The sequence below is a fragment of the Sus scrofa genome, chromosome 2 (genome assembly GCF_000003025.6).
Source record: "Sus scrofa isolate TJ Tabasco breed Duroc chromosome 2, Sscrofa11.1, whole genome shotgun sequence".
Lineage (NCBI taxonomy): Eukaryota > Metazoa > Chordata > Mammalia > Artiodactyla > Suidae > Sus > Sus scrofa.
Genome location: NC_010444.4, coordinates 50,009,732 through 50,081,820, shown reverse-complemented (window position 1 = coordinate 50,081,820; position 72,089 = coordinate 50,009,732). Strand labels below are relative to the sequence as shown.

The window sequence follows — 72,089 nt, the reverse complement described above, 5'->3', positions numbered from 1 at the left end:
CTCAGAGATGCAGAAAAAACAAAGTTTATCAGCACTTGTGCAGGCTCAGAGGGGTTACCTCAGAGTCTGAGCCCCAGGTCTTTGTTCTCAGCAACTTTTATACAATGCAGGGTCTTGTTTTTCCTGCTCCGGACCTCCCTCCTTTCCCAAGCAGACAGAAACTAAGAAACTGAGAAAGCAAGGTTACAGAAGCGGAACTTATAAGCAATGCTTGGAACACTGATAGCAAGGCTGCTGGCTTGGACATAGGGTACGTAGTTGCTACATTATTATAAGAAGGATGGTATGAGGCTTGCAGCTGCCTTTTCAGCCAAGAGGGGGTTGTTTCTTAGTTAAAACACTTATTTCAACAGGACCACAAGTGTTTTTAATTTTGACAATGCTCTCTCTATAGGAACTAGCCTCTGTATTGGTTATCTAGTGCTGTGCTAAAATAATTACAATTTATTCCCTCATGATTCTGTCCCATTGCAATTTGCTCTGCATTTCACTCAGTTGGCTGGTCCATGTTCAATATTTTCTGTAAAAATTTTTCTGCAACTGTTTTTCTTGGTAAATTGGTTTCTTCTATTCATCCCTTGTATCCAATTTCTATTGTTTTTAAAGACATTTCTGATAGGAGTATTAACTCAAATTATTGGTGATTCATTCATTTTTTTTGCTTTGGTCTTGGCCAGAATACATTCTCTACTTAGTTTGTCAGCAGGGTTGTTAATATACATTTGTGGTCTATTTTCCAGGTAGAAAGTTGCCATGCACTTCCCTACCTGCTTTGGAAATAGGGCTATCCCCATGAATGTGAGCAAATCTCTGAGATATCTCTGAGCAAATGAATTAGATAAGGTATATGCTCCACCAGGTTCTTTTTTAACCATAAGAGCTGTCAACACAAGGATCTTCAGAGATCTGTTGCTTGCATTTGTGAGGTCTTTATTAAATAAGCATTCAATATTGAAAATATTCACTGCAAACAGTGAAACAGCCCAAGCAACTATCATTATTTTCCTTAACCACAATGAATACAGATTTAAAATTTGCTTTCTGTTTTTTGATTACACAGAAAACACAGGCCCATAGTAAACAACAACAAAATTTCTGTTAAACAAAATTTACTCTGAGATATCCACAATGACATAGTCGATTACGTTTATATTCATCATTTTCTGGAGTTCCTGTTGTGGCTCAATGGTAATGAGTCTGACCGGTATCCATGAAATTTTTAAATTTTATTTATTTATTCTCTACTTCATTAAAAAAAGACCTTCTAAAAAATGTTTTTGTCCTCCAAAATTACATTAAAGAATCTATAAAGTTATTCTCGTTCCCCTACCCCTCCCACCCAAATCCTGAAATTCTGACTTTCCCAAGTACAAATATTTGGTTGATATTGATAAAGAAGTTATCTGAATGTTTTGAAAATCTTTGTTTCTCCTTAAAGTAGGACTGGGAGAGAGGTCCTAAAGATGGGGCTGTTGGGTTTGGTTTTCCTTAGGTCCTCTGGCGATTGGTGCTCCTGAGCAGCTAGGGCTGCTCTGTCCCAACCAGCCAGTCACCAGCCCAAAAAGTCACCTGGCTAGTTATCCCTGCCTGTAGCTCCAGGCAGCCTGCTCACAGTCTGCATCGTGCACAATCCTGCGCTTGCAATCGTGTTAACATGCCATCAGCCTCTCCCCTTTCTCTCACTGAACAGATGGTGGTTTGACGGTCCTTACACAAGTACCATCCCTACCTGCATGTGGTGGAAGTGAACTAAGGACATTACAGAGGACTCCAGCCAGTCTGGCCTCTTTCGGTCTCACTTTCCCTGAGACTCAGTTCATCGCTGTCACCACCTACCTGAACACTGATGTTAAGGAGGCCTGGGGGATGAGTGCATGGTGGGCTATGCTGGCTTCTGCTGCCTCAAACACTGGTACCCTGGCCATCCCAGACTCAGGCACTAACATCAGCAACAGCTGGCTCTGCTGTGCCTTTTAAACAAGGGGCATGCTGGGCACCTTACATAAATACCTAGCTGGTGGGAAAACACTTCTGTTCTTCTCTGTTTCAGGTCACCTGGGTCACATTTGAGATGATCAGGATTTCCCGGGCCTCTTCTCCTGAGAATTCTAATTTAGTTCTCAAACATCACTTGGTGGGTGAGCAAAAGAAATGCAAAAACTATGATAAATCAAATTGCTGTGCACTGTGAAATGAGTTTTCCAGCACTTTGAACTTTGAGGATTTGAAAGGTTGCACAAGCTTATTTCACAAGTGTTGATTTGACTACTAGAAGTGATTGTTTAAAAAAAAGTGAAAATATCAGAAATGAAAAGCATGCACTTATTGTAAATCAAAACTGATTTTAAGATGCAATTTGTGGATTCTTCAGGTTGTGTATCATTAGTGACCAACTTTTAAAAATATGCAGAAACAGGAGTTCCCATTGTGGTGCAGTGGAAACAAATCCGACTATGAACCATGAGGTTGCGGGTTCAATCCCTGACCTCCCTCAGTGGGTTAAGGATCCAGCATTGCAGTGAGCTGTGGTGTAAGTTGCAGAGGCAGCTTAGATCCAACATTGCTGTGGCTGTGGTGTAAGCCAGCAGCTGTAGCTCCGATTAGACCCCTAGCCTGGGACCCTCCATATGCCAGGGGTGCAGCCCACAAATGACCAAAACAAATAAAAAAATATGCTGAAACATTTTAAAATAGGCAAAAAAAATTTTTTTGGTGATGAATTCAAGTGCCTCTTAAAGATTTTTGTCTAAGTGCATTATGTAACAAGTATTTTTAAAATGTGCATTTGAACCAGTTTAGAACACATAGGAAAGCTAATTGAAAGCAGTCTTTTAAAAAGTTTTAGGCAGCATTAATTTAAACATGTTCCTCATAAATTTCATCATACTTTCTCTTTTTTCCTTTACATCCATTCCCTCAAATTTTTCAGTTATGAAAACCTTTCTGTTTAATGAAATTGTAGGCTTTATTAAGCCCCTGTAAAAAGTGGCAGATGATATAGTCTCAAACACTCAGTCTTCTTGTAGAAGGTAAAATCCTGTTAATCTTTTTTTTTTTCTTCCAGATTACACAACAGAAAAGAGATCACAACCCTTTGCAAAAGGATTTTGGGATGATTATGACACATAAGTAGTTTTGCAACTTTCTTTTTAAATTTGTGGAGTTGGTATTTAGGTCAAAGGTGGAAGGTTTTGTACAAAGCTTTTGGAAGCTAAAAATTGTGAAGATAGGGTTATTTTTGAGGTTTTCCCTTTCCTTTTTGTTGTCTCCCCTTCTCTCCGGTAATCTTCTAGTTTGGTACTTCTGTGGTTTGGTCAAAGTTCTCCTCTGCCTCTTTTTAGCTTTCTGGCGGATTGCAAAGTTGTTAGAGGGGCTCTGGGGCTGTCTGGCTGGTGGATCTGTACTGGTTCCCTGGTGAGGGAGTTGTCTGTGGTGCTGAAGATGCCCAGCTCAGATTGTCTGTGTCTGAAACTGCCCGATTCTGCCTGAAAGTGCACATGGCTTTGGCAGTTGGTACAATCTCCTTGGCATTTGGGACTTTTATTTACCCATTTCCAAGTTTTGTATAATAGCTTTTCCTGTGCAAGCTTACTATGGACTGAATAAAAATGTGTACCCACTACAGTCACGAGCATAGCCAATGCTGCAGTAATTTCAGGCTTTTGGAAAGACCCAGATGCTGTTGATCTGTATTATTTATGCTCCAAAAGAAAAATATTTCCTCTCATTTGTATCTAGGTGTGTTTTCATTAAATGTGTTGGTTCTCTTTCTCCAGGCCTCCCCTACCTATTCCCATTTCTTTACTTTTCTATCAAAATGCTGTCCTCTGGGGGCAACAGTAGGTGTAAACTGAATGCTTTCTGTGCTTGTTCCAACACTCTTGCTCAGAGTCCAGGTAGCATGCCTAGGAGTTCAGGTGGTTATATAGAAAAAGCACAGTCATGATTGTGGGGATGCCTTCACTTTTTTCTGACCATAAAAGGGAAGGATAGATAAATTTTAACTTCGGGGCTTTCATTAAGTGCTTGGGATAGAGATACAAAGGTGAAGCTGTCTTTGACTAGGAATAGATGACATTTGTGGAGAAAAAGTGGCTGCCTCCAGGTAGATACCAACCCTCCCCCCATATTTTTATAACACACTGAATAAAAGAGATTAACTGTCCTATCATGTGAATCCCTCAAAAGTGACGCAAAGGAAGCAAGCCTCATCAGTGTGATTCTCCAGGGGAAAAACAAACACACACACACAAAAAAAACAAAAAGCTTGGCAATGTTAGTCCTTCCCCACAATCTAAAAATGTGGGCTAAGCACGGTGGAAAGCATGTGGCACAGGGGACCAGAGATATTGGTGTCTGTACTGGGGGGGGGGGTCTTATAGATATTGATCTTTTAATTCTGTTGTGAACATCTATTCTAAAGCATTTTATTTTGCACAACTCAATCTGAGAATCCCACGTGGGTTGGGACCTGGATGGGCATATAGATTTTATCTTTTGCAGACTTTTTTTTCTTTTAAAAATATTGTGGTGGTCAACATAGAAGATATTTGCACCTTGCTAGTTATGTTCCCTTCCTGCCTCCTTTGACTTGTTCTTATGTGAAACTAGAATTAAATTTTGGGAGGGAAATTTTGTGCAGTAAATAAACTGTATTTGAGCAGCCACAGCACAACCCTCACCTGTCCCTTTTCTGGCTGACTTCTGTTGGAAAAGCCACTTTTGTTTGATTCTTAAATCACTGTATATTTCTCATAAAAAGCTTCTTTCCCTATGTAAATGGATACTTTAGAGACTTACAGGTTAGAGAAGAGTAGAAGGGTTTATGACAGTTTTTCCCTTTCCATTGTTGGTTATTTGGACCTGGCTCACTTTTGGAGAAATAGGAAGAGCAATAAAGAGTTCATGGGTACTGGGGTTTGCTTGGCCACACACCAGGGCATCTCCTCCCCAAAGGACTGAAATCTCACAAGACTGAGGCTCTCTTTCAAAACAGGCTGTTGATTAAAAATTAAAACATTTATGTGTGACTTAAATAAAAAAGGGACGCATGTGTGCATGTGTATGAGAAAATACTTTTACCATTCTTGAGCCAATCTCTGGTTCTTTCCTTATTCTAATGGGATTTTCTAGGCCCAAGACCTAGAGTTCATCTTTGATTATTTTATCTATAGTAATTCCTAGCAGCACAATTACTGTCTGTGATTGGGCAAGTTACTAACTTCCCTTGGCCTCAGTTTCCTCATCTGTAAAGTGGGATAATAATGGCGCCTAACTTGTAGTGGTTAAATAATGTACATAGATAAGAATGCCTGGTATATAATCAAGTTATGTTAGGATTAGCTGTTATTATCAGGAGAATGCTTGGAGGAGGTTGTTAACTGTACTGTAAGACTTTACCCCCAAGTTGTCTTTGTTTTTGTTTAGTTTATTTTTTATTATTTTTTTAAGCAGTAACAGATCAAAAGCTGGGGAGAGAAAGAGTAAAGAACACTTGTTCTTTGTAATATAATATTACTAATTGATGACTTTGCTTCCAAGTAGTTAATTCTTACTGTATTGATGGTGGGGGGAGTTAAAAGCTCACACAGAGGAAAACAAGAGACAGTACTGTGGAGGCTTCCAGCACACAACCTTCAGGTCTCAGGAGACTGGCAAAGGCCAGTCTGATGATTAGTACCCTGAGGGCCCAGCCAAGAGTGTGTATCAAATGGAAGAAAGCATTCTTAAAAGGGTGGAGAAGGTAACTTGTTTGGACATCTCACTGAGAAATTCTCACTGTAGGAGTTCCCGTCGTGGCTCAGTGGTTAACGAATCCAACTAGGAACCATGAGGTTGCCGGTTCGGTCCCTGCCCTTGCTCAGTGGGTTAACGATCCGGCGTTGCCGTGAGCTGTGGTGTAGGTTGCAGACGCGGCTCGGATCCCTTGTTGCTGTGGCTCTGGCGTAGGCCAGTGGCTACAGCTCCAATTCGACCCCTAGCCTGGGAACCTCCATATGGCACGGGAGCAGCCCAAAGAAATAGCAAAAAGACAAAAAAAAGAAAAAGAAAAAAGAAATTCTCACTGTAGAAGAAAAGCCCACTGGGCAAATATTAGACCCTCGGTAAATCTGCCTCAGTGTGTCTACATATATTGGGGAAGTCGGATGAGAATCCTCTGATGTGCTCCTTTCTTAGGCCCCCTGTACACTTGACAAGAGGGCTCGAGAGAAGAGGCAGACTTCCTCTTGATTGTATCATTTTCAAGTCCTTGAATGAAACTTTTAAAATTTGAAGTTTTAAATTAGTGTTATTGGTAGTGTTTGAGGAAAATTACAGATTTTTATTAAAATTTTACTTCATACTACAATAGGAAACCTTTAAATGATGCGCAGACTTGAATATATTAGAAAGTGAAACAATGAAAGCATTCTAAATAGAATTGTATTATTTGAACATTTGTTGGTGAAGCAAGAAAACTTTATCTTTGGCTCAAAATTAGAATGCAGGACACAAGAATTGAAAAAAAAAATTGACTACCATATGACTTGGTTACTTTGTGTACAGCAGAAAGTGGTCCAGCATTGTAAATCAACTATGTTTTAATTTAAAAATGGAAGAAAATAAAAAATTAGAGAAAAATGACTACATGAAAATAAATAATTCTACTTGATGGAAACAAATATGCACCAAAGATAAACTAGCACTGATGAAATTGCAAAACACATGTCACATCTCAGATAATTTGCTAATTTCCACTATGAATAACTTGTTTTTAACTATCAAGGAAGAGTCTAAAATAAAATTAGAAAAAAATGGAACAAACTCATGAAGGCACAGTGGATGGAAAAGGGAGGGAAATAATCTTTTAAATGTATAAGAAGTTACTCAACTCATTCATGAAAAAAAGAATAAAATTTAAACCATATAGCTTAGTTGTTTAAAAATCTGACATTTCCTTTGTAGTCTCATGGGGAAAAAAATTTGCACACTAATAGGGAGAGTACAAATGCACAAGCCCAGTGGCAAGGAAGGAGAATTGAGCAGTATCACAAGTGTATTTACTCCTTGAATCGATAAAATTCGCACCCATGAGTTTATAAAGGTTTGCATTTGGCAGCATTGTTTGTACTTGCAAAAAATTGTAAGCCAACCAAGCATAAATGATCACGTGCACAATCTCTCTAATTAATGAAACAATTTTGATTTTATCATCTATTCCTTTTTTTCCTAATACTATATGATGCCCTCCAAATAAGGGTTTTATAATTTATCAAATGTATCCAGTGTTTTCAGCAGGAAGAGTGGCTTTTTGTGATCACAACCATAAATGTAACATTTCTTTATCTGTTGTGAAAGTTGGGAATTATAGATGGCTTCTTTTCATGTATTTCCATTTATAGAAGGATTCATTTATTTATCTAGAAAAGTAGAAAAGTATCACCAATGTTGGATCATGTTTTTTATGTGGTTGATTATTTGTTTTAAGGAAAAGGACAATTGGAGTTCCTGTTGTGGTGCAGTGGTTAACGAATCTGACTAGGAACCATGAGGTTGTGGGTTCGGTCCCTGCCCTTGCTCAGTGGGTTAAGGATCCAGCGTTGCTGTGAGCTGTGGTGTAGGTTGCAGATGCATCTTGGATCCTGCATTGCTGTGGCTCTGGTGTAGGCCGGTGGCTACAGCTCCGATTTGACCCCTAGCCTGGGAACCTCCATATGCTGTGGGAGTGGCCCCAGAAAAGCCAAAAAGACCAAAAAAAAAGGAAAAGGAAAATTGATTTAACTGGTTAATTTTCAGACTAAAATGGAAGCATGACATAAAAAGGATAAAGAGAATTAGATTGTTTTCATTATAAGCCTGATGTATTCATTAAAAAATAGATATAGAGAAAAAACTAAAAATATTATGAGTGAACACTTTCATGTATTTTCTTCCATTTATTCTAGGCATATTTTTGTTTGATTTAAATCCTATATCCTATAGAAAAAAATGCATGAATTGTCAGTTATGTATAACATTATAAAGCAAACATCTCTGTAACCACCGCACAACTCAGCTATGGAAATTTATGGAGGTTACAGATATCCTCATAAATTCATCTTTCCACTAAGAATCATTAATTGAGCAGGCATCCTTAAATAATGTCTTTTAAGTTTTTCTAAACACACATAATATTAATGAGATTATTATGCTTAACAGTATGTTTCATTCATGTTTTTTATAATTGTGTTTTGTTCATTTTGATCACTCTCTGAAATAATCAGAATCATTTTTCTGTTCTAGTAAGATGAGTAATTAATATTCTGAATGACCTAAGATAAAAATTATTGCAAGTGAGTGCCCCCTAACACACATGTAAATGTAATCCTGCTGAATGCATATCTAGGAGCAAAATTTTCTTGATGAGGGTAGGCTGTTTTTTAATTGGGGGGCACCAATTCATGCACCAGCCTCATAGGAGAGTCCCTATGGCTCCACATCTTTCACATACTTCTTGTATTTAGTCCTTTTAAAATTTTATTATGCTGGACTCCTAGCCTAGGAACCTCCATATGCCATGGGAGCAGCCCTAGAAAAGGCAAAAAACAAAAACAAAAAAAAATTTATTATGCAGACAGGTTTGGATTTCATTTGGTCATTAATTGAATTTTCCCAGTTAACCAATGAGATACTTTCTTTTGTTTTCTGGACATTTGAATTATAATCTTTATGAAGTTTCCTGTCAACTTTGCATCTGAGTTTTCTTGGTTTTGATTTGGAACACATATTAATACATGATGCGTATAAGTCCTTTATGTTGAAAATTTTCACTCTGAATGGTTTCCTTTATGATGAGCATGTCCTAATTAATGCAATTCAACTTGTCATTGTTTCCCCTAATTGTTAATATCTATGCAATATTTTTTCATACTAATATCATGAAGATATCATATCTTATTCTCTAAGGCTTACTTATGTTGTATTCATATTCAGATTTACAAACTACCTGGATTTTTTTTCAGAAATGATGCAATTATAGGTCAAATTCTCTCTTTTTATATATATACACTTGCTTCTAATTAAATTAGTGCCATTTGCAAAAAGATCACATTTTCTTTCTTTTTTTTTTGCAGTACCACATTTTACATGTGCAAGTGTGTGCATATGTTGGGTCTGTGTTGTGCTCTCTACTATATTTCACTCATGTCCTTATCGCTTGTTGCCCTATATCTCACTGTCTGAATTCTGCACTATTACAGTAAGGCATGTTGTCCAAGAAAGTAGGTTCTATCACTTTACTGTTCTTCAAGGGTGCCTTGGCTATAATTACTCTATTTACTTTTACAACAATTTTGGAATCTAATTACACACACATACACACACACATTTTCCCATCCTCCACCTCACCCTGTCTCACACTGATGGAATTTTTTGCTACTTTGTTGAATTTACATTTCACTGAATTGATTCATATTGGGGTAAATGACATCTTTTCAATATTTAGTTTTCTATAACATGAACACATTATAGCAATCCATTTACTTCTTTAGTTTAAATTGCTCTCAGATTGTTTTCTGATTTACTGTAGACATCCTGCAGTTTTTTTTTTAATTATAATTACTTTTAAGGTTTTGATGTATTTGTTCCTATGTGAATAGTACTCTTAATTTCTTCTTAATTTTGCTTCTTTTATATGGAAATAAATTGATTTTATTTGTTGGCTCTATATCCAGAATTCATTTATTAGACTAATAATATTTTCCATATAGACATTTCTAATACCTTCCAATAATTAGGTTAATATCTACCTTTCCAGTGCTCACCTATATATTTTTTTCTCTTTTTTCAATGCATAGGCTAGTATCTCTAGTGAAAAGTTGAATAAATACTATAACAGAGAAAATCCTTTTCTTGGTCCAAATTGCAGAAAGACCTTTAAACATTTTTTTGCACTTTATGTGAGATTTATTCACACTTTAACATAAATTCTTTAATCTGGGGTTCAGACATAATTTTTCATTTCAACAGGACTTTCACATGATTACAGTCACAAAATTGGCACTCTATATTAAAAAACTAAATCAGAGCTAGACAAAGTATGCAGATTCATGCCAATTTAAATCTCAACATGCACCACCACTCGTACATGATCTTGGAAGTATCTGCTGTGAGCTTACTAAAATATTAGCCAGAAAATATCTGAGGTCACAAGTGATTGTTTACAAAATAAGAAATCTTTTCCTAGGGCTACTTGTTTTGTTACAGAAAAATACTACAAATAAAAATTAGTGCTACTCAAGGTGTTAATATCAAAGTCACATATGATATATAGGTTCAAGTCATTTTTTTCTCATATGAAGCCATCACAATAGATTATGTGGATTAAACCTACCCTGGCAGCCACTACCAGCATAGTAATGATACAATGTGTACTATGCCAACATTAAAAAAGGAGAGGGAACTAAAACATTTTCAGGTGTTGGTAACTCATAATTTTTTCCTAGTCTTAAATTCAGAAAAAAAAATGCTGGAGAAACATGACAAAATTTGTATTTCTTCCTGATACAAGAAATTTGTCTAAAAATCTGTAGTTATAAAACAGATTTGCTTTTTATAAAGAAATGACTAACATTTTCCCATGGTTATTTGATTTCTTATTTGGAGGTTATTCAAATATTAATTTGGGCCCTCTTCCTGGGGGGTGGGGAGGGGTGGCTTGGGATTATAAAGTATATATGACAAACACAGGGCTGTTCACAGAGGACTGCAATGCACTGTTACAATCAGCCAAATGGTAATAGTTTCCTTTCTTGTGATTACATAAATTTTAAAGAAAAGAGGTCTCCTACAAGTTGTATACAGCAGGTTGCACTTCTCTGTTCCTTGTTCACTTGATATACAGTTCAAATTAATTTCTGAGAGGTACTTGTCACATAAATTTATGTAGGCATATCTAAATCCCACAGCTTTACTGGAGGGGTGAGGTCTTCTGTGGGATCATGCTTCCAGATTCCATCTCCTGAAGAAGTGTGACTGTATAATATACCAGTTCTTCCCAGCCATGTTTATGCCATGCTGCATTCTGTATATCTTCTCTGGTCTGAAGATCCTTGTAAGCCCAAAGATAATGGGCATATATAGCTGCCCAATCTGGGAGAAGAATCCTTCAACTGCTTCATTACCATCTTGTCTGAAGTAAATAGCATAAGACCAGTAATTGCCCTATTCAATCATAGTTCCTGGTTGGAACTAGTAAGATCTCAATTCATATATACTTGGTCCTAATGGTGGGACAGGCTCATTCCAGAAACTGAGCTCCAGGAAGAGCTGATTCTTCCCGGAGATAAGCATGTTGCTTCTTGCCTTACAGAGCTGTGCAAATTGCTGATTTTCTTTAAGTTTATTAATGACCTCTGTGAGGGCTGGATAGCTTCCTTCATAGCTCCAGAGGTAAACAGCTTGATCCTGCTCACCATACCACATGTTCCAAGCCCCCACAAAAGTGCAAGGGTAATATTTATCTTCATGAATCTTTGGCAACATTTCTTGACAAATTTTGTTGTATGATTTTAGGTATTCTGGTTTAACATTGTGAAACTGTAATTTGTACAGACTGCTTGTTTCCTTTTGGGCTAGGAGGTTAGAGTGAGCATCTTTCCTTGGATTGACCTTCCAGACAAACAAGGATTTTAGCCAGCTGACTTCTCCAGGTCTGTTATGGGAAGATGCTAGTTTCCAGAGCCCCCACAGAAGGCCTCAGGGCTGGCCCAGCACAGGAAGCCCTGCCCAAGGCTGGTCCATGGGTGTGCAGTGTTAGCACTGCCATCTTGCTCCTGGTTCCTCAGCTGCAACCATCTGGGCCCTTTAAACATTTTAAACTTAATTATATTTATCAATCCTACCTCAGTTTCACTCTTGATAGAAAATCTTCTTTAACCTCTTACTCCCCAAACTAAGTTGAATGCCATTTTAATACTTCAAATTTAATGTGAATCACTATACTGTACATGATTTATTTTATAATTTTATATTAAACTACTTTATTAATTTATCTAGTTATTCAGCTGTTTATTCTCCATGAGTATGTGAATAACATAAGAAGTGGGGTTTTTTTCTTTCTCTGCAATGCATCATTGTAACTATATGATATAGTAATATGAAGCTATTTTGGACATTAAAACCAAACCCATTACCATCTGAATATTCCTTAGTCACCAAAACCAATTCTGCATTGAGCAAAATAACCATGCAATTGATCCCTTCATCAATTCCTAAAAATCTATAAAATACAATAAAGTATTTTTCTAAGCTGAAAACTTTAGAGTTGTTAAGCAGTGCTAAAAAAACTGAAATAGGACACTTCCAAATGGTTACAAACCAACTCCTTGGCAACGACAAGTCTGTTCTCCATGTCCATGATTTTCCTTTCTGTGGAAAGGTTCATTTGTGCCTTATATAAGATTCCAGATATAAGTGATACCACATGGTATTTGTCTTTCTTTTTGTGACTTACTTCACTCAGGATGAGAGTCTCTGGTTCCATCCATGTTGCTGCAAATGGCATATTTTGTTATTTTTTGACTGAATATTATTCCATTGTGTATATGTACCACGTCTTCTAAATCCATTCATCCGTTGATGAATATTTAGGATGTTTCCATGACTTGGCTATTGTGAATAGTGCTGAAATGAACATGCAGGTGTGTGTGTGTGTTTTAAGGGAAATTTTGTCTGGATATATACCAAAGAGTGGGATTGCTGGGTCATGTGGTAGTTCTATGTATAGTTTTCTGAAGTATCTCCATACTGTTCTCCGTAGTGGTTGTACCAGCTTACATTCCCACCAACAGTGCAGGAGGGTTCCCTTTTCTCCACAACACTTCCAGCACTTGTTATTTGTGGACTTATTAATGATGGCCATTCTGACTGGTATGAGGTGGTATCTCATGGTGGCTTTGATGTGCATTTCTCTAATAATCAGTTATGCTGTGCATTTTTTCACATGCTTGCTGGCCATCTGTATATCTTCCTTGGAGAAGTGTCTATTCACCTCTCTTGACCATTTTTTCCATTGGGTTGTTGGCTTTTTTGCTGTTCAGTTATATAAGTTGTTTTATATTTTAGAGATTAAGCCCTTGTCAGTTGCATCATTTGAAACAATTTTCTCCCATTCTATAAGTTGTCTTTTTGTTTTTTTATGGTTTCCTTTGCTGTGCAAAAGCTTGTCAGTTTGACTAGGTCCCATTAGTTTATTTTTGCTTTTCTTTCTGTTGCTTCGGGAGACTGACCTGAGAAAACATTTGTAAGGTTAATATCAGAGAATGTTTTGCTTATGTTCTCTTCCATGAGTCTAATGATGTCTTGTCTTACATTTAAGTCTTTAAGCCATTTTGAGATTATTTTGTGCATTGTGTGAGGGTGTGTTCCAGTTTCATTGGTTTATTTGTGGTGTCCAGTTTTCCCAGCACCCCTTGCTGAAAAGACTGTCTTTTTCCTATTTTATAGCCTTGCCTCCTTTGTTGAGGATTAATTGACCATAGGTGTTTGGGTTTATTGCTGGGATCTCCATTCTGTTCCATTGGTCTGTATATCTGTTTTGGTACCAGTACCACACCCTTTGATAAGAGTTTTTATTTTGTGTGTGTTTTTTAGATGTCTTTCTTGATGCCCTAATTAAACAAAAGAACTAACTGGTGGATACATTATGGCTTTGTGAAAAAAACAAATCGTTTAAACATATTATGTTAAAGAAAAGACAGATTTAAAAAGAAAATTAAAAAAAAAACTTACACAGATTGAATCATTTCCCAACCAGTGTGACTAAAAATAAATTCAATGGATTTCCTGTATTTCTACTGGAAATATCTGTGGAAATACAAGAATCCTATTTTTTAATGGTAGCTTCTTCTGTTTTGTTTAATGATTGTGCCTTCCCAAGTACCATAACCAGGAAAATATGGGGAAATAATGTACTAAATATCTCAAGCATTTTTAATTTCAATTATATACTCCACCAGAAAGGTAAAAATGTCTAAAATTATAAGCACATAGATATTTAATAAATGTTTTCAAAGGTATCATTTTATTATATAAAAATAGCATGAAAAGAAAAGGGGAATAAGAGTTATATAAGATGGAAAGTATTGAAAATATTCCTTATGGTCTAGGAAAAGGAGTATTTTCCATCAATTCCTAGGTAAGAAATATTACACTTTCCCATAAAAAAGTTCTGAATCACCCGTAAATTTGTGAACTGAATGTAAGATTGCTCAATACATAACTTCTTATCAAAAAAACACCCTGTGGATAAAATCCTGATATCATAAAATTCAGCATGAGACACATAAGCTCAGGAATGAGCAAAGATAAAAATATATAGTAAAGAATAAAAGAAAACTGAACCTTAATTTCTGATTATACAAGAGCAGAATTAAATGAGAAGACAAAATTGAGTTCAAACCAACCAGGGAATGAATTAAACATTAAGGTAGCAATTTTCTCAAGGCCATCAAGACATCATTATTTCTCACACTGTGTATCAGGTAGTCAAACATCAGGGTGATAATGGTGTAGAAAAGGGAGAGAAACTTGGCTATTCTGGAAGAACTTTTGGATTTAGTTTGTAAATATATAATGATTCCAGATCCACAGAATAAAGTCACAATGCTGACATGTAAGTAACAAGTGAACAAGGCCTTTTCCTGTTGACAATGGCAACTTCAGGATGGTAGAGGTGATTTGAATGTAGGAACAAAGTATCAACAGAAAAGGCATCATAACAAACACCACAGCAATGGTGAAGACCAGTGTCTAATTCAGAAAAGTGTCCCCACAGGCCAGCTTGAGTATTGGGGGATTGCACAGAGGTGATTGCTTTGCTTGGATCTACAAAAGGGCAGAAAGAAAATCTGGCATGTCAGCCCTATCTCAACTGGAACACTAGTGATCCAGCAGGCAGCCACCAGCTGGACACAGGCCTTGTGGTTCATGACTAGAGGAGAGTGCAGAGGGTTACAAAAGGCCACATAGCAGTCATAGGCCGTCACTGTAAGAAGGAGATACTCTGGGATTAAGATGGCAGAATAGAAGGGCTGGAGCTCAACTTCTCTCATAAAAACAACAAAATTCATAACTAAAGGCTGAGGAATCTTCAACCAAATGGACCAGAAACCTTCAAAAAGATATCCTACTCCAGAAGAAAAAGAGGAGGACACATCAAGAGGTAGGAGGGGTGATTTTGCAATATAAACAACCCCATACCTCCTGGGTGGGAAGCCCCACAGATTGGAGAGTAACTGGTTCACAGAGACTCACCTACAGGAGTGAGAGTTCTGAGCCCCACATCAAACTCCCACGTGTGAGGATCTGGCACTGGGAGAAAGAGCCCCTGGAGCATCTGGCATTGAAGACCAGTGGGGCTTGTGTGCAGGAGATCCACAAAGACTTTAGACTGTTGATGCTGAAGATGATGCAAGACATTGGAAATAAACTGGAGGCAAAGATGGATAATTTACAGGAAACACTGAGCAAAGAGATACAAGATATAAAACTTAAACAAGAAGAGATGCAAAATACAATAATTGAAATTAAAAATTCACTAGAAGCAGCTAACAGAATACAGGAGGCAGAAGAATGAATAAGTGAGGTGGAGGACAGATTAGTGGAAATTATAGGTGCAGAACAGAAAAGAGAAAAAAGACTGAAAAGAAATGAAGAGAGTCTCAGAGAACTCTGGGACAATGTTAAACACACCAACATCTATATTATAGGGGTGCCAGAAGGAGAAGAGAGAGAGAAGGGGACAGAAAAAATATTCCAAGAGATAGTAGCCAAAAACTTCCCCAACATAGGAAAGGAACCACTCACTCAAATCCAGAAAGCACAACAAGTACCATATAAAATAAATCCAAGGAGGAATACACTGAGACGCATATTAATCAAACTGACCAAAATTAAAGACAAAGAGAAAATCTTGAAAGCAGCTAGGGAAAAGAAACGACATACAAGGGAACCCAATAAAGTTATTGGCAGATTTTTCAGCAAAAATTCTGCAGGCCAGAAGGGAGTGGCATGATAGACTTAACGTGATGAAAGAAAAAAAAACCCCACCAAGATTACTTTACCCAACAAGGCTCTCATTCAGATTTGAAGGAGAAAGCAAAACCTTCACAGATAAGCAAAAGCTGAGAGAATTCAGCACCACTAAACCAGCTTTACAACAAATACTAAAGGAACTTCTCTAGACAGAAAAGGCCACAACTGGAAACAAAAATACCACAAATGGGAGTTCCCTTCATGGCGCAGTGGTTAACGAATCCAACTAGGAACCATGGGGTTGCGGGTTCGGTCCCTGCCCTTGCTCAGTGGGTTAACGATCCGGCGTTGCCGTGAGCTGTGGTGTAGGTTGCAGACGCGGCTCGGATCCTGCGTTGCTGTGGCTCTGGTGTAGGCCGGGGACTACAGCTCCAATTCGACCCCTAGCCTGGGAACCTCCATATGCCGCGGGAGCGGCCCAAAGAAATAGCAAAAAGACCAAAAAAAAAAAAAAAAAAAAAACCACAAATGACAAGGCTCACCAGTAAATGTATATATACAGCAAAGATACAAAAGTATCCACGCACAATTATGCCACCAAAATCAGAAATCATGAGAAGAGGTGGGTACAGTGCAGGACCACTGGAGATGCACTTGCAATTGAGACCAACAACTTAAAACACTCTCATATATATGTAGACTCTTATATCAAAACTTCAGAATAACTGCAAACTAAAAGTCTACAAGAAGGAGGCATTCTGTGTTTCCAAATGCGAGAATAAAATTCATTTGTGTGGCATAAGCAAAGAAATGTGTCTTTTTGCAGTCCACAGGTTTATAAGCATTCTGGGTTGAGTGACTGATACATAGCAGATTTCCAAGAAGGAAAAATTACTGAGGAAAAAATATATGGGAGTCTGGAGAGCCTGGTCCATCCTGGTTATGAGCATGATGATGCCATTTCCCATCAGAGTTATCACATAGACAAAGAAAAACATCACAAAAAGAAACATGTGGAGATTGGGAATATCAGAAAATCCCAGAAGAACAAATTCCATCATTGAAGTGAGATTTACATCCACCAGCTCTTTTTGGCATTCCATCTGTGAAAATAATACAATTAGACATTTATTTTTTGGCCTATTTTGTAATTTTAAAATTAAAGGGACTTAGGGGATAAGACTTCTATGCTGCATTAAAGTCCAGCATTTATATCCTGAAGTCAAAGAACACAACTGAAGTCTAATGGAGAATGTATGCTAACTTTTAAGTACAACACCATAAATCATTTCTAACTTTGTGTTTGACTTGAAATGTAAGTGATATGTTTGAGAATTATGCTTTTTTATTTTTAATCTGTTTGTGAAGAGCAAAATTAGTCCATTTAACTCACCATATTAACAAATAGAATTCTAAGGCAGAAATATTTGCATCCTACTAAGTGACAGGTGCCACCAAATTTTTAAATTATAATGCTCAACATCACTGACTATAAGAGAAATGCAAATCAAAACTACCATGAGATACCACCTCACACCAGTCAGAATGGCCATCATTAATAAATCCACAAATAACAAGTGCTGGAGGGGCTGTGGAGAAAAAGGAACCCTCCTGCACTGTTGGTGGGAATGTAAATTGGTACAGCCACTAGGGAGAACAGTTTGGAGATACCTTAGAAATCTATACATAGAACTTCCATATGACCCCGCAATCCCACTCTTGGGCATCTATCCGGACAAAACTCTATTTAAAAGAGACACGTGCACCCGCATGTTCATTGCAGCACTATTCACAATAGCCAGGACATGGAAACAACCCAAATGTCCATTGACAGATGATTGGATTCGGAAGAAGTGGTATATATACACAATGGAATACTACTCAGGCATAAAAGACAATGACATAATGCCATTTGCAGCAACATGGATGGAACTAGAGAATCTCATACTGAGTGAAATGAGCCAGAAAGACAAAGACAAATACCGTATGATATCACTTATAACTGGAATCTAATATCCAGCACAAATGAACATCTCCTCAGAAAAGAAAATCATGGACTTGGAGAAGAGACTTGTGGCTGCCTGATGGGAGGGGGAGGGAGTGGGAGGGATCGGGAGCTTGGGCTTATCAGACACAACTTAGAATAGATTTACAAGGAGATCCTGCTGAGTAGCATTGAGAACTTTGTCTAGATACTCATGTTGCAACAGAAGAAAGGGTGGGGGAAAACTGTAATTGTAATGTATACATGTAAGGATAACCTGACCCCCTTGCTGTACAGTGGGAAAATAAAAAATAAATAAATAAATAAATAAATTATATTTTTTGATAATTTCTTAACTCTTCCATGAACATTTTACATGTACAAGGCATTCTTTCTAATTCATATGGTACAACTCTTAACTCTGATTCTCGGTACATATGCTTTATTTGAAACTAATCTGGTTTGCAATTACCTATCCATCACTCATTATACAACAAGAAATTTTATTTTACCTATACAAGAGATGTTTGATAATGTGTTTTGACCTATTGGAGGTTTAATTATTAACGACACATTTGATGGAATTACTTTGAGGATACAATTTCCAAAGTTCAACTTAATAAATCTCTTCTCAAATTTCTTACTATGTGCCATTAGTAATTATCACTTTAAAATTATCACTTTAATAATATATCTAAGGTGAAACACATGAAAATCAACATTGAAAAATATAAATTATTTAAAATATGCTTAAGAGACAGTTGTCAAAAACATCAAAAGCAGGAAATATATATTTTAGCTAGAGTATGGGAACATGTATATTTTAGGTCAGTAACCAGTGAAACTTACACTCAGCTTTCTCTTTTATTGAGATATAGTTGGACCATATAGGAATTTTTAAAAGAAAAATATTTAGCATAATATAGCTTTAAACAATACCTGGGAAAACAGAAAACAAAAATTATTGTAAGTGAACTATATTTGTGTTACTAGAGTGCTACCAATATTATATTCTTGAACCTTTTTTTTTTGTTAATGTCCTCATGTTATATTGCAGATGAAGAAACAAAGGCTCAAAGATTTACAGAACTACACTAAAAAAAGGTTTTATTTGATTTCCAGGATTCATGTGCATTGTAAGAAGAGTAATGGATCTGTAGCAATTTCTAAGAGGGAAAAACTGCCAAGAAAAGAATACATGAAGGAGTTTCTGCTGTGGTGCAGTGGGTTAAGAATATGAGTGCAGGAGTTCCCTTCATGGCTCAGTGGTTAACAAACCCAGTTAGGATCCATGAGGATGTAGGTTCGATCCCTGGCCTTGCTCATTGGATTAAGGATCCTGCATTGCTGTGAGCTGTGGTGTAGGTCACAGATACAGCTCAGATATGGAGTTGCTGTGGCTGTGGCATAGGCCAGTGGCTGTAGCTCCTATTCGATCCCAAGCCTTGGAAATTCCATATGCTGCAGATGTGGTCCACAAAAGCAAAAATAGAAAAGAAAAAAAAAAAGAATCTGCATACAGTGGCACAGGTGGTGGTGGAATCACAGGTTTGTTCCTGGCCTGGGGCAGTGGATTAAGTATCCAGCATTGCCATAGTCAAAGCAAAATTGTAGGTCAGGGCTGTGGATGAGATTTGGTCCAGGAACATCCATGTGTCATGGGTGTGGCCATAAAAAATACATGGGGATCTGGAGAGGCAAAGTTAACTTTTGTTTATAGAATGATGGTATTATAGTCCATTAGAATAAGAATAAAATGACTAAGAACAATCCAAATAGAAACTTCTGTAGATGGAGAACAACAGCAGTCCAAGAGAAGACATCTCATTAATTTAGATTTTCTTCCAGTGGATTTGTAAGAGAGAGAGAGAGAGAGAGAGAGAGAGAGTGTGTGTGTGTGTGTGTGTGTGTGTGTGCGCGTGCTTTACTGTGGAAAGAGGAAATTTAGGATATATTTTCACTCTTCGTCCCTCAGCATTGCTTGTTTTTCAGATTGCCACAGGGTGGCCAGACTGGCTTCTATGATCACTGTAATCACAGTTGTTTCTGACATAAGATATTACTATTTATGTATTTCCCACTTTCCCAGTTTAGAGCCCACATAAAAGCTCCACTGGAATTTCCTTTAGAGCCATTCCATATACATTCTGAATACAGCCCAAGATAAAAAAAAAAATTTTACCCTACTTACCACAGACACTTGAACATCACTGGCAACTGTGAAGAAGACCCAGAGCTTTGCATTATGATCATACATTTAATGAATTGCCCTTCTTGACAATTATCTTGTGCTTCTCTATGCACTTCTAATTCAGTAATTCTAGATCATAGTGTCTTTTCTCACACATTTTCAACTACCTGTTTGAATCCTTCATTCTCCTCTCATCAGTTGATCTTGAGCATACATGTCCCTGTTTTTCAGTCTGTAGTATCAGACAGTTAAAAGATTGTTAGAATGGTTATTGTGTACATGAGAATTAAATAGCTTTTTGTAGGATACTAGGTGGAAAGCATAAGAGGGTTTTATTCAATAAAACTGACTCAGAAACAATAAGTTTTAAAGCTGGGAAAATAGACAGCCTGGAGGTTGTTTATTATTTGTGTATGTGCGTGAACAGAAGGACAAAAGATGTTGGCTTTTCATTTTACCTTGTGTGCTGTGTGTACCTCCAGTATCTTTGTTGATCCTCAAAAAAAATATTTAGTAATCATTTCTGACCTGATGCTTATTTAGAAATAAGTGTATCGAGCCTCATAAAGGTGGATAATTTGTCTAACTCACATGGATTCGTGATTGCAAGCCAGTGCCTTTTAATTTTCTTAAGTTTGAATCCAATTTCTTTGATTGATTATTCATGTGATGTTAAGCAATTACATACACTTTCTAAAGTTTACTTCCTCATTTGTGAGAATTGATTAGGATAATGTGGATAAAATTATCAAATTTTAAACTGACCTATCAAATTTAAACTGATTATTAATTAGGCTAAATAACTATAACTATGATTATATTACATTCTTTGTACTCTCCAGGTTTATAACACTCAATCTAGGAAAATTTAATAATGTATAACAGAATTATTGGGTCACCTCTTGGTAATCACTTTTTTCCATTCTCCCTTTTCATCACAGCCAGGTCTAGAGGGAGGGAGCAAGGCTCTGAGACAGCAAGATTTCCGAGGCTCTCAGTCCTGCTCAAGGTTGATCCTGGCCTTACACAGATTTTTATTTTACTTGCCATTAAAATGGTTTTTTAATTAATTGTTGTATTAAAGTATAGTTGATTTGCGATGTTTCAATTTTGTCTTTACAGCATAGTAAGCCAATCATATATGCATACATATATATTCTTTTTCTCATACTACATTCCATATATATATAGAATATACATACATTCTTTTTCTCATACTATCTCCAATCATGTTCTAAACCAAGAGATTGGATATAATACCCTGTGCTGTACAATAGGACCTCACAGGTCTTAATGTGGCTACCCCCTTTCACAATTCACCTGGGCATCTATTGGCTCACCACTTGCTCCAGCCTGTTTTCAACTCTCTCTCCTGGTGGGTTTGGACCGTCCACCAAGTTTAGCATAGGTGTAATGTAATGAGCATGGCCCTCCCTGGATGGATGTAATGGAATTATCACCTGCTAGTGCGTGACTTCACGCAACTTACACATTCACCAGGATGACAGTACTCTTGGCTAAAAGTGAGCCAGATGCTGTTCCAACACTCTGATTTTTCTGTGACTTAAATCATTTAGTGTATGTAAAATGACTTATACAAGCTCTGACATTTATAAGAAGTCTATATACATGCTAGTTACTATTATAATGAAGAAGACTAAGTTTTATTCTTCTGAATTTTGATCAGAGTTCCACACAACATGAAATACTACTCCGAAATTAGCTTTTCTTTGTATCTTGTGATTACTATGGGAATGGAGTGTGATTTAAAGCAATTGTTAAGGATTATGAAAATCCCAAACAATTCAACTTTCAAGGGGCAAATTCTCCATGTGTGTTCTGACAAGACTGTTTGTTGCAAAATTATCTTTACTCTGTGAAATCTAACACCTACACTATGCATCACCATTCAGTGTTGCAATTTGCCTGAGTCATTTTTTTTCACCTTTAATGGACACTAAGTTATCTGAGAGGTAAGGGCTGTGACTCTTTTCCTTCTTGGGGTCAATATAGAGCCAAAAAAATTACGTACACTTAATATGGTACTTAGTGTTTGACACTTCAATGAACTTAAACAGTAGACAGTATTTAAATGAAATCATCACTTTTAAAATGGAGGAAAAATTAATACATGAGAGAATTAAAAAATCCAATCTTTATTATCATTTTTAAGAATGGCTACATTTATTTTATTTTATTTTATTTTTAATTTTATTTTTTTGTCTTTTGTCTTTTTTGTTGTTGTTGTTGTTGTTGCTATTTCTTGGGCCGCTCCCGCGGCATATGGAGGTTCCCAGGCTAGGGGTCCAATCGGAGCTGTAGCCACCGGCCTACGCCAGAGCCACAGCAACGCGGGATCCGAGCCGCGTCTGGAATCTACACCACAGCTCACGGCAACGCCAGATCATTAACCCACTGAGCAAGGGCAGGGACCGAACCTGCAACCTCATGGTTCCTAGTCGGATTCGTTAACCACTGCGCCACGCCGGGAACTCCGCTACATTTATTTTAAATAATTTACTTCTCATTACATGAATATAAGAACTTCCACTGGTAAATAAATTATGTCTAATTGTACAAATCCAACTTTTTATAATTATCAACATACGCTATGAAGCACATAATATTTGCCTATGTTATTATCAACAGCAAAGTAGTAAAAGCAAATATTTACTCTGTGCTCACACTAAATTATACTATACTTCTTTCTCATAAATGTTTAAGTACTTAGTCAAGGAAAATAAAACTTAATATTCTAATATTGCTATTTTTAAACAGAAGTGTCCATTCCTTGGAAAAATCCAAAGGATTTAGGGGATGTATGACAATATGCTACATCATTTTGCTGTTGATCATATCAACAACTCTACCTGGTTTAGTTACATCTGCATATTTAATATTGATTATCAAGTTAAACACTGTAATGTAAAACTCAACATTGAACTAAATTTTTTCATTTTTGAAATTAAAAAGCATTATTTTCTTTAGAATAAATGTTTCTTTAATTTCCCAAAAGTTGGAATTGTATTAACTCAATTGTTTTATATTAAACCTCTTATTAAAATGTCATCAATACTACAATTAATTTGAAAATGCTTATTACCATACCTTGGCTTTGTATAAAATTGGATTGTAATGATCATTGTACAACTATAAATGTAATAAATTCATTGAGTAATAAAATTTTTTTTAAATGGCACCAATAGAGTTGCTTAACACAGGGTTGCCATAAACCTTCAATTGCAAAAACACCACAATATCTGTGAAGCACAATGAAGTAAAGTGCAATAAAATGAAGTATGCCTGTAAAAAATAATAATAATTAAACCAAGTTTATCTCCATTATTATTTATCATACTTACATAAAATATAATAGTTATTCAAGTTTCCATTACATCAAAATAATTTAATATTATTATTTAATATTTTATTTAAATTATATCTTATTGAATCAGAAGTATATAGAGACTACTTTAATTTGCTATTAAATATTAATTTTTATTAAAATTATTAACTGATGCTTATATTAGTATATACTGGTTCATATTTACCATTTCTGTTTGAGAGGATGCTGATTTTTTTCTCACTGAAGAGGGTTTAAATATTTATATTATCTTAGGCAAAAATCTTATTTCATCAAAGACATTCAACTTACCTTTAAAATAGTTTGCTCTTTCCAAAAATAAAGGGCTTCTTAATGAATAGTTGTATCTACCCCATGAGATCTCTTTGACAAGACACTTTATGTTTCTGGTTAAAGTCATTATTTGGCACTCTATTATTTGTTTCATTTATTTTTTACCAGAAAGCTCTCACTCTGCCCAGAACACTTCCTCTTCAGCCTCTCCATGGTATAGAATGCAAAGCATATTTTATTTCTTGGACATGAACAGGTTACAGAGCAATATAATTGGAGAACATCCAAAATCGACACACATCCAATTCACTCCATTGTGAACACTCCTAATAGAGCCTCTGTTCTATTAAACTAAGATCCTATCACAATTTCCTGAACATGTTTTCTTTATATTCTCCTCTATAATAGATTCCTTAATCAATATTCAGGGCTCTGCACATGGAGTAGTTGTAAATGTCCTGATGAAAAATACTATTTTAATTTATAAATATTTTACTTTATTTTTTCAATGAGTTACAGATATATTTAATACATGAAAATAAATACGTGACTATTAAAATTCAAAAATGTCCACTCACACATCACGCAGATGCTTGTGTTCCCTGCTGGTCCACATCCTGTGGCTAGGAAAATTCCTGAAGCCTTCAGAGTCAGCTGAAAATACATCCTAAGCAGGAGCTTGGCCTGAAAAAAAGGAAAAAGAACCCTCCATGTTGGCAATCATATCATTTGTTCACACTTGGTGGTGAGACAATGTTGTGGGTGTGATGCAGGAGGTGGAGGGACCTCCCCAGGGGACACCCCTGGCTTGGTACTGATCTGCTGTGTGGCTGTGACAAGACTGGAGATGGGCATCAAAGGGCGGCTTTCAAATCCACACCAGCAGGAAAAGCAGGGAGCAACCAGAGGGTGTCAGAAGAAAGGGTGGCACTTCCCCCCTTCACCACATCTGCCCACAGGTGTGCTTGGCCAATATCTGGCATCTCCCCTGAGGCTTACCTACCAGTGCCATCATCTGAAACTGTGCCCCTTGCTGTGATCCCAAGAGCTAACCTGCAAAAAGGACAAAAAAACTCATTTCTAAGGGGGTTTTGGTTTCTGTGTGGCCCCACCTTATCAGGGCATAACTGGCACTGAAACACTGACTGAATGAACCCTGAAACACCATGGGACTCTGGAAGGTCACCCCCAACATGGGACGCCTGGGATCCCAAGCCCCATTTGTGTGGAGGGCACTGTTGGGTGGGCAACCTGTGCTAGAGGCGTTAAGGTGGGTGAGGAAATGGGAATACTTCTGGTTCAGAGGGTGGAGAGGGTCGAACCCATCCATAACAACCTCTTGGAGTCTGTCCCCACCCTGGGCTCTGTTTTAGAGGGACCAGCTGGGTGAACAACTCGTACTGGGGTGTCCCTGTGCGGGGCCAGTGGCTGCCCCTAGGAGTAGCTGGGAGTGTCCAGAAGAGTGCCTGGAGCTTCACAGCATCCCCCTTCACCATCCACAGAGCCTCCCAGCTGGTGCCCTTAGGTTAGGAGCCAAAAAGTGACTCATCAGAGTAAGGAGTATGGCTGATCAGTCTGTACCTGTTCTTCTTCCTTGGTGTGAGGGTCAGGGTACTCCCTGGAAGAGGTGGTCTCACAGTTCCCATTGGCCCCTGAGACCTGTGATATCCCTGAACTCACTCCTCTGGATCACTTGGCCTTCAGACAGGGTGGGTTAAAATCTGGTGGTGTGGACTGGGTGCCCACAGGGCTGCCAAAATCTCATCCACATATGACAGCCTAACCTTGACCCTGTAGTTGCCCTGGCAGCAGTGCTGAGCTTGGAGGCTCTACATCCCACTGATGGGACAAAGCTTCACAGGGGTCCTCATGCTGCCCATAGTCTCTGGTGAGAGAAGTTGTGCTCTGACTACAAGGCCCTACCTCCAGGGCTCTCTCCTGCAAAGAGCTTCACAAGCATTGTCTAATTTAATCTCTCGACAGTCCAGTGAAATAGCTTCCATTATGTCCATTCTATAGATGGCAAAACTGAGGCTTCAAAAGCTGACGTCCCAAATGTAAATCACACCTATAAAGTGAGCATCTTGGCTTGCTGACATCAGCTGAATGCTCAGTGCCTCTCCCCCTAGGTCCGGACTCCTTTTCAGGGGCACTCTGAAATATATGCTATGGGGTACAACAGAAATCTGCAGCTCCAACTCCCATCTCCTCACACTGCCCCTGGACCCCAGCCCAGGCACCACCATACAGACTCTACCAGGGAATTCAGTCCCTAGCTACACGAGGTCCACATGTGCATCAAACTTATATTTTTATTAATTTATTGATTTCTACATGGGTACTGAGGATCTCCAAGAGCCAGCTGTTGTAATATTATACCTAGATTAAAAATTAATTTTGGAGTCACTATTAATATTAATAGGGGAAATAATCTTCTTTCAACCCATCATCTTATCATCTTTCCTCAATTCATTTCCAGTATGAATGAAGTTTGAGGAGGAAATAATACCAAACTTTATGTAGAATAAAATAAAATACTTGAATTTCCCAAATGAGATAGTTGGAAAGATTCCAGGAACAAAGGCTGTGTCTTCTGGGCTTCAATTTTGGAAAAGACAATTATTTCCAACATGAAGATTGTATGAGAATCTTCTTGGCTTGCTGCCAGTTCCTCATGTCCAAAAATAGGATTTTCTTCCTGTTATTTACTAAAAAGTGATTTCTAAACATTTATGATTAGGAAGAGAAAATAGGTCCAAGAGAGGTAGCTTCTATAGTAATGTGACAACAGAGAGTGACTGCGAAGGTAATTACAGAGTATTTGGAGCGATGTGGCAGAGAGGATGAAAGGTAATTGAGGAATGAGTGGTGACAGAAGCTTCACCTGGGGACCAATTGTGACAGAGGACAGCAAGGGAGTGAGAGCCAGGCCAGGCCTGAGTCCCTGCAGATGCTCATTCCAGAAGTAGCAATGCTGGGAAGGAGTCCTAAAACCATGTAATTGGCAGAGGCACCATCAGTCATGAATAGGGAAATTTTCTGATGCCATGAAATACAATATTGAGAAAAAACTCTAAGACAAATGAAAGTATTTCATATATTAAGAATAGCATACCAATTTGACAAAGTATGCACTTTTAAAAAGAACTGGTATTGGAGTTCCTGTCGTGGTGCAGTGGTTAATGAATCCGACTAGGAACCGTGAGGTTGTGGGTTCGATCCCTGGCCTTGCTCAGTGGGTTAATGATCCGGCGTTGCAGACGCAGCTCGGATCCCACGTTGCTGTGGCTCTGGCATAGGCTTGCGGCTACAGCTCTGATTAGACCCCTAGCCTGGGAATCTCCATATGCCGCCGGAGTGGCCCTAGAAAAGGCAAAAAGACAAAAACAAATAAATAAATAAATAATAAAAAAAATAATAAGAACTGGTATTGGGACAGCAGGGAAAACTTTAGGAAATACAGAAGTAAAATCATCAAAGAAGACAAACATGCAAGCAAATAAAAACACTAATTTCAGAGGGGAGAACGTTAAGTGAGAGTGACTATTGATCACATGGCTCTATATGCTGATAATCTAGAGGATTAATAGAAGAAAACCTACAAAGAAATTTGGTTTTGTAATAATGATGGCCTGGCTCTATTTCAGTTTTCCCTTGCTGTATAGACATTAACTTAGAATAATATTGTTTTGTAAATCTCATAGATGCATGGATCAGGAATTCAGGCAAGGCATAGCTATGTGGTCATTTTGTTTCATGGGCATTGATTGTGGTCACTCGGGGATACTCAGGTAATGACTGCTCTAGCCTAGAACATAAAAAATGACTTCATATTTCTAAATGATATGGTTACAATAGTATATGAGAGAAAAAAATCCAGCTTTGTGTAGTTTATATCCTATTGGGGGAGATATAAAACATTTTTTCAATAATTTATATCTACCTAGTAGAACTAGTTGGACACATTAAGGCTATGTCAAAAATAGTTTTTACAATGATTTTTAAAGAAGAGATGATTTTTTAAGAAGCCTCATTCATCATTTACCAGTCCAGTTTGATTGAAAATGAATCTAAATGAGTTGACAGTGTTTTCATGGAAAACATCTGAAGGAAAGAAAAGACTTGGTTTTCTTAACAATAACTTCTTGCTCTTTGTTTAGGCCCTAAGATGACTCTTGCTTTTCAAGTGTCATCTTGCTCAATCAGAAAGACTTGGAAAAAATAATGCAACAAATTTTCCAAGTACATTGATTTTAACTTGACATTTCTTCAACTAAAAAATTTATAGTTAAGTCTAGAAATATTGGTTAACTAAGTGATTCTATATTGGAGCAAAATAGTTTAAAAAAGTTAAATCCACAGCATATTATTTCTTTTAAAAAGGATACATTCATATATTTCACTTATAAATTATAAAGTGTAAAACTTTGGAGATGTCACTAAAATGTTTCTGCCATATATTCAAAGCATTTCTACAGAGAATTAGGTTAATAGGTCGAAAAGCAGAACAGAAAAATGCAAAAAAAGAAGAAAAAACATGACCTTTTTCAGGTGGTTAGATCCAATTCTAAGGGTATATTAATTTCTGCTAGCTTAGAATTTGAGGGGGGAAGAAACATTTAAAAGATTCATTACCACACCCAAAATCATACAATATATTTCTGTAAAGCTTCATTGCTAATTTTTATTTAAATTAATTTTTATTTTTTATTTATTTTGTCTTTCGTCCTTTTAGGGCCACACCTGCAGCATACGGAGGTTGAATCGGAGCTGTTGCATCCGGCCTGTGCCAGAGCCACAGCAGCATCAGATCTGAGCCGCCACATCCGTGACCTAGAACACAGCTCAGAGCAGTGCCAGATCCTCAACCCACTGAGCAAGGCCAGGGATTGAATCTGCAACCTCATGGTTCCTAGTCGGATTTGTTTCCACTGCGCCACGACAGGACCTCCCTAGATTAATTTTTAAATCTGAAAAAGTAACATCAATGTGTGGAATGGGTGAAGTTTCTAAAGATATAAGCCAAAGTCATTCAGAAATTATTCTCCAATGGCTTCGTATACAGTAAATTTATTAGCTGATGTCCTTCTTTAAAAAAAAAAAAAAAGTGTAATAGCTAAGTAAGTAGGGAAAGGAACAAGGATATTCACAATGACTTTTAAGGTGGTATTATTGTGACATCATTAAATAAGCCATTCTTAATCATAGACTTGGAGAAAAGACTTGTGGCTGCCTGATGGGAGGGGGAGGGAGTGGGAGGGATCGGGAGCTTGGGCTTATCAGCTACAACTTAGAATAGATTTACAAGGAGATCCTGCTGAGTAGCATTGAGAACTTTGTCTAGATACTCATGTTGCAACAGAACAAAGGGTGGGGAAAAAAATGTAATTGTAATGTATATATGTAAGGATAACTTGATCCCCTTGCTGTACAGTGGGAAAATAAAAATAAATAAATAAATAAGCCATTCTTTATTTTCAGTAAATTGGGTCCTAATCATGAGTGGATTTGTTTGGGGCAATAGAATAATCTGCTAAGTATGAGACGATGAAAAATTTGTTTCTTATTGTCAGCATGACACTGCGGATGTGTCAGAAATTCCATCAAAAAGCAATATGCTCAAGAATGAGTAAAGGTAGTGGACACACACAGTTTATGCACTAAATAGTTGATGAACATTTGGATTTTTTCAGCCTAGTATCACCCTTTCTTTCTTTCTCTTTCTTTCTTTCTTTCTTTCCTTCCTTCTTTCCTTCTTTCTTTATTTCCTCCTTTCTTTCTTTCACTTTTTTTCCCTTCCTTCCTTCTTTGCAACTCTGGGTGTAGAACCTCAACATTTGTATACATTTCACAATCCTTAAAAGAGTTTCTTTTAGTATGAGACCAGGTAATAATCCATAAATTCATATGTGGGATCTGTAAGACAACACAAGACAACTTAAGTTTTTTATCTTTATCCCTGCAAGATCTCAGTTATTCTAGTTATTTACTACATAAAATATGATGGTTATTTGTATACTATGTATGAATTTATATATCTCTGGTATTAAACTCTCAACAAGCTTATATCTATCTCTCATACCACTTAGAAGTGTAGCACTTTAAAGTTAAATATCTTCAAGTAATCTTTAATGATAATGAGGCCTGACTTGGTTATGCTTTCTTATTATTTCATTATATAAATATTCGTAAAATTCCAAAAAAATAAGACGAAACTAGATTTCAGAGAAATTAAATTATCAACCCATTAGCATAGCTATTAATACCTGAGCTAGGTCTATGTCCTATATCATTAGCTCTCTTTTCCAGTTCTATGCACATCCTTCTTCCCCTGAGAGATCATTTTACTACAGATGTGGCCAAAGTGCATTCATATAATCATTTTTACCATGTAGTTCAGCACATGTAGAATCATGCAGGGTTTTTGGTTTTTTTGTGTTTTTTTTAATTGAAGAAAAAAGGAAATCATCTTTTCTATCTCAGAAGAGAATTTGTGTCTTTTGTCCTTGAAGCATCCCTGAGGACTTCAAGAAGAATCAGATAACCTGATATGAGTCCAAATGATTAACATTCATCGCAAACTTTGAGTAAGTAGTCAATTTCCACAGGTAAAAGGAAAGATTTTTCATCACTTACAAAATATTTTAGAAGCTAAAACTTTAATCTCAAACTAGGTTCTATGTTTTAATATTTAACTCTGAGATAGGTATTCCTAGCTAACACAGAATTAAAGACTGAATTAGGAAATTTAAGGGAACCAATAGGGAAAGACTCTCTACATATTTAGCTCAATATAGCTATAAATTTGAAAATCATTTTAATTTCCTTAATATGAAATTAAAGAGAGATAATAGTATAGTAGTAGAAATCAGTAAGGTAGTAGAAATCAATGGCTATATATAAACTTTAGGAACATTATTAAATGGAAAGAAAATTATCAACGAGCTATTGATTATATACCATCCGATGACCATTATTTGTTTCTCATGGGGGGACATAAATAAATTTAAAATTAATTTCGCTATTTAGCTGATTGATCTAGAAACTACATCAAAGTTTCTGTTTTGTTTGATTTATTTTAATTTCCTAGTCTACTTAGCTTGATTTAAAAATTCATATTTTATGAATTCATATTATATATTTATAAGCATTAAAAATTCATATTATATATTTATAAGCATGTTATTTTGTATTGTTTCTAAGAGACGGCAGTTCCAAAATTATGGATGTCACAATTAGCCTGTGATTTGGTCAATGGAAATAGCTCAGCACATGATGTAACAACAGAGAAATTTTTGCTTTAATATTCCTGGCACTGCTAGCAACTTACTGTGTGAGGTTGCTCAGTTCATAGGTCTAGCTGGTCCTCAATTGTCTCATCTATAAAAGAATAATGAGTTCTTTAGTTTGCAGGTTGCTATATGTAGATTAGATAAAATAATGTATGTACACTTTACAACCTCTTGTAGCCATTTCATGATTTGTGGTATCTGTTATCACAGCTTTCTTTTTCTCAAGCTTAATGCTTGTGATATTGTTCTCATGTCTACTACTGTAGGTTCCCCAGCTCTTTGAGAGTTGAGGAATTCATTTGATCTTAGTTTTCCAGAATAATAATATTATGTTTCAAACATGGTATCCATCTTTCTAGCCTCTTTCTCTCACAGTGAAATCAGTTAAATAATAAAAAAATTTGTTTTAATTTTATTAAATATTAGTTGACAGAAGTCCCTGCTTCAAGGCATCTTGGATGAAGTAAATTAACCCTCTATATTTTATCTGCCATTCCTCCAGTTCCCCACATAAATTAGATAGTTGCTCTAATTGAACATGATTTGCAATAAAATACATCTTCATTCAATGTCTTGCATTATGAAACCAGAAATATCAAGTGTTATGAGAAAATTATTATGGACAAAATTATCACAGAGATTTAAGTTTTATTGACATGTCCCACATCAGGATGCAATGAAAAAGATTCATTTTTAAGATGCTGTACATCAAAAAACAAAAGATGCTGTATATCATTAAATATTCGAATTTACTGGGTTTAATCACATAAAATGATAGTTCAATGTATATTGTTTCATATAACGAGTATAACTAAAAGAAGAGATAGTTATACTTGTTAACTATCAAGTATAGTTAACAAGTATTCATTGCTCAAATCTTTGATAAAAAATTGATTTCATATTTATTTTGTTGGACTTAAAAAATTGAAAAAAATTAAAAAGTCATATTTCATTTGTGAGCATCTTTTGCATAAAATTAGCACTTTAATAAAACATTTTAATGCATCTCATAAATTAGAATTATGTAGTCTGACCATGTTTATGTAGTTGAACAAGACATGCAGAGAAATCTTAGTTACCCTTTGATCTGAAGGATAAAATTTCTTAACCTAGGTCACACTAGGTGGTAAATCTGAGATTTAGATGTAAGGTTTTAAAATTCAAATATAATTATTTTAACTTCCACAATTGTGCTACTTCAAACACATGAGTTAAATAAAGATTAGAGTCAGGTAGTCTTCTGCTTCAACAGTGCGTGGTCAGGCACAATCCAGCGCTTGTCCCCTGCCCTGGCTGGCAGCTCAGAGCCAGCCTTGGCGACCTATTCACAGCACCCTCGAACCTCCCCAAGGGCACCCCAGCTGCTATGCACTGCCACCACTTTTCCTCGGCCTCCATAACGACCTCATCCTCTTCACAGGTGCACCAGAACTACCACCCAGGACAGGAGATGGCCATCAACCTTCAGACCAACCTTGAGCTCTACGCCTCCTACATCTACCTGTCCATGTCATACTATTTTGACCACATTGACATAGCTTTGAAGAACTTGGCCAAATACTTTTTCACCTATCTCCTGAGGAGAGAGAACATGCTTAGAAACTGATGAAGCTGCAGAACCAATGAGATGGCTGACTCTTCCTTCAGGATATCAAGAAACCAGACCATGATGAAATGGAGAATGTGCACTACACTTGGAAAAAAGTGTGAATCAGTCACTACTAGAACTGCACAAACTGGCCACTGACAAAAATGATCCCCATTTGTGTGACTGCCTTGACTCCTTACCTGACTGAGCAGGTGAAATCCATCAAAGAATTGGATGGGGTCTTGCACAAGATGGGGTCCCTGAATGTGGCATGGCAGAGTATCTCTTTGACAAGCACATCCTGGGAAACGGTGATAATGAGAGCTAATCCTTAGGTTGCTTCCTATAGCCATGGGAGAGGGGGGGGTGACTTCCCTGGTCACCAAAGCAGTGCATGCATGTTTGGGTTACCTGTAACTTTCCTATAAGTCCTACCAAAACACCTACTTAAGTTCTTTCCTTAGTAGCATTCCTTCACATAAAGTAATTTGGTACTCCCCCCCAAAAAAAAGATTAGAATCAAAATAAAGCTAAATTTTCCCAAAATGTATGTCAATTAACATGTATATTTTAGTGCATTCCTTTAGTAGACCACCTATTGGTGCACTTTTCAAAATTTGCTTGTGTATTTTTATTTATTTTGTGTCTTTCTATCACCTAAGTTATATTTTGTGTCTTATTCTCATCAGGAAATATTTTGTATGCAATATATGGATTCTTGAAAAAAAGAATGAAAACAAGTATTATTATTCATTTATTTATTTATTGGCTGCTCCTGAGGCATGTGGAAATTCCTAGGCTAGGTCTGGATCACAGCAGCGACCCAAGCTGCTGCAGTGGCAAAGCTGGATCCTTAACCTACTGTACCACGAGAACTCCAAAGTTTTTAAAACATAAATGTATTTTTAATGCTCAAATAATACCTGAATGCATTTTAATGCTAATAATTAATTGTTTTATAAGGTGTATTACTAATATAATCATTCAGACTAAACTAGAATTTTTATAATACATTTGACTATGTATGTACGTTTTCATGTGTCAGTGGTCTGAATTAACAAAGAAATCAGTATTTGGCTTAATTATATATTTGTACTGTAAAGAGTACTGTGCTTTAAGGAGTAAATGAGTCTTTAGGGGGTTTTTTTGGGTAGCTCCACATTTAAAAAGCTATTTATTCTATGTATTAAGAAAATTTTTACATGAATCTGGGAGGAAATTTCTGGGAAAAGAAAAATATGTGACTTTCTTTTCCTTCTTAATGTAGTTTTAAGCTGATTTGCTCATCCTCTGTTTGATGTATGGATGCCTCAAAGTGACAAAAATATAGGTGTTTCATGTTAGGAAATAATTGGTCGGTCATTGGATTCAACTTAGACCTATGGACAATAGATTTTTCACTCTTTGTTTTAATCTATAACAGCCAGAGGAAAAACAAGAGTCAGCATGCTGAAATCTTGCTTCTAAATACAATAGATACAATATTTAATTGTATCAATGATAGAGGCTTTAGATACAGATAGTGGTGAATCCAACATTTTGATTGTTATGCATTATTTTTTTTCTTCATACTCCAGTGAATAAGCAATGATCTGAAAGCTTAGGGAAATACAGTAATGATAAAACTCTACATTGTGGCTTATAGAGTGATTTACTTCTTTTAGCAAGCCTTTTTTTTTTTTTTTTTTTTGTCTTTTTGCCTTTTCTAGGGCCTCGGATCCTGATCCGTATCTGCGACCTACACCACAACTCACGGCAACGCCAGATCCTTAATCCGCTGAGCAAGGCCAGGGATCGAACCTGCAACCTCATGGTTCCTAGTCAGATTCCTTAACCACTGCGCCACCACAGGAACTCCAAGACTTTTTATAAATAGTTTTATTATCTATTATCAAGAAATATTTAGGAGTTTCCGTCGTGGCGCAGTGGTTAACGAATCCAGCTAGGAACCATGAGGTTGCGGGTTCGATCCCTGCCCTTGTTAGTGGGTTAAGGATCCAGCGTTGCCATGAGCTGTGGTGTAGGTCGCAGACTCGGCTCGGATCCCGCGTTGCTGTGGCTCTGGCATAGGCCGGTGGCTACAGCTCCGATTCAACCCCTAGCCTGGGAACCTCCATATGCTGCGAGAGCAGCCAAGAAATGGCAAACACACACACACACACAAATATTTACAGTCAGCCCTTTGGGTACAAAAATTCTACTTTCTTGGATTCCATCAATTGTAGGTCAAGATTATTGGGAAAATAGTAATTTCCAGATTTCTAAAAAGTAAAAATTTGATTTGCAGTGCACCAGCAACTATTTACATAACATTTACATTGCATTGATAATTTAAAATACATGAGAAGGGGTTCCTGTCGTGACTCATTGGTAATGAACCTGACTAGTACCCATGAGGATGCAGATTCAATCCCTGGCCTCCCTCAGTGGGTTTAGGCTCCCACATTGCCATGAGCTGTGGTGAAGGTCACAGATGTGGCTTGGATCCCACATTGCTGTGGCTGTGGTATAGACTGGCAGCTGCCAGCTCTGATTCAGCCTCTAGCCTGGGAACCTCCATATGCCACAGGTGCAGCCCAAAAAAGGAAAAAAAGAAACATAAATATATGGGAAGATGTGTGTAGGTTATATGTAGTATTACCCCATTTTATATAAGAAACTTGAGTATCCTCTCATTTGGCTGAGGGAGGGGGATTCTGGAACCACCCCACCTCACTGAGGGACAGCTGTGTTTAATAGTTATTACAGAGACTTCATAAGCAACTATTGGAATAACCATAAATTATTTTTGATAGAAATATGTCTTATACCAGATATTTTGTAGGAATAATTAGTGTATTTGTAGTCAAAAAATTGAATTGGCATTAAGTTAAAATTTAACAACCAATAACATTAAAATAAACTGAAAATGTCAAAAGTTTACAACTTACTTTTATCTGTTTCAAGAAAAAAAACTATAAAACAAAATGACAACAAAAAACCCCAGTAATCTCTATTTGTTTGCAAAACTTGGTACATTTATCTCCAGAATAAAGTCTGCTCATCACATCCGGAAATACTAATGAAATGATATCATTACCAGAAAAGAGAACATAAAATGATTTGTTTGGAAATGTTCATCTCATGTAACATAATGAAAAGTAAATCCTAATAATCTGGGGACATTTTAAAGTTAAGTAATTTTCACATTGATTACATTCAATACAATCTTGTGATGTAAGTGTATTTGTTCCCATTTTACCAAATGTAAACTTCATGCAGGTTGTAGAAAATCCAGGATTACCATTCAGATGTGTACTTTCTATTTTAATGTTTTTGGATTAAAAATTCCTATACTCTTTTTTTCTGCATTTTAAGGTGATTTGATATGAAACCTAAAGGCAGTAAATTTAACAGAGAATATACTGGAAATTAAATCCAATGCACGTAAACTGACACAATTTTTAACGTGATATATCTAACCAATAACAAAAATTGGTTAATTTATTTATTTATACAGGATAATGTATCCTCTTGGATTCAAATTTATCAAAACCGACTATTCCTTCACTGCAGAGAATTTCAATATACTCTTCGAAGAAACAAACATGAGGTTATAATTGGTTGCCTTTAGCATTTAAAGATAAAAACTGAAATGTCAGGGTTGCCATCAGATGCAGATTTATACAGGATTCAGATGAAAAGTATGACTGAAGTCACCATGTTTATAATGATAGGCTTTACAGATGATTTTGAGCTGAAAGTTTTCATATTTTTCTATTTCTAGCAATCTATTTTTTTTTTTACCCTGATAGGAAATTTTGGATTGGTTTTATAGGTCATCATTGATTCTTGACCCACAACCCTATGTACTATTTTCTCCGTGCCTTATCATTCTTGGATGCTTGCTTTTCCTCAGTTATCACCCCCAAAATGTTGGTCAATTACCTGTCATTGAATAAAACTATTTCATATCTTGGATGTGCAGCATACATGTTCGTCTTTATCACTTCTGACACCATAGAATTCTTTATCTTTGGTGCCTTGGCATATGATAACTATGAAGCCATCTACAAGCCCCTCCTATATTCAATTAGAATGTCACCTAGAGTCTATGTGCCACTTATAATCTTCCACTACATTGTTGGCATCTTGCATGGTACTTTACACACAGTGGCTACTTTTAGCATATCCTTCTGGGCATCTAATGAAACTAGACATGTCTTCTGTCACATCCCCTCACTCCTTTCTCTTTTTCGCCCTGACACACACACAAACCAGCTTCCTGTCTCCTACTTTTGGGGCTATATTGAGATATCCACTATATTGATTATCCTAATCTCTTATGATTTCATTCTGCAGGCCATTCTGAGGGAGCATTCTGCTGAAAAGAGAAGAAAAGCCTTCTCTACATGTGACTCTCATCTAACTGGAGTGTTAATTTTTCATGGTACTGTTCTTTTCATGTATGTGAGACCAACTTCCAGCTATGCCTTGGATCATGACATGATGGTGTCTGTGTTTTACACCATTGTGACTCCCATGCTGAATTCTATCATCTATAGTTTGAGGAACAAGGATGTAAAAGAGGCAGTAAAGAGTGTTTGGGAAAAATTGATTTGCAAATAAAATATATTTTTCACATTAAACATAAAATTGAAAGAAATTGAGATATTTATTGTCTCTATATCAAAAGTTATAATTAAAGTGTTATCTTTTAGTTTATTAGTGTCTTCCTGTCATTCTTATATATTCTAAAATAAAGATCACAGTCAACCTACTTCTTATGCAGTTTTTGTTTTTGTTGTTTGGTTGCATCTGCAGCATATGGAAATTCCTGAGCCAGGGATCAAACCCAAGCAGTAACTGCAACCTACATAGCAGTGGTGACAACGTTGGATCCTTTAACCCATTGTGCTGGGTCAGGAACCCAACCCACACCTCTGCAGTGACCAGAGCCACTGAATGGGATTCTTAACCCACTACGCCAGAGTGGGAACTCTTGTGCATATATATTTATACATACATATGTATATATAAAGACTGTATATGTGTATACAGACACATACATACATATGTAAAAAATATACACACACACATTTATATGCTGATACTGGTGGTTTTAATTTGCTAGGGCTTACATAACAATTACCATAGACTGGTTGTTTAAAGAAAAGAAATTTAGGAGTTCCCATTGTGGTTCAGGGGAAACCAAATCTGACTAGTATCCATGAGGAGGCAAGTTTGATCCCTGCCTTGCACAGTGGGTTCAGGATCCAGCGTGGCTGTGAGCTGTGGTGTAGGTTGTAGAAGCAACTTGGATCTGGCATTGCTGTGGCTGTGGCATAGGACAGCAGCTGTAACTCCTATTTGACCTGTAGCCTTGGAACCTCCATATGCTACAGGTGTGGCTCTAGACACAAACAAAACAAAAATCAACAAAAACAAACAAAAATAAGAAATTTATTTTCCCACTGTCTTGGAGTCTAGATGTCTAGAGTCAGTGTAATGGCAGGATTGATTTCTTCTGATGCCTCTTTTCTTCATTTATAGATGGCAACCTTATGCTTTATCATCAAGTTATCACTTGTTCTTTAAATTTCAGTGCCCGAAACTCTTCCTACAAGGTCAAAATTATATTGCATAAGACCCATCCTAAAGCCATCATTTTCAGTTAATTGCTTCTTCAAAGACTGTATCTCCATTTACAGTTACATTCTGAGTTATCAGGGCTTAAGCCTTTATCCTGCAATTATTGGATTTATTCGTATACAAACACACACACAAACATTTTCGTGTGCATGCACACGACATGCACAGAGGCATATGCACATATAATCTTCACTTTAAATGTATAATGTTATCTTTCATATCCATATAACTCCAATTAGATAGGCTCCAATTGCAATTGTAAGTTACTTTACAATTATATCTGACAAGTCTGAGCAATTACCATCTCATGTATAGCAAAATCACAGCTCATGTATTCCCAACCCACTTTGCATGGAGTCATTGGCCTCTGACTCCAGAATAAATCACTCTGCTTCTTCCTTACATCTACACATTTGCAGCAAATGAATCCCAGCCTCGAATTCAGAGATCACAGAGTCTGTGTTCAAATTCCTGGTATCGTGACCATATTGTTTGAGAGGATACATTTCTTTTAATTTTATTTTTTTATTTTTTTTAAGTTTTTGTTCTCTCTTTACACTTTCTTTGTAAAGATTTTTTTCCATTATAGTTGGTATACAGTGTTCTGTCAACTTCTATTGCACAGCAAAGAGACACAGTCATATATATTTTTTTCTTACATATACATATATATATTATTCTCCATTTCATGTTCCATCAAAAGTAACTAGATATTGTTCCCTGTGATAGACAGCAGAATCTCACTGCTTACCCACTCCAAATGCAATTGTTTGCATCTATTAACCGCAGACTCCAGTCCAACCCACTCCCTTGTCCACCCCCTTGGCAACCCAACATCTATGCTCCATGGCCATGAGTTTCTTTTCTATGGAAAGTTTCGCTTGTGCCATATATTAGATTCCATATATAAGTGGAAATATATGGTATATGTCTTTCTCTTTCTGACTTACTTCACCTAGTATGAGAGTCTCTGCTTCCATCCATGTTGCTGCAAATGGCATTATTTTGTTCTTTTTATGGCTGAGTAGTATTCCATTATATATATATATCACATCTTCTTAAACCATTCATCTGTTGATGGCATTTAGGTTGTTTCCATGTCTTGGCTATTGTCAGTTGTGCTGCAATGAACATGTGGGTGCATATATCTTTTTCAAGGGAATTTTTTTTTCTAAATATATATCCAAGAGTGGGATTGCTGGGCAATATGGTAGTTCTATATTTAGTTTTCTGAGGTACCTCCATACTGTTTTCCATAGTGGTTGTACCAATTTACATTCCCACCAGCAGTGCAAGGAGGATTCCTTTTTCTCCACACCCTCTCCAGCATTTATTTGTGGACTTGCTAATGATGGCCATTCTGACAGGTGAGAGGTGGTACCTCATAGTAGTTTTGATTTGAATTTCTCTAATAATTAGTGATGTTAACAATTTTTATATGTGCTTATTGGCCATCTGTACATCTTCTTTGGAGAAATGCCTTTTCAGGTCTTTTGCCCATTTTTCAATTTTTTTTTTTTTGCTGTGGAGTTGTGTATATTTTAGAGATTAAGCCTTTGTCAGTTGCTTCATTTGAAACTATATTCTCCCATTCCATAGGTTGGTTTTTTTTTATGGTTTCCTTTGCTATGCAAAAGCTTGTCAGTTTAATTAGGTCCCATTCATTTATTTTTGCTTTTATTTCTTTTGCCTTGGGAGACTGACCTAAGAAAACATTTGCATAGTTTTTGTCAGAGAATACTTTGCCTATGTTCTCTTCTGGGAGTTTGATGGCATCTTGTCTTATGTTTAAGCCTTTAAGCCATTTTTAGTTTATTTTTGTGCATGGGGTGAGGGTGTGCTCCAGTTTCATTGATTTACATGTTGCCCTACAGTTTTCCCAGCACCACTCTCTTTTTTTCCCATTTTATATTCTTGGCTTCTTTGTGGAAGATTACTTGACTGGAGGTGTCTGAATTTATTTCTGGGTGCTCTATTCTCTTCCATCAGTCTATATGTCTGTTTTCAGTACCACACTGTCTTGATTACTGTGGCTTTGTAATATTGCCTGAAGTCTGGGAGCATTATGCCTCCTGCTTGGTTTTTGTTCCTCTGGATTGCTTTGGCAATTCAGGTCTTTTATGGTTCCATATAAATTTTTGGATTGTTTGTTCTATTTCTATGAAAATTGCATGGGTAACTTGATATGAATTGCACTGAATCTGTAGATAGCTTTGGGTAGTATGACCATTTTTTTATTTTAATTATTATTATTATTTTTTTACCTTTTTTTTTCTACTGTTCAGCATGGTGACCCAGTTGCACATACATTCTTTTTTCTTATATTATCATGTTCCATCATAAGTGACTAGACATATCCCAATGCTACACAGCAGGATCTCATTGTTAATCCGTGTTTTTGTTTTTGTTTTTGTTTTTTTATCTTTTCTAGGGCCGCTCCCACGGCATATGGAGCTTCCCAGGCCAGGGGTCCAATTGGAGCTGTTGCTGCCGGCCTATGCCAGAGCCACAGCAGCACGGGATCCAAGCCACATCTGCAACCTACACCACAGCTCACGGCAACTCTGGATCCTTAACCCACTGAGCAAGGCCAGGGATAGAACCTGCAACCTCACGGTTCCTAGTCAGATTTGTTAACCACTGCACCACAACAGGAACTCCTGTTAATCCATTTTTAAGATATTAATTCTTCCAAACCAGGGTCATGGAATATCTTTCCCTTTCTTTGCATCCTTTTTAATTTCCTTGATTAATGTTTTATAGTTCTTCCTTGGTCACATTTTTTCCCAGGCATTTAGTTTTTGTGGGTGCTGTTTTAAGTATTTTATTTTTGCATTCCTTTTCTAATATTTCATTGTGAGTATATAGAAATTCCACTGAATTCTGAATGTTAATCTTGAAAAAACTAAATAATCAAAATAAGAAATGCAAAAGGAGAAATCTCAATGTATACTATAGAAATACAGAAAACCATAAAAGAATACTATGAGCAACTACATGCCAAAAAATTTGATAACCTAGAAGAAATGGACAACTTTCTAGAGACTTACAGCCTGCCAAAATTGAGTCAAGAAGAAACAGATCAACTGAACAGACCAATCACTAGAAATGAAATTAAATATTTAATAAAAACACTCCCTACAAATAAAAGCCCAGGACCAGGTGGCTTCATAGGTGAATTCTACAAAACATACAAAAAAGAACTTACACCATATTTCTTAAACTTTTCCAAAATATTGAAGAAAGAACACCCCCAAAGACATTCTATGAAGTTGCCATCACCCTAATAGGAAAAGCAGATAAATTTACTACCAAAAGAGAAAAATATAGCCCAATATCTTTGATGAATATAAAAGCAAAAATTCTCAACAATATTTTAGCCAACTGAATTTAACAACATATAAAAAATTTCATAAACCATGACAAAGTGGGATTCATTCCAGGTGCACAAGGATGGTTCAACATACACAATCAATCAATGTGATACACCATATTAACAAAAGAAAAGTCAAAAACCACGTGGTCATCTCAATACATTCAGAAAAAGAATTTGACAAAATCCATTATTCATTAATGATAAAAACTCTTACCCAAGCAGGTATAGAGGGCACATACCTTAACAAACTAGAGCCTATTTATGACAAACCCACAACAAATATTGGAGAAAAGCTGAAAGACTTCCCTCTAAAATCTGGAACAAGACAAGGATGCCCACTCTTACCGCTTTGATTCAACATAGTATTGGAAATTCTAGTCACCACAATCAGGCAAACAAAAAAAATAAAAGGTATACAAATTGGGAGAGAAGAGGTAAAATTGTCACTGTATGCAGATGACATGATACTATATATAGAAAACCCTAAGGACTCCACACAATAATTACTTGAAATGATCAACAAATTCAGCATAGTGGCAGGATACAAGATTAACATTCAGAAACCATTTGCTTTTATTTTTTCAATCAAAGATTGGACACTAAACCCATTCTGTATTTCTTCACTGCAGACAGAGACTAAGCTTTAGCATTTATCAAGATAATATTTAAATTTGAGAATGACAAGTCCAATCATCACGGGTTTTCCTTCTGGTTCCGACTCATCTTTGGCTCACTTTTATTGGTTCTGCTTTTCTTGAGAACCCTGACTAATGCAGACTTTGCTGCTGAGAATATCTCTAGAGAATCAGAATTTTAAGGATTAATCATCTAAACGTGTTCTGGCATCTCTGGTACTGGCTGCCTAAGATGATTAAACATTAGTATTATCTAAAGACACTAATGATTATTTCTAGTAATATTCTAATAGTCTTCACTGATAGTCTGTGGCATGGTTTGACAATAGAGACATGCAATTGTTAAAATTGGCTTCTCAAAATAAAGTATAAGGAGCAAGGATCTGGGTGGCTAGGTATATGATATTTTCACACTTTTTTTAATCTGGATAATGAATATAATGAAGTTGACCTACTGCCTCTAATATCATTGGGCAAATTAGGGAATGGAAAGGATAAACTAATGGATTCAAATTCCCAAATTGTGAGCCACATAAATGGCTTCAAAATTTCATTGCCTGCCCTTATTTCCAGTAGCTGCAGAAATGAGTTTTCTGAAAACACAACCCAGAATCTCCAGTCCTCACAGAATGTCTTCACAGAGTGTCTATTATTAAAATGAGGGCACTGATTGTAGGGGGAGAAAATGTAATCCTTAAAACTGTAACAAGAACATGTGAGAAGTCTCTGATGAAGTTGGGACATTGATCCTCTAAATTTTGCTAAGTCTATGTGGCCAAGAGAAGTAGTGTTGCCATTCTGATCACTTTGTTGCAGATAACTCGGTGCAGACTGGCTGAGGGAAGTGTTATGGCCTCTTCTGAGGCTGTCATTGTGCAATTCAATGCAGATTCTCATCAAGAACCACCCACACCACCTTTCTTTGCTTCTGGACCTATGACTAGATAGGAGTCCCACAATCCATAAAGGTGAGGTAGGAAGAATGACCCATGTGGAGGTACACTACACTCTGAAATAACTGATTTTTCTAATTTATATAGACAAATATTGGGAACATGTGTGGCTATTAAGGGTGAGGGACAGTGGTGGAATGAATATAATGTTAGATCAGACCAAATTTATTGCTAGGGGCCTATTAAGCCAAGATTCTTCTTTCATGTCACAGATGGCAGAGTTAAAAAGAATTCTAAGAGATTTGATTGGTTAGTCTGCTAAAACATGGAGCAAAAATGTGAGCTAATTTTTAATGGAGAACCTGCCTTGGCTTAATGTTGGGAAAGTGATTCAAAGTCCTAGGGAGACTGGACTGTTAGAGAGGGTTTCTCATTTAATATATATTCACTCACACTGGGATTGTGCAAAAGACATATCTTTCACCAGCAAGTTGAGAAATACATTTGTGAAGGGAGCTCCAGCAATCTTGAAGATATGCATGATTAGTCTTCTCTATTGGCCAGATCTTACAAAATTTGAGGCTGTTAAACTGGGAATTCTAAATGTTGTGATGTGAATTGGATCCCAGAGTGGCAGGAGCCAACTGGCAAAACTCAACTCTCAAATTTCAGTGGTCATTGGAGTTCCCTTGTGGCTCAGCAGGCTAAGGATTCAGTGTTGTCACCACTGTTGCTCTGGTTACCACTGTGGCATGAGTTCCATTTCTGACCTGGGAATTTCCACATGCCACAGGTGCAGCCCTCCCCAAAAAAGTGAGGTGGTCCTAGTTACTGCAATGGATGGCAGAGTCAGAATAATTTGATTCATATATACCTATGACATTGGCTAGTTTATCATGACTTTTTAGAAGTAAAATAGGAAACCTATTAAATTATTACTTGATCTGCATAAGCAGACAAGATTAGATCAAGTGAACCAAAGTCTAACTAAAGCCATTAAAACAGATAGTCACAGCTGTTTAACTCCCAGACTTGATCCAGTTTACAGACACAGAATTCTTTCAAGGAAGTGTTTCCCTTAAGGAAGCACCTAGTAAAAATCCAGAATTTATATTCGTAATATTTACACCAACCCTTCCCAAAGTGACCTAAATATTTTTCCAGGGATCTGCACTGGGGAAAGAAAATAGTCACAATTTTCTGGAACTACTGAACACTGATATTGAACTGGCATTGATTCCAATTGAGACCGAAAATATCACTATGGCCTTCCAGTCAGAGTAGAACTTTATGGAAGGCAAGTGATCAACAGAGTTTTAGCTCAAGTCCATCTCACAGTGAGTCCAGTGGATCCCTGAACCCATCCTGAACTTGTTTTCCCAGTTCCAGAATGCATAATTGGAATGGATATACTTAGCAGTTCACAGACTCCCCACACTGGATCACTGAACTGTAGAGTGAGGACTATTATGGTGGGAAAGTACAAATGGAAACCATCAGAACTGATATAGGGATAGAAAGATTTCCATTGTTGCAGAGGACAAGTTGGAATGGTAAAGTGCTATTCATGCGTATTAATGTTCCCTTGGCCAAAGGTAATCACATAAATAGATCAAGAGTCAGTCTAGGAAGGATAACAAAAAAAAGGATATAAGAAATGTTTTATTGGAGGCCATTGTCATATAGATATAACATGATTTATTAATGACTCCATAATTTTCTATTACATTTATACATAATATTTATTAAAATATTTCTCAATATGAGCTTCATTTTCCTTAAAATATAGTGCTGTTATAAACATTATGATACTCATAAATTATTTGTATGACTACTTTTTACACTTACATCCTTACATATTTAGCCTTTTTGTTTTTTGTTTGTTTGTTTGTTTGTTTTGCCTATGAGGGGAATCACTAAATAATGACTCTGTGGCATCTAAGAGTGTTTTGTTTCTTTAATAATGTTAGGGTAGTGTCTAGAAAGGCACTAATAAAATAGGAAAATGACATAATTTCTTTCAATCATAGAACATACTGCATTTCACATCTTCTAGTTTAGTTACACATATCTATTCATTATAGTGAGGGGAAAACTGATCTTTAAAATTTAAAACACTGCTAAATAAATGAACACATCTGCCTTAGATCTGAAGACATAAGGATCTACTAGAAGGAAATTATATCATTATATTAAAAATTTTAAAACATTACTGAAAAGTAGATTTTGATTAAGTATACATACAAATTAAACACATGAAAGAATAATTTGTATTATTTCAAATATCTCACAATGTTGATAATTTCAGAAGAAATTTTCTCATTGTCTTTCTAACATCTTTGTTCTGCAGACTGTATATCATAGGATTAAACATCAGGGTGAAAATTCTATAAAAAAGAGAGAGCAGTTTGTCTACCCCTTCATACTGATTGGATTTGGGGGGGGGGTTGTTTTGTTTTGTTGGGGTTTTTTTTTGTCTTTTTGTCTTTTGAGGGCCGCACCTGTAGCATATGGAGGTTCTCAGACTAGAGGTCTAATCGGAGCTATAGCCACAGGCCTACACCAGAGCCACAGCAACATGGGATCCGAGCCATGTCTGTGACCTACACCACAGCTCACAGCAACACCAGATCCTTAACCCACTGAGCAAGGCCAGGGATTGAACCTGAAACCTCATGGTTCCTAGTTGGATTCATTTCTGCTGTGCCACAACGGAAACTCCGGTTTTAGGTTTTAAATAGGTGACAGTGGCTGATCCATAGAATAAAAGTACAACTACGATATGGGAAGAGAAAGTGGAAAAGGCTTTGGTTCACCCTGTTTTTGATGGCAGCTTCAAGATGGTGGAGATAATTCTGATATAGAACCCAGAAATCAACATAAAAGGAAGAGTGACAAATAATACACCAAATATATAGACCACCAGCTCATTCACAAAGATGTCTCCACAAGCAAGCTTCAATAATGGGGGGACATCACAGAAGAAGTGATTGATTTGGTTTAAACCACAAAAGGGCAGAGAGAAAATCTGGCATGTTTGTCCTATCTCGACTGGAGTTCCATTGATCCAGGAGGCAACCACCAGCTGGACACAAACCTTGGGGTTCATGACTAGAGGGTAGTGTAGAGGGTTAAAAATGGCCACATAGCAGTCATAGGCCATCACAGCCAGAAGGAAACATTCTGTTTCTCCCAGCATAAGGAAGAAACACATTTATGTAGCACAGGTAAAAACAGAAATAGTTCTTTTCTGGGTCCAAAGGTCCATGAGCATCCTGGGAAGAGGGACAGATATATAACAGATTTCTAGGAAGGAAAAAATTCTGAGGGAAAAATACTTGGGGGTCTCAAGAGTGGCAGCTACTTTTGTTATTAGAATAATTATGCCATTCCCCAATAGGATAATCATTTGATGACTAAGAAAACCCCAAAAAGAAATGAGTGAAATTGGGGAATATCAGCAAAGTCCAAGAGAACAAATTCCATCATTATAGTAAGATTTGTTTCTACAATTTTCAAATTATTTTCTTTCTGTGGATTTACATTTCTTGACTGCATTTTCTTCTTTTATAATTGGATTGAGACATGGGCTTTGGTTGTAATAAATTCTTAGTTACTTTGTCACACTTGTTTTCTGCGATTCTGGGAGATTTGATGTGAAATGAGGAGATAAACCCTCATCTGCAGAAAAAAATCAATTCAATATATATATTGCTTAAATTATATTCCATGTTAGATCTGCATTTAGTTATACAAATATGAGCCATATGCATAGGTATTTTCACTTAAATTATGGTATGAGAGGGAGTATGTAGATAGCTTATTTCTTTTGGCCAAAACTCAAATTCAAACATTACTTGACCACTTCCATGATTTTCATTCCCACCTAATCTGGTCCATAACATAATATCTGTCCTAAAACATCTAATGCAATGTTCTGCTGACTATTTACATAGCTTTTCTACCCTTGACATTAAATGCAATAATTCAACCTGTAAAGAACAGAGCACAAGGCTCTGCCCCAATATGTTACTACATAGGTGCTTCTGAATTAAATTAAAAATAGAAATTACAATTAAATTTAGAAGTGAGAAAGGGTTATTATAACTATAAGAATATAAAAGCCATTTTTTTATTTTAACTCCCTATAATTTTCCAGCAATGCTCGTTCTAATTTTTTGAATTAAACTAGATCTCTTTGCTTAAAAAAAAAAAACACAACTTTTGGCCTTTCACTAATTTTAATACTAATAATATTTGGGAATAGTGCTTTATTTCAAGCCAAAATTAAATGTTCCTAGGGAAAAGTAAAATCAATAAATAAGAAATTCACCAGGGAGGAGTTCCCATTGTGGCGCAGTGGTTAATAAACCTGACTAGGAACCATGAGGTTGCGGGTTCGGTCCCTGCCCTTGCTTAGTGGGTTAACGATCCGGCGTTGCCGTGAGCTGTGGTGTAGCTTGCAGACGCAGCTCGGATCCCGCGTTGCTGTGGCTCTAGCGTAGGCTGGTGACTACAGCTCTGATTCGACTCCTAGCCTGGGAACCTCCATATGCCGTGAGAGCAGCCCAAGAAATAGCAAAAAGACAAAAAAAAAAAAAGACAAAAAAAAAAGAAATTCACCAGGGAGTTCCCATTGTGGCTCAGTGGTTAAAGAACCCAACTAGTAACCATGAGATTGTGGGTTCCATCCCTGGTCTTGCTCAGTGGGTTAAAGATCTGGCATTGCAGTGAGCTGTAGTGTAGGTCACAGACATTGCTTAGATCCTGCCTGCTGTGGCTATGGCATAGGCCAGTAGCTACAGCTCCGACTAGACCCCTAGCCTGAGAACTTCCTGCTGCAGGTGCGGCCCTCAAAAGACAAAAAAGCCAAAAAAAAAAAAAAAATTCACCAAAGTAGTCCAACACCTTCCCTGTTTATGATCCAATTTGATTGGGTACCATAATCAATATTACAACATGGGCTACAAAAGTTGAAGCAAATATTCTTTTGCAGGAGATTATAATTTGAAAAAAATAAATGCTTCACAATATCCCCAGCAGAAGGAAATTCACTAATAAGAGGTCATTCCTTCTCACAGAAATCCTTTACCTGTAATGGCAACATTTACTTTATTATTAACATAGTAAAATCTTTAACATGAATGCAATACTTCTTCTTTGAGTATAGTTCTCTTAATGGCTTTTTTCATAAAATGTATAAATTTAACATCATTATCCTTATTAACAACAAATTAGAAATGTATATATTTTAAATGCTTAAAACTAACTTTTTAATCAAAAAGTCACAAATCTACCTCAAATACTGCTATCTTCAATAATGAATACATTTCTGGCCTACATATATCCATGATTTTAGTTGTTTGATATTATTTACTGAATCTTGATCATTAAATTAATAAAATTATCCTGAATTTAATAAGAATATCAAAATATTTACCATTTTCAATTTGACTGATGCAGCTTTTCTCTTACTGAATAAGTATTTATAATATTTTAAAGTATTAAGTAGTTTTTGATCTATAAGGTTTTTAAACAAGAAGTGCACTTGCTTTTAAAGAGCAAGTACTCTTATGAGGAAACAGTCACTTCTTCCTCCTGGGAATATCTCTTTTCCCTCTTTACATCTAATTGGTAGTTAAGTGTTCTTATTTGCAGTTAAATTAGTGTATTTTTGGAAACAATTCTTCCATGATAGAAAAGACTTTCCAGCAGATTCTCCACAGAATATAATTGCATGCACTCTCCAGTCACGAAACAGGGTCAGAAGGGCATGGATGTCCTAGGGGAAAAAAAAAAAATACTCACAATGGTCCAACATTACCTGCAGGAAAATATTCAAATTCTTTATCAGTTGATTTCTTACCTGTGCTAGTTGATTTTCTACAAATCAAATAGATCTTTTCAGCAGATCATGCATTGTTATTATCTGGTCACATTCTACTTATTTTTGCAAATTTAAGGGGCAGTAGTTTTCTTTGAAGAGGGACATGTTTGTGGTTGTGGGATAAATTTTGTGAAGACAGAGGCAATTCTGTGTTATCAAAATTAAGATTACTTTATACAAATTATGATTTTCTCTTCGACACCATGGGAATCCCTGAATAGACACTCTCGGCTCATTAACAAACCATATAAAAAAGGATTAAGAAAAACTATTACCTATAAATTTTTTTCTAATGAAAAACCCCTGTCTCTCATTGCAACATTGAGTAATTTAACATTTCTCAATTTCAGACCTCCTCAAAAGACTTATGGGGAGAAACACTTCAAGCGTGATCCTAATTATTTCTAGCCCTATTGTTGCCAATACTTGGCCTCTGTTCACCTGTGCCAAATAGAAATGTGGAGACAGAGTTTTGGGCAAAGGAGAAAAAATAGCTTTATTGCTTTGTGAGGCAAAGGAAGGTCACAGCAGGCTAATACCTTAAAAACTGTGGTTGTCCCCACCCCCCGCTTCAGAGTGATTGGGAGGTGGTTTTATAGTTTGGGGAATGAAAAATAGGGCCACAGATAAGGATCAGGGTAGAGGTGGGCTTGCCTTGTTTCAAAGCTGGTGTTCAGTGGTCTGGTCTTCTTTCCAGAATAAAGAATTCTTCACTAACATCTTCCATTTGGGGGGTTTACTTCTGTAGAAGAATTCAAAGATATTGTTATCTATATTCCTTGAGGAAGGACCAGGACCCTTCTCCAAAGCTGCATTGTTGTTTCTTGATTGCTCCTCTCCGGTCTCTGCGTCCCCTCACTTCCCTGATTAGAAATTTTTGAACTTACCCTCTGGAACCCAGGGAAGGTCATGGAGGCTGAAGTTCATTCCCCCAAAACAGAAATGGGGGATACAGAAAGGCTCATGTGCCTAGGAGCCTATAGGACCCTGCCTGGTTTCACTATCTGACTGCTTTACATTTGATCAAGTTTTGTTATTGTTCCTGTAACATAGCCATTTTCCATGCCTGAGGTTCTTCTCATCTTTCCTATATAAGGAAAATGTTTCTTCCAACGTTGCTCCTCTCTCTTTCTCTCTCTTTCTCTTTCTCTCATATATATATATATATATCAGCAGCTTATACTCCCTTTTAATTCTTTCACTACACTTGCATTCCATGGTGCTAAGTACTTTCTTTTTTATTTTGGTTAGAATATAGTTGATTTACAGTGTTGTGTCAATTTCTGCTGTACAGTGATCCAGTCACCAGTCATATATACAAACCTGGGAAGTTCTGTCCCCACCTCCCACCCCTGCCTCCCTGACATAGGGATGTTCCCAAGCCAGGGATGGAATCCTGTAATCCCAGAAGGAGCTGTGACTTGCACCTTAGCTGTAGCAACACAGGATGCTTAACCCACTGTCAGGCGCGGGGTATTAAATGGGTGCCTGCACAGAGACAAACCATATCATTAACTCACTGTGCCACAGTGGGAACTCCAGAACCTGTGAAGTTTTAGATTCAAATAATCTCTTACAGATCATAAATGGTTAAAAGTCTATCAGAAAAAAATAAACTGACAATTATAAATATTCTACATGGTTAGTTTCATGAGCTATTGCTACTTTTGTCTCTAAATACTTAATCTTTTATTTCCCTAAGCAAGATTAATTTATAAATAATCCCTATTTTTGAGAACCTAATGGGAATAAAGAATGATTGGATAAAACATCCATGTTCCTACACAAACTTGGTAATTTCTACCTAATTACATACTCATTCTTTTTTTTGTTTTGTTTTGTTTTTTGTCTTTTTGCTATTTCTTGGGCCGCTCCCGCGGCATATGAAGGTTCCCAGGCTAGGAGTCGAATTGGAGCTGTAGCCACCAGCCTACGCCAGAGCCATAGCAACGCAGGATCTGAGCCGCGTCTGCAACCTTCACCACAGCTCACAGCAACGCCGGATCGTTAACCCACTGAGCAAAGGCAGGGACCGAACCGCAACCTCATGGTTCCTAGTTGGATTCGTTAACCACTGCGCCACAATGGGAACTCCTACATACTCATTCTTGAGTAATATTAGAACATGATTCCTTAGAAAGTATCCTGATATATTCTAACTATAAACTTGATCTACCATTTGAAAGTTCACTAACTTCATTAATACACAATTTAGTTCAGTAAACTAACCAAACAGTAACAGAAATGAAGGGACCCTTTTCCTAGTAATTACATTCCATAGGGCCTTCTTTACTCCCTTATATCTGAGGCTGTAGATCAGAGGGCTCAGCGTGGGGATCACCACTGTGTAGAACATGGAAGCTACTTTGTCCTGATTCAGGGAGTAGCTGGAAGTAGGTCTCAGATAAGTATAGATGGCAGTGGAATAGAACAGAATGATAGCTCTCAGGCGAGAGGCACAGGTTGAGAATGCTTTGTGCCTCTGCCTCCCCTCCCCTGAATGCATATGAAAGATGGAGAAGAGAATGTAGGAGTAGGAGGTGAGGATCACCAGCAGATTCCCAACCATACTCACATCAGCAAAAGTGGACAAGATGCTTTCATTAGGTGTGTGTCAGAACATTAAAGTTTAAAAATTGGAGGGTTCGGAGTTCCTGTCGTGGCACAGTGGTTAACGAATCCGACTAGGAACCATGAGGTTGTGGGTTTGATCCCTGGCCTTGCTCAGTGGGTTAAGGATCTGGTGTTGCTGTGACCTGTGGTGTAGGTTGCAGACGCGGCTCGGATCCCAAGTTGCTGTGGCTCTGGCTTAGTCTGGTGGCTACAGCTCCAATTAGACCCCTAGCCTAGGAACCTCCATATGCCGCGAGAGTGGCCCCAGAAATGGCAAAAAAAAAAAAAGACCAAAAAATAAAAATAAAATAAAAATTGGAGGGCTGTCACAGAAGTAAAGGATGATATTGGCCCTGCAGAATAGCAAACTGCTTACATAACTTGTACTAACCATGGAGTTCAACAGTCCTGCACTAAGAGCCCCTCCTGCCACTTCTTTTTTATGCAAACTATCCTGGACATATTCAGGGTATAAAGTAGAGGGTTGCATATGGCCACATAACAGTCATAGGCTACTCACTCCAAAATTATGCATTCAGTTGTGCCAAAGTCTATAAAGAAGAACATCTGCAGGAAGCAGCCAGCAAAGGAGATGGTTTATCTTTTCTGATAATAAGTCTACCAGCATCTTTGGAGTGATGGCGGATGAGTAACAAGTGTCCACAAAGGACAGATTAGCCAGGAAGAAATACATGGGGTGTGTGAAGTCAGGAACCTATCCTAATTAATAGGATCATTCGAATATTCCCCAAAACTGTAAGTGCCTAAATCACACACACACACACACACACACACACAAAAAGCATAATGAAGGTAATCTGTAGCTCCAGTGGGTCTGCTAATTTCAACAGTCAGCAAAGTATCATTTGTTCTGGCCTTTTATTACAAATATAGTGTGCTTGATCTTACATTGGGTGTAAATATTTTACAGGCTAAAGTTCACAAGAAAGGTAGAAATGTTAATGAGGCTAATCACGTATTGAAAAAATGCTGGGATAATAGAACATAGTAAATAGAATGACTGCAGTAAGAATAAAATTAGTGGACAAACGAATAAGCATTGGGATTTATTAAGCAATAGTCTGTATTGATTCTGGGTTGTAGGAAGCTCAAATCACTGATGTAAGTCCACGTATTTCCCTTCCATGTCTGAAAATGCAACACACAAGTTCTATTCTTTCTCTTCCAGCTACATCCAAAATTCAAAATAAAACTATTCTTGAAATCTCTCTCATTCTCCCAACAGGTATGTGTATTTAACTCAAATGCATTTATTTTCCTCTTCAAGGCCATTCTCTATATTCCTCAACTCCAAAATCCATGCATTGCCACTCCAAAATCAAAAGCACCAAAAATAGCCCATTTCAAATAACTGATATTTTGACATCTGTCATGTTTTTCAGAATATTTTGGTTAATGCTTTTAACAGTGAACCAAACAACTGATCTCATTACAAAATAAACTATCAAATTAATGTCACAGTAGCAATAGCAGACACTGTACCTGTGCAAGGCAGTGAATGACAGCACCAGATACTCAAAACTTCCTCCCAGGTCTTATTTGTGTAGGATTTTATTTTATTTTTTATTAGAATCACTGATAAATCAGTTGAAGTATAAAAAGAAAGAAGAAAATTTTCATCTTTTCAATGAAATGAAAGCACTGAAAAATCATTATATCTATCTCTTTGTAAAAACTTGAGACACCTTCTGAGTAAATACACATTGCTGCTTTTTATTTTGTTTTCCTTAAAGAAGATTGGTAAACCATGGGGACTAGATTATAGGTTTTAATTGAAGAGTCAATTCTCTAAAGATGAAAACTCCAGTCTCAAAAGGAAATAAGATATAATCACAGGCATTCAATGGAATCAAGCATTATGTGGGACTTGCATCATAAAGAAGTTCTCCCCACCCACCCCCACCACCCACCCCCCCACCCCCCACTACACAGGATGGAGATCAAGTTACTCTTACAGGTATACTTTTTTCCCCACCCTTTGTTCTGTTGCAATATGAGTATCTAGACATAGTTCTCAATGCTACTCAGCAGGATCTCCTTGTACATCTATTCTAAATTGTATCTGATAACCCCAAGCTCCCAATCCCTCCCACTCCCTCCCTCTCCCCCTGGGCAGCCACAAGTCTATTCTCCAAGTCCATGATTTTCTTTTCTGTGGAAAGGTTCATTTGTGCCATATATTAGATTCCAGTTATAAGTGATATCATATGGTATTTGTCTTTGTCTTTCTGACTCATTTCACTCAGTATGATATTCTCTAGTTCCATCCATGTTGCTGCAAATGGCATTATGCCATTCTTTTTTATGGCTGAGTAGCATTCCTTTGTGTATATATACCACGTCTTCCTAATCCAATCACTCTTGATGGACATTTGGGTTGTTTCCATGTCCTGGCTATTGTGAATAGTGCTGCCATGAACATGAGGGTGCTGTGTCTCTTTTAAAGAGTTTTGTCCGGATATATGCCCAAGAGTAGGATTGCGGGGTCATATGGAAGTTCTATGTATAGATTTCTAAGGTATCTCCAAACTGTTCTCCATAGTGGCTGTACCAGTTTACATTCCCACCAACAGTCTAGAAGGGTTCCCTTTTCTCCACACCCCCTCCAGCACTTGCTATTTGTGGACTTATTAATGATGGCCGTTCTGACTGGTGTGAGGTGGTATCTCATGGTAGTTTTCATTTGCATTTCTCTTATAAGCAGCAATGTTGAGCATTTTTTCATGTGTTTGCTGGCCATCTGTATGTCTTCCTTGGAGAACAGTCTATTTGTGTTATTTTAAGGATTTTGGCCAAAATTTTAAAAATAATAATTTCAATTGGCTATTTACTTGCATCTTTCTTTGTAATTTTATCTTGCTCCAAAAAGGTACATAGGCCACTACCAAGTTATTATTCTTCCCTATGTATGTGTGTGTGTGTGTGTTTGTGAATACCCCTCCCTTGTCTGGGTAAATTTAACCTCTAATCCAGCTCTGTGCTTTAGTGAAATATGTGAGAAGGGGAGGCTAATTACATCTATTGTTTTAAAAAAAATTGATACCTTGAGCTAATCAGACAATATGTAAGAAAACCTAAGGGTTTTTTTTTCTTTATCATTTCAGAATTATGTTGAATATGTTGATAGAATTGTCTGTGATTCTATCTTACAAGGAAATGAAACTCCTTGTAACAGTGGGTGAAGGGAGCATTCCTAGAAGGGGGTCAGCACTGACAGAGGCTCACACCATAAGTTTCAATGGTGTAGTCCTACTATACACATGATATGTGGAAATAGCAGTCCCTTAGGAGGAGAAGCGGGTCCAGACCCCACCTGGGGCAGGAGAGGGATGGCCACAAGAGCCATCATAGACTATGAGAAATGTTTCAAAAATGCCATCATCTTTAAGGGAGAACTGTCAGAATTCTGCTTTATGGGATTATTTATCCCTTTGGTAACTGTCCTGCCCTCTGTGATTGGAAATGTAACCCAAAAAGCAGAAGCTAATGTATCAGCCCTATGGTATTGGTAACATGCTTGAGGTGGAAAATGAAACCATGGGAGAAAAGTAACTGTAGCAATCTATCCACATCTGAAATAACAGGATTATAAACTGCTATAATCTTGCTATTATAGGAAGAGTTAGCAAGAAATATTTGGGATAAAATTAGGAATATATGGTGCTCTAGAGACTGTTCCTGGGACAGTAGCAGCAGCTTTCTGCCAGATTTAAGATATTTTGAAATCTATTTGGAAATGCCAAATATACCATTCATAGAATGCTTTTTTAATAAATTCTATTGGAGTATAGTTGACTTACACAGAATTCTTAACTGAAGCACAACACTGCTGCTCAGACTTTTCAGAGGAACATGGAGACAAAGACTCAACCCAAAATCTAATTAACTAAAGATAGTTGGCAATACTTTTTTTTTTTTAAGTTGGGAATTTGTCATATCTGTGGACAAATAAGCTCAGCCAATGCCATGATAAATGTTCAGATAAAGATCAATTCTCAGGATAATTTCCTAAACAAAAAGGGGGACAAGCCACACAACACCAGCCCCTGCACAGATTAGGGCAACCTGATTAGTGATCATTTCTGTGCTTTCTACAATCCTTTGGTTAATGTGGCACTTAGGCTATCCTGCCACTAGGTGGCACTCAAGTCAAATAGTAGGCTAAGTCCAACTCCAAATTTCACCCAGAAATTTTGGAGATTTGCTTGTCTTCAGAAAGTTGACAAATCTCTGGCCACACTCACCAAGAAGAGGAGAGAAAAAAACAAAATAAACAAAATGAAAAGGAGAAATCTCAATGGATACTGCATAAATACAAAAAACCATAAGAGAATTCTATGAGCAATTATATGCCAACAAATTTGACAACCTAGAAGAAATGCACAACTTTCTAGAGATTTACAGTCCGCCAAAACTGAATCAATAAGAAATAGATCAACTGAACAGACCAATCACTAGAAATGAAATTAAATATGTCGTAAAAACACTCCCTACAAACAAAAGTCCATGACTAGATGGCTTCACAGGCAAATTTTACCAAACATAAAAAGAAGAACTTATACCCGTCTTCTTAAACTTTTTCAAAAGGTTGAAGAAGAAGGAACTCTCCCAAAGACATTCTATGAAGCCAGAGCACCCTAATAACAAAACCAGACAAAGATACTGCCAAAAAAGAAAATTATTGGCCAATATCTTTGATGAATATAGACACAAAAATTCTCAAAAAAATTTTAGCCAACTGAATCCAACAACATATAAAAAAGGTTATACAACACGATCAAGTGGGATTCATCCCAGGTTCGAAAGGATGGTTCAACATATGCAAATCAATCATTGTCATACACCACATTAACAAAAGAAAAGTCAAAAACCACACGATCATCTCAATAGATGCAAAAAAAGCATCTGACAAAGTGCAACATCCATTCATCATAAAAACTCTTACCAAAGTGGGTATAGAGGGAAATACTTTAACATAGTAAAAGTCATTTATGACAAACCCACAGAAAATATAATACTCAAAGGAGAAAAGCTGAAAAAAAAATTCCCTCTAAAATCTGGAACAAGACAAGGATGCCCACTCGCACCACTTTTATTCAACATAGTATTGGAAGTCCTAGCCACAACAATTGAACAAAAGAAATAAATGGTATCCAAATTAGAAGAGAAGAGCTAAAATTGTCACTGTATGCAGATGGCATGATATGATATATAGAAAACCCTAAGGACTCCCAAACAAAAATACTCGAACTGATCAATGAATTAAGCAAAGTAGCAGGATACAAGATTAACATTCAGAAACCAGTTGCATTTCTGTATACTAACAATGAAATATTAGAAAAGGAATATACAAATACAATACCTTTTAAAATTGCACCCCCCAATAATTAAATACCTAGGGATAATCTTGAAAAAGGAGGTGAAAGACTTATATGCTGAGAACTATAAAACATTAATCAAGGAAATGAAAGAAGATTCAAAGAAATGGAAACATATTCCATACTCCTTGGTTGGAAGAATTAATATTGTAAAAATGGCCATACTACCCATTGAATCTACAGATTCAATGCAATTCCTATCAAGTTACCCATGACATTTTTCACAGAACTAGAACAAACAATGCAAAAACTTATATGTAATCACAAAAGACCCAGAATTGCCAAAGCATGCCTGAGGAACAAAACCTATGCAGGAGGCATAAATCTCCTAGACTTTAGGCAATATTACAAAGCCACAGTAATCAAGACAGTGTGGTACTGGTGCCAAAACAGACAGACAGACCAATGGAACAGAATAGAGGACCCAGAAATAAACCCAAAAACCCTTTGTCAATTAATCCTGGACAAAGGAGACAAGAATATAAAATGGGAAAAAGACAGTCTCTTCAGCAGATGATGCTGGGAAAACTGGACAGCAGCCTGCAAATCAATGCAAGTGGAACACACCCTCACACCATGCACAAAAATTTTAAAAATGGCTTAAAGACTTACACATAAGCCAAGACACCATCAAACTCTTACAAGACAACATATTCTACATTAATTCCCTGAAAAATTTTGTGTGCTGGCAATAACCAAACTTGGCTCTAGAGCCATGCCCAGATTGCTCCTCAGGCGTGGCTAGATTATCCTGGGCACCAGCTAGTTTCTTTGCTCCAAGTTGGCTGCTGTAGCTGCAGAGAGATCCCTGACCTGAGGAGGGGAGTCATAGCCCCAATCCCAGGGAGTCTGAGTCTGGTTCCCAGGGAAAGTCAGAGTGAGTTTCCACTCTGCAAAAATGAGAGCAGGCACTCGCTGGATGGCAGCCGGCAGAGGGATTATACACTGCCTTGGGCTTGTGAGATTCGAAGGCCAAGCGGAAGGCCTTGGAGAGGGCGCCAAGGCACAGCCTCAGAGCAGGACATTAGGAGAGCGAAGGCAGGCCACTGAGACTGTGTAGACCTTCAAAGCCCCAGGCATACCAGGTCTGGGCTTGGGGGTACGCTGAGGCAACTAGTGCAAGCTCTCCAGGGCACCACCTTCACTTCAGGCCAACTTCGTGGTAAGTTTGAGGGAAACCAACTTGAGGCTTGAGTGCGGTGGGCAAGGGGTAAGTGGTGCGCTCTGTGCCAATGCCCAGTGGAGCCCATGGCCACTGAGCCCACTGGATGGACCACTTGCTGCGGCAAGGTGGCAGGCTTTTGGCTCCTTAGGACCTTGATTCTGCCCAGCCCTGGACTGAGCAGTGCAGGAGTTCTGGGAACAGGATGGAAAGAAAGTGCCCTACTGGACTTGCGGGGTGCGAGGCACTGACCCACTTGGAAAGTTCACGGCTGGCCTTGGATTCCAACAGGCTGGTAGGAAGAGATGGAGGGTGGGAGCGGATAATTCTCAGACCTGCTAAAATGGTCATTACTTACCCTAGAGCTGCAGCGAGGAGCGGGCAGCAGAGGCTGCCCAGGCCACACCAGATTTGGCCCGTGGAGCCATTGCTGGAAAGCAGAACTGTGGCTTCTGCGTGAGAACTTCTGCAGCGCTGAGTAGCTTGGAAACTTCACACGTGCACCTCGCTTTCTTCGGTAATAGGCGAATCTGCCAAAGACTCCACTGATCTGGCTCCACACTCAATTCTCCTGTTTGTGAGATATTCGCAGCATAGGTGTGATGTAAAGAGAGGCCAACTGCTAAGGGATAGTGTCTTCGCACAGGAGTCCATGAGTTTTCTTAATGTTTTGTGCCCTGAAGGAGTACTGCCCTGAGGTGTGAGTTGTAACTGGTTGAATGTACTTGGAATAGGTGTGGTTGGTAAATCTCAGGGCTAAACATTTGCAACTGTGCTATCAGTTTATTTGTGTCTTTCTTTGGAAGAGAAATTTGTAAGGTCTTTTAAAAAAAGAGAGATCCTGGTTCTTTCAGTGCTTCTTCTTACTCGAAGTGCTTTCCTTTTAGAAGTTAACTTTCTGTTGTCTCTGTAAGACTTTTTGTTCCCACTTAATGTGAATTGTGAGGCTTTGAAAACAAGGACCAATAGTATCCATTAAGAAAGTAAACTCAAATATTTTCTATGCAGTGAAGTTTTTTTTTTTTAATGTGTTTGAAGTATGGTTTTATTAAATGACTTTTGTTAAGCAACTTCCTGGTTTTTGGTAGAGAAGTTTTTTGTTTGTTTGTTGTTTTTTTAATTGGATATTTATAGTTACTATTAAAATCAGAAAAGATTTAAAAGACAAATGATCTTCAGTTATTTTTATATCTTTTACAAAAGGCAATCCTTAAGGCTTAATATATTCATAAATAGGTTTCAATAATTTAAGAAGATACCTATCTGCACGTATTAAAAGTAGGTAATGGTGATGTTTTTCATATTACTTGTAGAGTTGTGGTGCTCCAACACACCCAGTTATTGCACTTACTCAGAAAATGTGTTTCTCCAGGTCTGTAGGTTCATTCTGATGTTTGGCCTCGTGCTTTGGAAAGATAACTCTGGTTCCACAAGTAGAATTATCATTCCCCTTTCTTTGCTATGTATTTAAGCTTTAGGATGAGTGCAACATTACTTTAAAAATTACGTAATTTTTAAAAGCAATTAATATAACCTTAAGTTATGTCAAACATGGCACTTAACACATTCATTGTGAGGTTTGACTTGAATAAAGTGTGCATTTGTGTATTCATTTCTTGACAAACGAATACCTTAAATGAGCCAAATTCTTTGATACTCTGAAAGGAAGTGAGATTGTTAGAAAACTTCAGAAAATCTCCAAAAAGACAACAAAAATAAATATTAAAAAAAAAAAACTATGTGCAAATTTGTACTGTTTTTATTTCCCAGATCCCATGCCTTCCTACTGTATGACTTCAGGCTTAGCTCTTGAGTCATCTCTGAAGCAGTCATTTCTTTGAATGTTAGAATAGAAGGGGATATTACAGATTATTTTAAATCCCTTATCAAGTCTACCACCACCTGTTTTCCAACCAAGTGTGGCTGGTTTCACATAGAATCAATAAACCTAAGAAAATTAGGCCTAATTTGTGGCATAAAGGACCTGATTTGAGCCATAAGGCTAGGTGTCTATTTAATCTTTAAGAGTGGGAAATTGCTGAAGGTGAGCTTTCTTTTGACCAAATTATATAGATGATGAAGATAGACTGTGTCTTTTTGTCTACTGACTTTTTCAATTTTCAAGTTCAGTTGTTCAATTTGCATAGGCACTAGTAAGGAGTTTTTGAAATGAGTGACATAGGTAACAGCTAAGATCAGAAAGTTGTCTTTTTTTTTTTTCTCTCCCTACTGAGAGGAGCTCTTTATTTCAAAAATGTACTCAAGCATATGAAAACTCTGTATATATTTCACTTTTTTTTTTTTTTTTTTTTTTAGGCCTGCACCCATGGCATATGGAGGTTCCCAGGCCAGGGATCAAATCAGAGCTGTAGCTGCCAGACTATGCCACAGCCACAGCAATGCAGAGATCTGAGCTGCACCTGCATCCTCACACCATAGATCATAGCAAAACTGTATCCTTAACCCACTGAGCCCCTGAGCAAGGCCAGGGATTGAACCTGAGTCCTCATGGATGCTAGTCAGATTCGTTTCCAATGACCCAAGATTGGAACTCTATATTTCACATTTAAAATTTTTTTAAATCCTTAAGACCCAGATTTAAGTATTTTGCCAGGGAATTCCTTCTGTGACACAGTGGAAAAGAATCTGACAGTGTCCTTGAGGATGCGGGTTCAATCCAATCCCTGGCTTCTCTCAATGGGTCGGGGATCTGACATTGCCATTAGCTGTGGTGTAGGTTGCAGACAATTCTCAGATCCCAAGTTTCTTTGGCTGTGGCATAAGCCAGCAGCTGTAGCCCTGATTTGACCCCTAGCCTAGGAACTTCCATATGCCATGGGTAGAGCCCTAAAAGCAACAAATAAATATTTCTCAGCTGCTGGAAATGAGAGCCATCTCCAGGGCATCCATCTGCAACATTGTCACTGGCCTGGTGGTTGTACCTGGATTTTCTGTTAAGTTTACACAGATGGATGGATGTTCCCATGTTCCCGCTCCTTACCTCCCCACCCCTACTTCAGTCCTGGCTTCCAGTCTTACTCCACATCCATCTGTCCACTCATGAACCTGAAAACTGTGGATCTCCTCTGTGCCAAACATGGGCCCGACACTGGTTCACCACTACAGACAGGTGAACCAAGCATTGTTTCCTCACAGTCCAGTGGGGGAGAAGGACACATAAACAGTTCTATCCATTGTAATGACAGAGATCCATCAGGGTCTGGGTGGTTCATCACTGCACTTCAATGAGCCAGAGATATTGGGTGGGTGGGTATTAGGATTGATTGAGGTCTGAGGGAAGAGTGAGTCAGGAGGGGATGATTCAGGGAGAGCAAATATATGTAAAGCAAGTTGTACAAACCTTAGTTGTTACGTGATCTGTGGTTTGATGAATGGCAAGAAAAGAGACCTAAGTATGCCATGTTATCATTCAGAAGATGGTTGGTTGGTTTATCCTCAGTGTTTCTTTAATTCTGTTTTCACATGACTTATGACTTGCCTTTTTCCTTTTTATAGAACATAGAAAATCTCTGACCTGGGCTTACATTGGCATATAAAGACAGATAAGGTAACTTGTACAGGGGGTTAAGAAGAGAGGAAAGAAAGAAATGTTGAAGAGAAAGATGAAAATAAATAAACTATATATGAGGGGCAGAGGGTAAAAAAAGTCATGTTTGCATTATCTTTTAGAAGAGAAGGGGTGGAGATGTTACAAGTTTACAGCCCCCACCAGTAGGTGGTGTCATTGGCCTGGGACAACTTGGTTGTTTCAGGCCTGTGGGAAGTACAACTTTTTGGTTTGAAATAGATAATAATATTGGAAGATTAAATTAGGAAAGTAGGTAAAGGTCAGATTATCAAAGATCTTTATTACAAAACTACAAAGGCTCCTTAATTAGGAAGCTAATGGGAAACTCTATTTGCAAATAAGGGAATAATATTACAAAGAAGTTTTAATGAGATTAATTTGATTGCAAAATATAGGCTAAATTGTAGAGGGGAAAGAAAGCAGGAACACCAAAAGGTGGTTCAAGTGCTGTGTCTAAACAAATACAAGTAAGAACTAAGTGGCAGCAGCAGAAATTGAAAGGAAACAATTTTGAGAAATTGAGAAAGAAAAAAGTCAAGTCTAGGTAACTTTTTAGATATGGAGGTTTGGCAGTTAAGAATAAAAGATCATATAAACCCTGAATTTCTGGACTCTGTGTGTGTGTGTGTGTGTGTGTGTGTGTGTGTGTGTGTGTGTGTGTGTGACGTATGTATAGAGAAAGCGAGGGAGGCAAAAGAGGGAAAGAATGTGTATCTGTGGAGGGTAGGAGGCTGTAAACACTTTAATCCAGTCCATTTTCTCAAATAAAGAAATGAAATCCAGGGCTTAATTAACTTCCTTGAATTCACAGAGTTGGTTAGTGACAAAACCAGGGCCATCTCACAGGTTTTATGTCTCCCAGCTTGTTTTTGATTTGATTTCTTAGATTGCAAACTTGAGTGATTTGGAAAGTGGTGAAACTCTTGGATGTGGTAAAATACCATGTATTTCCAGGTTATTTTACAGTGGGGAGTGGGAGAAAACACTCTGTGTCTTTGGTCTGAAGGGATCTCAGGAGTGGTGTTTGTGGCACCTGAAGGAGGTTAAGGTGGGATGCGGGATTCTGTAGTGATCCTTTATGATTAGGGCATAGCGGATGAGATCTGTAAGGGTGATGGATGATACGTGCATGTCTCAAGAGTTGCAAGTGGAAATCTGCAGTGACAGACTTGAAGGTGAAAAAGTCAGTGCAGAGTACACAAGAGTATTGAAGAGAATCAGGAAAACGTAGTGTTGTCCGTCCTTCACACATTCTCTGTGGATTGCCTCTGTTTTAGGTAGTTTGTGACCATATGAAGGACACACACTGGGGAGGAAAAGGAGTAGTGTCAAATGTGACATTAAGTCAAGGAAACTGAGTACTGAGAAAAGGTCATTTGATTTGACATTAGTGTTTGTCACCAGAAGGGTGGCTCTGAGGTCATGAAGAGTCCTTGAGGGTAGAAATGATGTCTTTAGAAGAGCAGGTTCTAAGGGACTCCAGGTGGCACTGAGAAACTGCTTTTTTGGAACTCTTTGCCAACATAGCAAAGAAATCAGGTGTTAGCTTATAGCTTCAAAGAAGTGCAGCTTTGAGTGAAAGTAATTTTCAGTGGGGAGGAACCTGTGTATTTGTAGACTCTGCCAAAGTTGGAGGCAGCAAGGGTCTTGAGGGTAAGGGACAACTTAGGGAAGAGGGGCAGGAGAAGCAGAGCTTTATGGCATCAAGGATGGGTGTCTATATTTGTAGCTTGGCTGCGTCACATCTCTTTTGAATTTTGTAAAGTGAGCATTTTAAGGAGAGGAAGTGGAGGGAATTTCTACTTGATGACTTCCATTTCCTTACTATACTGGGAACATTCACATCCCTGATCCCATATTTAGTGCAGTGCCTGGATTTGTACCTAAATACACCAGGGAGCATCATCATTTGGTCCCTAAGGAAAATGTACTAATTTGGGAGTGGAAGAGTGGCCAATATTTACTGCCTGCCCTGTGGAAATGTCACTTACATGACTTCTGCTTGTGGAGAAAAATATGTTAGGTAAAATAATCTTAAAGAGAGAGAGAGAACAAAAACCTTTTCAAAACAGCTTATGTATAAATTGCTATAAACCCTATAAATACTTTAAATTATTGGTTACTTAGTACATTTGAAAAAATGACCATTAGACAAAATGAACATTTTATTGCTGTATTTTTAGCAAAAAAGGTTTAGGATTCAGTGCTAGGCACTAAGGATGGAAACTAACCCAGTTACTAAGGAAGCCCCATTCTGTCTTCTTTTTTTCCCATTACCACTTGAATAAAGCCTTTAAATATCTCCTGTTTGAAAAAAAAATGATTTTTTTTCCCTTGTGAAGATCTATTGTCCATCATTTACACTTGTACTTAGCACTTTACATTGGCTCTCTTGAGCTCCATCCCACTTCCCTTCACTTCAGAAGGTTTAGAATGCTAACAGCCCTGTTTCCCATACTCTCTTGAGCTTGGTCTCTGGAAATAAATTAGATCCCTCCCTTTACATGCTCTCCTGAGGGATTTGGATGGTGATACTTCAGAGCTCTTGGCAACATATGCACAAAACAAGCCCAGAGGAAGTTGAGTAATTTGCTTTATACCCAATGTTCCACAGATAGTAAGCACAGTTAAAGTATCCAACTCATACCTTTAAACCGCACTTCACTGCTCTGTATACTAAAATATAGCTTTTTGAGTGTGCAAGATCATTTTTGTTAATCCAACTAAAATTACACCTCTACTCATTAAAATAGTTTGACTAATTAGTTCAAAAATGATGACAAAGTTGTTGCTGTACTTCATCCTCTGTAATTTTGGGCAATAATGTTCCACCAGTAAAATGGCAAATTCCTGGCAAATCATCTGATAGTCCTGTTCTACCTGGGAACCTGGTATGCAACCACAGTAATTCAGGGGTCAGCACCGCATAAGGATTGAAAAAATACCATTTAATCCAGGGCATAAGCAAATATTTAAATAATATCAAACTCATGAATGGGAGTTTAATTGAAAGACAAGAGCTAAGTGTGGGATGTACTCAAATAGTTATGAATGAAAAATAAACAATAAAAAATGGCAACAGCTGGCCTTCCCATGGTGGCTTATCAGGTTAAGAACCCAAATAGTATCCATGAGGATGCAGTTCGATTCTTGGCCTTGCTTCGTGGATTAAGGATCTGACTTTGCTGTGAACTGTGGTGGAGGTTGCAGATCTGGCTAGGATCCCGCATTGCTGTGACTCTGGTGTAGGCTGGCAGCTGCAGGTCTAATTTGACCCCTAGCCTGGGAATTTCCATATGCCACCTGTGCAGTGGTAAAAAGAAAAAAAAAAAAAAAAAAAGACAACAGCAAGCCAGGAAGTATCAGGCCCCTAGGAGGTAATATAACTCAGTTTGCCTATCTCAGAATAGAGTATCTTGATAAGTTAGGAATTCTTCTGAGGAACCAAGTCTTGCTTTCCATTTATGTTGTAGAACTGCTCAAGGATACCATTGCCATCAAAAACTACTTAAGCTTTAAAAATAAGTTTTTCCAGAAGAAAAAAAGTCACTGCATGTTAAGAATCATATGACTTTGTTGGGTGGTATCACCTGTGCCTTCTAGGATCCTGTCAGGGTAACTAAACATTTGGCTCCACCCAGGATGTACTAACAGAAACTCTTACCTACCAAAGATCTAGAAATCATGACATATTAGAGTTTCAACTTGGCAAGTCTAATCACGGAGGCAAGTAAATCAGGACCTGCACTGAGAACAAATCACCCAATCACTTGAGGTGTTATTTTGATAGGTCTAGACTTTCAAATGGCTTTGAAAAAAAGATTTAAAACAGATGTTCAAAGTGTGCAAGCATTTATGTAAGAAGCAACACTTGTGGATGGCAGAGGAATTCAAGTTTCATCTAAATTAAAAAAAGGTTGCCAAAAAGTCAGCCTTTAGAAACTGTTTACAAAAATCATTCATGGAACTATGTCTGTCCTTTAGCTCTGAGTTTAATGTGTCAACAGTTTCCATTTCACGTCATAGAAGAAACATCATTACTTAAATGTTCTCCTTTGGATAATAGACCTGGGGTAAAATATGGCAGAGTGCCATTTTCAAATGGCACAGGATTTCAAAATGTGTAGACTTGCGTCATTTCAATGACATCCTTTTGAGGCTATGTCTCTACTGACTGAGGCAATAATCTCCATCAGTGAATTCCCATCTAATCCTGCAATGATCTACTTCTCCTAGGAGCAGAGGCCTAGATGACAGAGCCAGGCCTAGTTGATGCTCCCCAAACACAAAGTGAGGTCATGGTATTAACCAATCAATTATTTGCTCCACAACCATGTTTTCTTCATAAGTGGAAGAATGGCTACACATGATTGATCTGCCTGATGGTACAGATAAAGAAAAATCAATAGAACTTTTTCCTGGGCACCTAGTACCAGGACTGGATTTTTCTACCACCTAATCTCCATATCTTTTAGGACTAGTATTAAAATATAGTGTTAATATTTATTACTGGAAATATATTGTCACATGTAACAGCAGGGTAGTTGCCATTATAAAGGATTTTAAAATTCTCCTTAGCCAGAAAAAAAATAAGACCTAAATTGTTTTTCACTGCATAGTAATAAGTATCCTCAAATGACATGTTTTCAATTTTGAAATATTTGAGATTTTAGCTTTCATTCTTTTTCTAACTTTTAAAAGTAAAAAAAAAAAAAGTCAATTAACTTCAACACACTTTATAAAGTGCAATTAGTTTATTAACCTACTTGACCATATGCTCTTGGAAGTCCCCTGAAAATGAAGAGCTTTTCAGTTTTACTGAATATGCTTTTTTTTTTTTTTTTTTGGCTTTTTGGCTTTTTGCTATTTCTTTGGGCCGCTCCCGTGGCATATGGAGGTTCCCAGGCTAGGGGTCTAATCGCAGCTGTAGCCGCCAGCCTACACCAGAGCCACAGCAACGCGTGATCCGAGCCGCGTCTACAACCTACACCACAGCTCACGGCAACGCCGGATCGTTAACCCACTGAGCAAGGGCAGGGACCGAACCCGCAACCTCATGGTTCCTAGTTGGATTCGTTAACCACTGCGCCACGACGGGAACTCCCAGTTTTACTAACTATGATTCCCACTGGTGATGGGCCAAACTCTTGTCTTGGATTACCTCTACTAGCATTATATTCACTCCATTTAGATATAAGTACGGTGGTATTCCTTGATTATTTTTTCACTATTGCTCCTCAAGCGTGCTTTTTTAGACATTTTGTTCCTAAATCACATCCATCTCTAAAATAGTAATACCATAAATTTACACCTATTTTTGATTATCTATCTCTATATAATCTATGCATTAGATATATAAATAGTAATAAAAGTTCATTCCCCCAGAAACTATGTTTTCTTACTTCTCAGATATATGGTTCCCATCAAGTTCATCTATTTAAATAACCTACTTATTGAAAAAATAATATCAAAGGAGGATAATATGATTATTTAAACATTGCCCAAACTGGAATTCTAGCTCTTCTTAAAACACAAATCTAGGAGTTCCCGTCGTGGCGCAGTGGTTAACGAATCCGACTAGGAACCATGAGGTTGCGGGTTCGGTCCCTGCCCTTGCTCAGTGGGTTAACGATCTGGTGTTGCTGTGAGCTGTGGTGTAGGTTGCAGACGCGGCTCAGATCCCGTGTTGCTGTGGCTCTGGTGTAGGCCAGTGGCTACAGCTCCAATTCGACCCCTAGCCTGGGAACCTCCATATGCCACGGGAGTGGCCCAAAGAAATAGCAAAAAGACAAAAAAAAAAAAAAAAAAAAAAAACACAAATCTATATCTAATTCTTCTCTCCTGCATCACCTTCTTATAAAATGTTTTTCATCAGACCCATTACTAACTTCTTTTTTTATTGTTATTTCCCCCAACACAATTTTTTTCCACTGTACAGTATAGGGACCCAGTTACACATACATGTATACTTAATTTTTTCTCCCATTGTCATGCTCTGTTGTAAGTATCTAGACATAGTTCTCAGTTCTACACAGCAGGATCTCATTGTTAATCCATTCCAAAAGAAATAGTTTGCATTAGTTAACCCCAAGCTCCCAATCCATCCAACTCCCTCCCCCTCCCCTTGGGCAACCACAATTCTATTCTCCAAGTCCATGATTTTCTTTTCTGTGGAAAGGTTCCTTTGTGCCCTGTATTAGATACCAGATATGAGTGACATCATATGGTATTTGTCTTTCTCTTTCTGACTTACTTCACTCAGAATGAGGGTCTCTAATTCCATCCATGTTGCTGCAAATGGCATTAGTTCCATCTTTTTTATGGCTGAGTAGTATTCCATTGTGTATATATACCATGTCTTCCTGATCTAATCATGTGCCGATGGACATTTCAGTTGTTTCCATGTTTTGGCTATTGTGAATAAAGCTGCAATGAGCATGTGAGTGCATGTGTCCTTTTTAAGGAAAGTTTTGTCTGGATATATGGCCAAGAGTGGGATTGCTGGGTCATATGGTAGTTCTATGTATAGATTTCTAAGGTACCTCCATACTGATATCCATAGTGGTTGTACCAGCTTACATTCCCACCAACAGTGCTGGAGGGTTCCCTTTTTTCCACAACCCCTCCAGCATTTGTTATTTGTGGATTTATTAATGATGGCCATTCTGACTGGTGTGAGGTGGTATCTCATGGTAGTTTTGATGTGCATTTCTCTAATAATCAGAGATGTTGTGCACTTTTTCATATGCTTGTTGGCCATCTGTACATCTTCTTTGGAAAAATGCCTATTCAGGTCTTTTCCCCATTTTTCCATTGGGTTGTTGGTTTTTTTCACTGTTGAGTTGTGTAAGTTTTTTGTATATTCTAGAGATTAAGCCCTTGTCAGTTGTATCACTTGAAACTATTTTCTCCCATTCTGTAAATTGTCTTTTGGGTTTCTTTTGGGTTTCCTTTGCTGTGCAAAAGCTTGTCAGTTTGATTAGATCCCATTGGTTTATTTTTGCTTTTATTTCTGTTGCTTTGGGAGACTTACCTGAGAAAACATTTGTAAGGTTGATGTCAGAGAATGTTTTGCCTATATTCTCTTCCAGGAGATTGATGGTATCTTGTCTTATATTTAAGTCTTTCAGACATTTTTGAGTTTATTTTTGTGCATAGTGTGAGGGTGTGTTCTAGTTTCATTGCTTTGCATGCAGCTGTCCAGATTTCCCAGCAATGCTTACTGGATAGACTATCTTTTTCCCATTTTATTTGCCTCCTTTGTCAAAGATTAATTGACCATAGGTGTCAGGGTTTATTTCTGGCCTCTCTATTCTGTTCCATTGGTCTGTCTGTCTGTTTTGGTACCAGTACCACACTGTCTTGATTACTGTGGCTTTGTACTATTGCTTGAGGTCTTGGGGAGTTATGCCTCCTGCTTGGTTTTTGTTCCTCAGGATTGCTTTGGCAATTCTAGTTCTTTTGTGGTTCCATATAAATTTTTGGATTGTTTGTTGTAGTTCTGTGAAAAATGTCATGGGTAATTTGATAGGGATTGCATTGAATCTGTAGATTGCTTTGGGTAGTATGGCCATTTCTACAATATTTTTCCGAATCAGGAGCATGGAATATCTTTCCATTTCTTTACATCTTCCTTAATTTCCTTGATTAATATTTTATAGTTCTCAGCATATGGGTCCTTTGCCTCCTTGGTCAGGTGTATTCCCAGGTATTTGATTTTGGGGGGGGTGCAATTTTAAAAGGTATTGTGTTTTATATTCCTTTTCTAAAGTTTCATTGTTAGTATACAGAAATATGACTGGGAGTTCCCATCGTGACGCAGTGGTTAACGAATCCGACTAGGAACGATGAGCTTGCGGGTTCAGTCCCTGCCCTTGCTCAGTGGGTTGACGATACGGTGTTGCCGTGAGCTGTGGTGCAGGTTGCAGACGCGGCTCGGATCACGCGTTGCTGTGGCTCTGGTGTAGGCTGGTGGCTACGGCTCCGATTAGACCCCTAGCCTGGGAATCTCCATATGCCACAGGAGCAGCCCGAGAAATAGCAAAAAGACAAAAAAAAAGAAAGAAAGAAAGAAATATAACTAATTTCTGAATGTTAATCTTATATCCTGCTATTTTGCTGTCTTTGTTGATCAGTTTGAGTAGTTTTGGGGTTGAGTCCTTAGGGTTTTCTATGTATAGTATCATGTCATCTGCATACAGATGCCTTTTGGATGCATTTTATTTCTTTTGTTTGTCTGATTGCTGTGGCTAGGACTTCCAATACTATGTTGAATAGCAGTGGTGAGAGTGGGCATCCCTGTCTTGTTTGAGATTTGAGTGGGAAGGCTTTCAGTTTTTCTCCATTGAGTATTATATTTGCTGTGGGTTCTTCTTTTTTCTGTTTACTTGCCTATTATCCATCCTTTCCTCACTGGAATTAAAATTCCACACAAATACAACCCTTGCTTACATAATATAACCTTTTATGGTAGAAAATTGACAGAACACTGTAAACCAATTATAATTGAAAAAATAAAAATCATTTAAAAAATTTAATGTTTTATATCTGGTCCATTGCACTCTTTCCACTGTAAGGACTGAACAGCATTTTTGGACTAAGTTAAAGAAGTCAAAATTTCCTGAAGTAAATTGACCATGGAGCCATTTTTTTCCAGTAATAAATGTTAACACTATGAGATAACGATGGGAAAAACCCTATAGAAATAGGAACTATGTAGCTCTTCAAGGTGCTACTCTCATGCCCAGAGTATCAATCTCCACAGTGATTGAGTTAATTTTCCTCCTTTCATGTGAGTGTCACTTCCTTTGAAATTTGACCATTTGAATTTCACTTATTCTGCCGCTTACATTTCACTTTTCGAGAGGCCCATGACCAGTACCACATCTGCATAAGTGAGATCATTACTTAGTTTTTCCATGACGTAAGAGGAATCAAGATTCTGCAAGAAGCCTGGGAACTGTAGGTCAATGATCACCTGAAGAGAAGAAAGTCCTCATTCCTAAAAAAAAACAGGAAGAATGACTCAATAACAATCTTCACAATGTGGCCAATGATCAGACCTTTGTTTTGGTATTTTCACATCATGATATCAAGGAGTATGTTGAAGTGGATAGAGTAGAAGAAATAATAGAAAAGACTTGATATTATTGCTTAACTCCCAGGAGTCTTATTTTCTTCTATGAAATGGAGAAAAAAAAAAACCTCTTTAATAATACGTGTTGCTACATTAAGAGAGTTAAATAAAGTATGTAAATAACCTACCAAAATGTATGCCCCACAGTTGGCCTTTAACCAATTATGAGGTTGTTGCCCTCACAAAATGCTTAATATTTTCATTAAATTAAATGTCCATGTTAAAGCAATGTATCCTCATACAACATCCAAACAGTACTTTCCTCATTAATTTTAGGAGAAATATACTTACTCCCCTATATATTTTGCTTGTTTTTTTTTTAAGAATCAAAAATAATCACAAGGAGATCCTGCTGAGTAACATTGAGAACTATGTCTAGATACTCATATTGCAACAGAACAAAGGGTGGGGGGAAAATGTATACATGAAGAATAACTTGATCCCCATGCTGTACAGTGGGAAAAAATTTTTTTAAATTATAAATAAAAAAATCAGATGGCAATTTTTGCTCAGGAGGCATTCTTAACGATGAGTGCAAAGGAACATCTTTTTTTAATGATTTTTATTTTTTCCATTATAGGTGGTTTACAGTGTTCTGTCAATTTTCTATTGTACAGCATGGAGACCCAGTCACACATACATATATAGTTTCTTTTTCTCACATTATCATGCTCCATCATAGATGACTAGATATAGTTCCCAGCTCCATACAGCACAATCTCATTGCTTATACACTCCAAATGCAATACATTGTATCTATTAACCCCAGGGTCCCCGTCCATCACACTCCCTCCACATGCACCTTGGCAACCACAAGTCTGTTATCTAAGTCCATGAGTTTTTCTCCTATGGAAAGGTTCGTTTGTGCTGTGTCACAATACATGTTTCTACAATATTTTATTAGCCTCTTTGCTTCTATTTTCTATGCTGAAAACTCCATCTTGTCCTGTCTTACTTTATCCCATATTCCTGCTTGAAAAACAGTTGCAGAGCTGGTAAATGATTTGAGCTTAAGAACAAAGACCTAAAGGCATAAGGTATTCATATGGTCAGCTGAATGAGGACATATTGTGTTGGTCTAGG

General features: G+C 37.4%; 6 pseudogenes; 2 read left to right on the top strand and 4 right to left on the bottom strand.

Annotated features, from left to right (window-relative positions):
* Window positions 10,928–12,207, bottom strand: LOC100628019 (annotated as a pseudogene).
* LOC106509415 lies at window positions 14,442–17,149 on the bottom strand (annotated as a pseudogene).
* Window positions 24,886–25,736, bottom strand: LOC100620236 (annotated as a pseudogene).
* Window positions 32,464–33,077, top strand: LOC100627832 (annotated as a pseudogene).
* Window positions 33,037–37,293, top strand: LOC100627738 (annotated as a pseudogene).
* On the bottom strand, window positions 45,508–46,778 carry LOC106509413 (annotated as a pseudogene).